General features: G+C 39.9%; 1 protein-coding gene across 7 annotated transcripts; it reads right to left on the bottom strand.

Annotated features, from left to right (window-relative positions):
- Window positions 1-31,049: 31,049 nt before the first annotated feature.
- On the bottom strand, window positions 31,050-62,023 carry SLAMF6 (SLAM family member 6). 7 transcript variants are annotated; one of them, XM_040230101.1, is made up of 8 exons: window positions 61,911-62,023; window positions 50,392-50,715; window positions 47,569-47,832; window positions 46,974-47,093; window positions 46,247-46,285; window positions 44,984-45,063; window positions 42,938-43,012; window positions 31,050-32,052 (listed from the first exon to the last, which is right to left on the bottom strand). In XM_040230101.1, exons 1-8 carry the CDS (start codon window positions 62,014-62,016, stop codon window positions 31,981-31,983), a joined length of 1,080 nt encoding a protein of 359 aa, XP_040086035.1. In that variant the 5' UTR covers window positions 62,017-62,023; the 3' UTR covers window positions 31,050-31,980. The 7 variants fall into 7 exon arrangements, with proteins under 7 accessions (XP_040086035.1, XP_040086037.1, XP_040086038.1 ...); XM_040230103.1 differs by having other exon boundaries at window positions 44,984-45,021; XM_040230104.1 differs by having other exon boundaries at window positions 47,028-47,093; window positions 61,911-62,016.
- Window positions 62,024-72,089: the final 10,066 nt, after the last annotated feature.

The following is a 72,089-nucleotide window of genomic DNA, read 5'->3' as shown; positions in this document are numbered from 1 at the left end:
GACATGACTGAAGTGACTTAGCACACACGCACATGGAAGTGAAAGTGCTGTGTCCTAACAGAGAATTCCTTTCCATGTGTCTCCTTAATATACTCATGCTTTTTTCTACCTTCTTGGACATATAGACTATGTTTATAACAGCTGTTTGAATTTCCTTTTCTATTGTTTTAATGATCTGTGTCATTTTTGGGTTCTGTTATTTTTTTGTCCTCATAATGGGTCATATTATTGCATGCCTGATTTTGTTTTTTATTGGATGTCACATACTGTGAATTTTAGGTTATTGGAAGTTTTTGTATTTTTTAAAAAATAATTCTAAGTTGTATGTGCTATTAATTTACTTGGAAACAGTTTAATATTTTGAGTTTTCCTTTTGAGCTTTGTTAGGTGAGATCAGGGCCAGTTCACTTTATTCCTTAGTATATACCCGAATTTCCATCTAAAATCTTTAAGTTTTAGCCTTAAGAAATTCTTTTGAAATTTCTTATAGTGTAGGTCTTCAGGCTGTGAATTTTACCCTTTTATGTTTCTTAAAATTCTATTTTCTAGGCCTTCTTTTCTGAAAGATATTTTTTTCTGGATAGAATTCTAGATTTAGTGTTTTTTCTTTCAATACTTTTAAAGATGTTGTTTGTTTGCTTGCAATTTCTTTTTAATAGACATCTGCAATAATTCTTATCTTTCTTCCTCTGTATGTAAAGCTCCTTTTCCCATAGCTGCTTTTAAGATTTTTTTTCTTATCACTGGTTTTCAACAATTTGGTTATGCTATCACTTTTTTTGTGGTTTTTATGTGTATCTTGCTTGGGGATGATGGAACTTCTTGACTCTGTAAGTTTATAGTGATAGTTTTATCAGATTTGGAATATTTTTGTCCATTATTCCTTAATGGTGCCATACTTCACTGAAGTACTGTCTTTGTCTCTTTCTTGAAGTATTTCTTCTCTCTGTTTTTAAATTTGGATGGTTTTTATTACTATGTCATCAAGTTCACTGTTCATTTATTTTGTAATTGTTAAGCCCAACAAGGGAATTGTCATATCAGATCTTGTATTTTTCAATGCTACAACTTCCATTTGATTGTTTCCTGTGTCTTTCATTTTTTCCCACATGAACACAATAAGAATATAAGTGGAAGATAGAGGAAAGAACCAAACGCAGCATCAGTTTAAAACCAAAAAAATGAGGTAGTCATGAAAGTGTGCCACTGAGATCTTTTGTTGCAGGAAGGTTAATTGATTGATAGTTCTAGTAGCATGCTCTGAATCCAACATTATGCTTATACTGGAGTCATGGTTTTCATGGGCTGCTCTTTTTCAATGATTGAATGTGATATGAATACTAATGCAGGCCTTTCCTTGTAAGATTCAGACTCCTCTGATAGGTGACCTTAACTTGAGGATTCATCAGCCTAGCTGAGACTGTCTTAGAACTGCATGGCAGTCAGAAACGCTACCCATACAATTCTTTTTCCTTTCCTCTCTCTTTTCCTAAGGGTCAGGTCTACAACATGGTCTCAAGAGTTTCCCTCTTTCTCCAGTTCTTTCTCTTTTTCTCATAGAAATCTCCCCCAATAAATCTTTGACATCTTGTTCCTTGGAGGATCTGAACTAGTATATTTATTATTATTTTATTTTTGTTTTCAACAGCATAGAATTTTATTTAAATAAAAGATTTCATATATAAAATTTTTTTGAGATCTAGTGATCTGTTTTACATCACTTATAGTTTAGATACTGGAGCTTAGAGGTTCCTTCTGAAAACTGAGTTTGCAAACCTAAACCAATCTATGCTATGGCAATAGGTCATAAAGATTTTTGCTCTTATCTGGTGATCTGAGGTCCTGGACAAAGACTCAGGAGCCCTGACACACTACTAACTCTTTTTTGAACCTAACAAGCTACTCAACTTCTCTAAGCTTATTAAAGGGTTTGGGCTAGCTCACCTATATTGATCTTTTAACTCTAGAATGTAATTTTATAGCTGAGAAACCTTAAATAATTTACCTGTCCAATTATCCAAAATGTTGTTAAAGAATATCTGGAAAGAAAAGATATACCCATCTGAATGCAGAGTTCCAAAGAATAGCAAGGAGAGATAACAAGGCCTTCCTCATGATCAGTGCAAAGAAATAGAGGAAAACAGTAGAATGGGAAAGACTAGAGATCTCTTCAAGAAAATTAGAGACATGAAATGGGAATATTTCATGCAAAGATGGGCACAATAAAGGACAGAAATGGTATGGACCTAAGAGAAGTAGAAAATATTAAGAAGAGGTGGCAAGAATACACAGAAGAATTATACAAAAAAGATCTTCATGACCTAAATAACCATGATGGTGTGATCACTCACCTAGAGTCAGACATCCTGAAATGCAAAGTCAAGTGGGCCTTAGGAAGCATCACTACAAACAAAGATAGAGGAGGTGATGGAATTCCAGTTGAGCTATTTCAAATCCTAAAAGATGATACTGTGAAAGTGCTGCACTCAATATACAGCAAATTTGAAAAACTCAGCAGTGGCCACAGGACTGGAAAAGGTCAGTTTTCATTCCAATCCCAAAGAAAGGCAATGCCAAAGAATGTTCGAACTACCACACAATTGCACTCATCTCACACACTAGCAAAGTAATTCTCAAAATTCTCCAAGCCAGCCTTCAACAATACGTAAACCATGAGCTTCCAGATGTTCAAGCTGAATTTAGAAAAGGCAGAGGAACCAGAGATCAAATTACCAGCATCTGCTGGATCATCGAAAAAGCAAGAGAATACCAGGAAAAACATCTACTTCTGCTTTATTGACTATGCCAAAGACTTTGACTGTGTGGATCACAACAAATTGTGGAAAATTCTTCAAGAGATGGGAATACCAGACCACATTATCTGCCTCCTGAAAAATCTGTATGCAGGTCAAGAAGCAGCAGTTAGAACTGGACATGGAACAACAGACTGGTTCCAAATCAGGAAAGTAGTCTGTCAAGGCTGTATATTGTCACCCTGCTTATTTAACTTATAAGTGGAGTACATCATGTGAAATGCTGGGCTGGATGAAGTACAAGCTAGAATCAAGATTGCCGGGAGAAATATTAATAACCTCAGATACGCAGATGACAGAAAGCAAAGAAGAACTAAAGAGTCTCTTGATGAAAGTGAAACAGGAGAGTGAAAAAGTTGTCTTAAAACTCAGCATTCAAAAAACTAAGACCATGGCCTCTGGTCCCATCACTTCATGGCAAATAGATGGGGAAACAGTGAGAAATTTTATTTTCTTGGGCTCCGAAATCACTGCAGATGGTGACTGCAGCCATGAAATTAAAAGACGTTTGCTTCTTGGAAGAAAAGCTATGACCAACCTAGACAGCATATTCAAAAGCAGAGACATTACTTTGCCAACAAGGTCCATCTATCAAAGCTATGGTTTTTCCAGTAGTCGTGTATGGATGTGATAGTTGGACTATAAAGAATGCTGAGCACTGAAGAATTGATGCTTTGCGCTGTGGTGTTGGAGAAGACACTTGAGAGTCCCTTGGAGTGCAAGGAGATCAAACTAGTCAATCCTGAAGGAAGGAATATTGAAGGAAGGAATCCGGAATATTCATTGGAAGGACTGATGCTGAAACTGAAACTCTAATACTTTGGCCACCTGATTTGAAGAAGTGACTCATTGGAAAAGACCCTGATGCTGGGAAAGATTGAACGCAGAAAGAGAAGGGGATGACAGAGGATGAGATGGTTGGGTGGCATCACTGACTCAATGGACATGAGTTTGAGCAAGCTCTGAGAGTTGGTGATGGACAGGGAAGCCTGTCGTGCTACAGTCCATGGGGTTGCAAAGAGTCAGACATGACTGAGTGACTAGACTGAACTGATCTGGATTGAACGTTTTCCCAACAGTCAACAAATGGCACAAGACTTTTCTTGTATTGAACTGTCTTTAGAAAAATACCTTGATAAAGCACTCATGGTGAAGGATGTAACCTGAGGAAATGGATTTGGGACTAATATAATGAAAAAAAAGTGGCTGAACTATTCTGAATAAAAAAGGGAAGGCATTTAATTTTGATTCTAGGAGGGAACAGAAAAGAGAAGCAAGGAAAAAGTGTGAAGCTAGCAAAAGAGTAAGAAGCTATAGATGTACTTGGGGTGAATGTTCCTGGGGGTAGAATGGGGAAGGGGCTTTTTATTCTTTTCTTTCTTTTTTATATATACTTAAAACTATGAAAGTATGATACAACATTTACAGGAGACTTGGAAAATACAGAACAAAGTTACACATAGTTCCACCATATATTACAATCATTTTTAAGTAGATAATATTTTTAGTTGGAGTTTCTACCTCAAACTCTCAAAAACTAATAAAATTAGTATACAGAAAAGTAGAAGCATATAGTAGACCTGAAAAGCACTATAAACCAATTCAACATAATTAAGATTTACATAATTTTCACACAACAGTAGGATACAAATTCTATTCAAGTTCCCATGGACTATAAATGAGGAGACACTGGATCATATACAGGGATATAAAACAAGGGGAAAAAATTTCAAGGTCTAAAGGCACTGAAATCATAGAGTCTGTTCTCTTATCAACTTGGAATTATGTTAGAAATCAACATCAAAAGATATTTGAAAATAACCCACATATTTTCAAATGCAATGTGACTCAAGAGAGATCTTTGACTTAGCCATTGAAAGCCTCAATAAAGTTAGAAGACTGAAAAAACAGAGGGTGATTGCAGAAAAGAAAGCATTTAAATGAGAAGTTAATATCAAAATGAGAAATTAATATCAAAGATATTTTAAAAACTCCATGTATTTAGAAATTAAATGTCCACTTTTAAATGATGGGTATCTAAGGAGCCATAACAGGGAAAATTAGAAAATATTTATGACAGAGTAAAAATGAAAAGAGGATTTACCAAAATTTGTTCCATGCAGCTGAAGCTGCTGGGAAAGGGCTTTTAAGGCTAGAGAGGTGTTTTTTTTGGAGGTTTTAAAAAAATTTTGTATGAATTAGGCTTCCTATGTTTGAAAGTAACACAAACTCAAATCAAAGAGGTTTCAATTTAAAAAATCTTAGTGACTCATAAAGCTTGGAAAGATTCAAGGAGAGTCTGTAGCATCTAAGGAAGAGTTATGGAAACAAGAGCTGCAGGAATTGGAACCAGAAACTTGAATTAACATTGCCAGATCTCTCTCTCTCTCTTTGCCTTCTTCTCTCCTTCCTTCTCCTATCTTGCTAATCTCTGCTTAACTCTTTCTTTCTCCAATTGGGTCTTACTCTTCTCTACTGCAGACAGGACTTTGCCATGTGATAAGAGATATGACTACTATCAGACCCATCTCAGTGACCATAGAGTTTTTTTTGGGTACTAGTATGCATATCCGAAGAAGGCAGTGTCACCCCACTCCAGTACTCTTGCCTGGAAAATCCCATGGATGGAGGAGCCTGGGAGGCTGCAGTCCATGGGATCGCTAAGAGTCGGACACGACTGAGCGACTTCACTTTCACTTTTCACTTTCATGCATTGGAGAAGGAAATGGCAACCCACTTCAGTGTTCTTGCCTGGAGAATCCCAGGGACAGGGGAGCCTGGTGGGCTGCCGTCTATGGGGTCACACAGAGTCAGATACGACTGAAGTGACTTAGCAGTAGCAGCAGCAGTATGCATATAATGGGACTTCCCAGGTGGCGCTAGTGGTAAGGAACTAGTCTGTCAATGCAGGAGACTGTAAGAGACCAGGGTTTGATGGAAGAGGGCATGGCAGCCCACTCTAGTATTCTTGCTTAGAGAATCTCATGGACAGAGGAGCCTGGCTGGCTACAGTCCATAGGGTTGTAAAGAGTTGGACATAACTGAAAAGATTTAGCACACACATATATATAACAATCCTAGGGATCTTCTCTAATTAGCCTCACTTGGATTACATGTCCATCCCTGTATCAATCAACAGTGCCAGTGACATAGGGCACAAAGATTGTCCTACACAAATCATGTGACTATATTTTGACCTAGAGAGGAAGGGTCTATTACCAGAAGAATGGAGATGGAAATGTTTACTGGGAAGATAAAAATGATAGTGAAATCTTTGTGTTGCTTAAACCAACCCCCTATTTCAAAAACCTTCAGTACAATCTTCTTTCCAGCAACAGGTTTGTGTAAATGCAGTTTTTTAGTTAGAAATTTTGGAAGGGATCTTAGGCCTTCCAAAGGTCTGGTTTAAGGTAGTAAAGAATAGGGAAATACACGTAGGTATCAAATGATCCATAAACTGAACTAATTTAGCAGAAGCAGGATTTTTAAACTGAACTAATTTAGCAGAAGCACGAATTTGGAGCCGTAAGTGACTATGAGAATAATGCTATGAAAGAGGGCATTGGATTGCAAATGATGTAGTGTGGAGATTTGAGCCCATCTTATGTACCTCTGTTACCTGGAAAGGGGCAGATTAATATTGTTGGCTTATTACAACGAGGTGTTGTAGGTTCTTCCAAGATCCCCCTGATGGGACTCTTTAACTGTAATTCCTGTCATGTGGGTGATGTTTCTTATCTGACTGGCTGGTTTTTAACTCCACCTCCCAGGAATGAGCCTCCTATAGTCAACATAGGGTACATCTATGGCGTCATGAACTTTCAGACTGGTTCCGTGTGAACTCCATTTTAGAAAGCCTGTGTCTGGTATGAGGAAATATTCTTATTTCTGTTCTGCCGTTTGTGGATGGTCAGCCTTCTTTTTTCTCTGCTCTGTGGCCCCAGGCCTGTCTATCTCCAAACTCCAGAGGACACAGATCATGCTGAATGATCTGCTGCTTATGATTCTATTGAAGCCCTTCCAGTCAGCTTAAGGTGATGGAAAATTCCGCACTGTGAACACAGCATTCACACAACTCTTCTAAAGAGATTCTGTGCTTCCTCTTCTCTTCAACTTTAACTCTTTAACTCTTACAGGGAATGTGCTGAGGGTCACAAAGCCTGCTTTTGATGATCTCCTTTGTAAACTCCTCAAAAAAAGGGCAAGCTTTGTAATATGAGGAAAGCTTGGCATCTACGGTTTTATTTTTGGTTTTGTAGACTTAGCCCAAATTCACAAACACATAATACTGTTTTAAGCTCCTTTTAACAAGCATTGGGCTTTCCTGGTGGCTCAGACAGTAAAGAATCTGCCTACCATGTGGGAGACCTGAGTTTGATTCCTGGGTGGGTAAGATCCCCTGAAGAAGGGAATGGCAACCTGCTCCAGTATTCTTGCCTGGAGAATTCCATGGACAGAGGAGCCTGGTGGGCTACAGTCCATGGGATCGCAAACAGTCAGACAGGACTGAGGGACTAACAGACACACACGTACAAGCATTACCTCACTTAAGCATTTCAGTATATTGGTCCCATTTTACACATGAGAAAACAGGCTTAGAAAGGGTAAGTGACTATTTGAGATCATACAGAGAGTAAGTGGCAGGGATAGACTCTGAACCCAGATCTTTCTGACTCCCAGATCTTGATTGTCTTCAACTTTAAAAGTGCTAATTGATTACCAGGGAGGCCTAGAGTCTTGTGGTTAATGCTCTGAATCAGATGTGAGGAGCCTTGATCAAATGCTGGTGCCTCTGATTCATTATGGTATTGGTCCATTCACCTTTGTGTCTCACTTTTCCTTTCTGTGAGCTGTGGAACATAAAAGTAATACTTCTATTTTATTTTTTTCTATTCCTTCCTGGTTGGTGTTGGTGAGGAGATTTAGGGGTTGGTGAGTAGGAAAAAGAATTGGTAGGATTAAAATTTATTGAACATCCACTACTATGTTCCAGGCTGGCTCTGTGAGAGGTTCTTTACCATTTAATGTAACTGGTATTGACTAAAATCATTTAGCAACAAGTATAGCACAGTCAATGACCAATTAGGATGATACTGGCCATTAACAGTTAGTAGACTGCACCCTTGAGACCTGCCTGAGTGTTGGACTCAAAGAAACAGGCTTACAGAGCAGCTCACACAGGTCAAACAACCAGTGAGGAGGGGCCTGGACAACTTTCTGGACTGACTCATGACAAAGTCCATACTCTTTCCAGCTGTTTGATGAATACTTCAGGAGAGAGTATCCACACGGAGTTGAGCTATTATTATCTTCAGATGTAGGTACTCTGATGTTACTTAGGAAAGGTAAACAAGGCTAAAAGCTTTTATTTTTATGGTTCTCCTTTCAAAGGAACACTGTTTTGCTTCTTTCTCTTATCTATCTTTTTCTCATGCCTCTGGTGAAATACGGAGAAGGCAATGACACCCCACTCCAGTACTCTTGCCTGGAAAATCCCGTGGACGGAGGAGCCTGGAAGGCTGCGGTCCATGGGGTCACTGAGGGTCAGACACGACTGAGCGACTTCACTTTCACTTTTCACTTTCATGCATTGGAGAAGGAAATGGCAACTCACTCCAGTGTTCTTGCCTGGAGAATCCCAGGGACAGGGGAGCCTGGTGGGCTGCCGTCTGTGGGGTCGCACAGAGTCGGATATGACTGAAGTGACTTAGCAGCAGCAGCCAGTGAAATAACAGTAGTTCAGTTACAAACCTCAAAACCTTATATTCAGAATCTTACTTCCTCCTGTTGTGGCAGCACTCCTTAATCAAGATACATGTACACGACTAAGAACAGCCCAAGAGAAAAAAGAAAGAAGGACAGAGGGGGAACAGATCAAAAAGAAAGAAAAGGTGACAAAGACAGAGAGGGAAGAAAGGAAAGAGGGACGAAAAGCAAACAAACAAAGATGCATTCAGACCAGGGCTAGTTCCGGAGCTTGTTTCTATAGATTAATGAATGGAAAGTTTGCAAATTTGTAAGTCATTTCTGACGCCCTAACAGCTTTTAACATCAAAGTGCTTCAGAGTCCTCAGGGTATTCACTTAACACCAGGGCTCTGGTAATGCCCACCGGGGAGAGGAGGTAAGAAAGGTACAGACTCAACTGTTACTTGTGGAAAAACCAAGGCCAAACAGGAAGAATTAAAACAGGAAATGACTCATAAACCATAGAAGGGGGCATTTCCTTTACTTTGATCATTCCTGTCACAGAAAGAAGCATTTCCATTGCTTCGTTTTTAGGAGCTTTCCCTCAACAACTCAGCCTCTCCTAACTCCCTCCTATGAGGCAAGTTCAGTTTTTCCAAAGAAGTCATGACAAACTTTCCTGGCCTCTTCTTTCACTCTGACTTCTCTTGAACTGAATACTTGTGTTGAATATTTACTATTGAAGATATAGGCATAGTCGACGATTTGTAAGTACATTGCTTATAAAAAACCACAGCAGCAGCTGCAAATTTTATGGGCCTGGTAAAATCCTTCAGAGAAGTGATAGGTTTAGAAAAGCTCCTTAGCAGGCCTTCTCTTGGTTCAGATGCTGTTCAGATCCCATTTTGAAAAGGGAACTACTGTGACAGTTGAAATTGGTCTGCATAATAGAGTAACAGATGTCTTTCAGTTTTCCCCTTGAGGTGTGCTACCATATGTTGAAAAACCACTTCTCTAATAAAAACAACAACAAGCAAACAAAACCCCACAAAACACTGATTGGTAGCACCTGTCTATTCTGTGGTAGCATTTGCATAAAAATGTGTACCATTATGTAATATTTCCACTTTACCTGTACAATACATGTAAATAGTCTCAAGAGCATAGAATAGTAAAGTGTAGTAAAATAATTGGGAAGTGAGTACTAATTATCTTTAAAAAATGTATTTATTTAAATGTAACCTTATATAAATTCGCTTTTAATAATGGCTGTGTTTAACAACAGGCTTGTGAAATTTCTGAAATTTTAACAATGGACTTAAGGGAACCTGTATGCAATGATGGGCATACCACTAGCTTTGGGGGCCCTGAAAGTTGGAGAGGAGGAGAAAGAGAGTGAGAATGGGCTCTCAGGAAGTGTACATGCCAAAATGACAGCAAAATGATGCCCAGTGAGAAACTCTCTGTGCATAGACACCAATGGACTTTGAGGACAGTGATTTAAATAAAGTAATTTAAATTTGTTCTCTATTCCAGCCTTTTTCCTCAAATCTTAGGCCTGTTAAATAATGATTAAAGAAGACAAATTAGGTGATACAAACAATCTTTACTTAACAGTTTATGAAGTGGACAATCTCCATTTGGACAACTGCAAAATGAGGTGGAGGGCAGGAGCTTTTCTATGTTTTTCTGTTTCTCTTTTTCTTGAAGTATAGTTGATTTACAATGTTGTGTTAGTTTCAGGTGTACAGCAATGTCATTCATATACATACACATACATGTACATATACGTATATGTTAGGGGAAGCACACTGATTGAAACCACCCACCCTGGCCAGGCACCATAGTAACCATTTGCATGAGTTGTTTTATGACAGGAGATTCTGATAAGGAATATGGAACTAATAAGCCACCACGAACCAGAAGAGTTCGGGAAAGTTTGAAAGGAGACACCACGTGTCCATCCACTTCCCAGAATCCCTCTCGCTAGCATCCATCTTGGCTGAGTGATGTGTGCACCACCAGGAAAGACTCTGAATTAGAATGATTGGCCAAAGACCGCCCGGAAACTAATCCCATCACCATAAAACCTGAGACTGTGAGCCACACAGCAGAGCAGTTCTCCTGGGTTCCCTTACCCTACTGCTCACCACCTGGGTGCCCTTTCCCAATAAAATCTCTTGCTTTGTCAGCACATATGTCTCCTCGGACAATTCATTTCCAAGTGTTAGACAAGAGCCCAGTTTTGGGCCCTGGAAGGGGTCTGCCTTCCTGCAAAAAATGGGACTCTGAAGGGGACTCTTCTTTGTTGAGGCTGACATCCTGACCACTTGGGGTACTCAGGGGTCAGCTTGCCTGCCAATGGACCAGACCCAGCAGCCACAACTGGGACCCTTTTGTCCCTGGTCTCCTCCTGACATGGACAACTGGCCAGAGTGCCCCGACCAGGTAAGGAACAAGAGACTTTATTGACCTCTCTCCCCTTCCCTCTCTCTTTCCTCTCTTTAACCCTTTCTATCCTTCCCCGTTTTTCTAGTCCCCTGGTTCTGGACACAGGAATCTGGTTGAAGGGCCTCAGCCTGAGCTGAGGATTGGAGACTGATCACTTCCTCTTGGCAGAGAACTCAAATTCTGGTTCTGGTCTGGTCTGATTTCTGGTAGGGCCGAGTTCCAGTCCTCCCTTCTCTGGAGGTCCAGGGAAAAGTCCCATAACGCCTGGGTATCTGCAGGTGGCAGGAGACATCTGAAAGGCCACCCCTTACACCCCCCTCTCCCGCCTCCTCCCCCTTCTTTCAACCTGGCTTCCTTTCCTCCCTTTGAAATCTTTGAAGTTGTTAGTACTTGGATGTGAAGTTCTGTGTCTCTATAGGAGGTTTTCTGAGAGACTGTATTCTTGTATTTAAGGGAGTGTCTGATGAAGACTGCCAGATTTATATGTGTGTGTTTTAACTCTGCATTCTGTGTTGTGATTTTTGATGGCCATTTTGCTTTGTCTGGCCACCATTTGATTTAGACCTGCCGCCATTTTGTTAGAACTTGATTTTCTTTCCCTGTGCCTTGAGACCAGGGCTCTCAGGAACACTTATCTAGACCATCTCTAACTCCTGAGACTGAGGGAAAAGGGGAAAAAGACTTTAAAATTTTTATTTCAACTGTTTTTTTTATAAACTAGTAAATTTTATATTGTAATATCTAATTCATGACTAAACTTAGAAAATGAAGCTAGATCTTGCACTGTGTCTGTCTAAATATGTCTTGGTATGTCTTTGTCTCTGGGTAATATTTTTGAGGTTAATTTGTAAATGATCTCTATTTATTTGGCTTAAAAAAGGTAAGCACCTACAAATCAAATAATTCTAAATTAGACAATAAATTCCAGGTTCATGTGAACTGGGAAATATTCAGTATTAAATGCCTGATATTAATGTTTGTTTGTTGACCTATCTAATATAGACATGTCTTAGAATAATTAAGTAGAATATTTTCATTGTATCTAGGTTTAATATAAGGTAAATATTATATCTGTTACAAGTTTATCAACAAGGAAATTACCTCGAGTGAAGAAACTTCTAAAAAAATGTGAATGAGATATGAGCTTTTATATAAACTCTATTAAAAATAATTATTCTTTAGAAATACCTGTCTAAAATCGTCTCTCCAGATTGGCGTCACTTAAACTTCTAAGGGTTGTGCCAAGTGTCCTAAGTGTTGGAAGTCTATTGAATAGTTAGGTCATTTCTAAATAAAATAAGATTTTGAAACATTTATTACTAAACACTAATTTCCTTTTACAGAGAAACTAAAGAGATTTGGGACTATAAATAAATAATGTTTGGTGCCATCCTAAAATGTTCTAGAAAGCAAAGGTTTTAGAAATTATCACTGGCATTTATGCTCACCAGTCTATAAAATACTAATATAAAACTTAGTTCTTGGTTGCTAAAGGAAAGTAGGAAGTGTGTTTTCAGGAAAAAAAGAAAAAGGTATAAAAAATACTAAAAAGAGTTATGCATGATCAGGATTTTTGAAAATTGGATTACAATTAGTTAGATAAATAGATTTTGTTAGAAATGACACAGCCATAAAGAAACTGCTTAGAGTCAACTAGGTCCAAGATGGTGGAGCTGACTCTCACTAGACCTTGAGCCTTGGTATTTAGGCCTATTGTGACATATCAACAAACTAAATGATACACCATCAACACTGACTAAATCTGACCAAATTTTCTAAACCCTTTTAATTGATCTTTTTGATGAAACTTCCTAAATAGAATTCTTTTGAAGTTCTTTTGACCTCTAGTTAACTTTGGGGATGCTTCAGAGGGCCCCTGAAACATCCCAAAGAAAGATATTAAACTGTGTCTATTTGGTTGGTTAAATTACATGAAAAAGATTATCAAATGAGTAATAAATCTGCTCATGTTATAATGTATGGTAAAATTACTAATACAGATATCCTAGAAATTATATGGAGTCCTTAACATTCTGATATGTCCTGGTATTCTAACAGAAAACCCGATGACTTCACAAAAGTTAACAAAAGGACTGGATGAACCAGCGAATGTGCTTATAACTTTTATGGTTTTTATCTAAAAAATTATGGGTTTGAATCCTAGGTTTTCAGTGAGTAGGGAAAACCTTCCTCTCAAACTAATTGTGACAATACTTTGGTAAAACTAAATGTTATAAACAAAACAATAATATTTTCTCTCTATCTGACTCCTCCAAAAATTGGAAATTCTTAGGTTTCCAGTAAGGTTATCAAGTGAGTTAGGAAGGTTATCTCACAGGTACAAAAATCTCAAGAAATTTTTGAGACCTTAAAAAGGGAAGAATTCACCTAGATTTGTTAGGCAAAATCTGTGATAAGCCTTTAGTGTGAGTTTCCCCAGCCCTGTTTTATTTTAAAAGTTCAGTCTGAGACGCTATAAATGTTTCAAGAAAATAAAAAGTCTATAATTAATCAATTGTGGTTATATAACTCATCAGACCAAAATTAGTGAGAACAGACCTATTTTGCAAACAAACTAGCCTTAATTTGGTTATATTTGATAAAAATGTGGGTAACTTTAGGGAGAAAAAGATATTTCAAAAAAATGTTAAATCCCAGTTTGTTAATGGAGGTCTGCATCTAGTAAGACTCATCTCTTAGATAGTTCTTTTGCTGTTAAGTGATATTAATGTAAAATTTAATTGAATTCTTAAAGAGCACCCTAAGTTTGTTTCTGAAGCTTATCTCAGTAATCTATCTTTGGATGAAGATCAGATGCCTCATGACCTGCAACCAGGACTGAAAAAAGACATAATTTAAGGGATTGTCTCCAACCTGGATGGAAGGTCTTTTTTATCAGGTACTCTTAACTAGCTTATGCACAATGAAACTGAAGGGAAATTAACTCTTAGATTAATTCCCACTTCCAAAGGTCCCTACACTAGATTGGTCTATAGAGAAGACAGCTGACCTGATCTCACCTTAAAATGATGCTCAAGCAGGAGAAACTACACTACACCAGGATGAGAAGACAATGACATCAGAGGTAGACAGCTTGCCTAAGATGCTGGACCTGATTCATCTGATCATTTATGTTTTCTTGACTTCTTAGACCTTTACATATAAATCAAATGCTTTTCTATCATAGGCCTGATTCTATGCTAGTTTTAGAAATCAATTCAATTGTTGGGCTTGTGGCCAATTACCTGCATCTATTTCTGGGTTACCTTGGTAAATTTCTCTACTACAAGACTCTAACTGGTTGGTCCTGAGAAAATTTACTTAAAAGAAAATCATAGTCATATTCAGGTCACTGTGATATTACTAGGTGGGATCCCAACACCAGGCCAATTAATAATGCCTGCTCTGACTCTGGCCATAAATTTGAGTTTTTTTCTATTACTCAAGCTCAATCAGAGCAACAAGAAAAGTTTCAGCAAAGGAGGAAAAAATCTCCCACAATTATGGGATGAATTTACATAGATAACACCAGGCTATGGTAATTTAGGCTTAGTTAGAAACAATTAAATCATACTAAGGCCAATCAATCTAGTAACACTAAAAAACTAGGCTATGTGCCTTATAGATGGTGCCAATATATAATTTCCCTGGAAGATAAAGATTCTACAGAGCAGACTAAGTCAGATGACCTGAGATATACTGGGCTACATCTGATGGAAGCTCTTAAGTCTTACTCGTGACTTTACTAATACTGCAGGCTATGTTATTTGTATTTCACCTGTTTTACAAAATTACTGTTTCTTACACTGTAAAATGTGTGTCTGAGGCCTCTAATAAAATAATATATAGTCCCATATGAGATCAATGATGGTAACAATTTAACTCTAGATATGGTAAGAAGCAACAAGAGGAAATATTTTCCTGGACCAAGAGGCTAGTAAGACAGGTGGTCCACAGAATTTTAGACACTGTTTTATGTCCTAGTCTAGTAATAGCACATTGAGTGGCTTGTCAACAAAATCTTTGCCAAACCTGAAAATGAACATTCTCAGCACCATGGGATAAAATGGTCATAAAATGCCCCCTTCAAAATCATGGTCAAGTTTATGAGCAAAAAGGGGCTCTGCCAACTAAAGACTGACACTTGCCATCTACATCTACAAAGATTAAATCATGGCCGCTGCAACTGCTGACTTTCAACACCCCTGAAAGGAGTTCAGGGTGAAAACCAGGAATGGGGCACTCTGTGTTCTGGGAAAAACTGGCAGAACAGGCCGTCAGATAGTTAGATCTTTTCAGGAGAAGATTTTATGAGTCCCAATTCTTGCATCTTCTCATACCTAGAGAAATACTGACTTCATTAACGGTGAAATCTGCTTTGGCTATTAAGGAAAAGTTTATAATTAAAAGTCAAAATAGAGTAGCTGTGGTTCAGATATCCTGGGAAATAACTAGGTGATGCTATGGGTGTACTTTCAGATTAGACCTTGTATTGCTAAACACTTGAGTTTTCTGAGTCATGTCAGGCTTGGATATCACCATTCTCAAAACAATGTCTGCTGGAAGCTAGTAACTGCAACCTTGCTTTTTATAAAACCAGGCAACTGGTTACCTGGCTACAAGTTTCCCTCAAGTGCCAGGTCCAGACTGGGTTTCAGGCCTATTCTTCTTAAAAAAAAAGAGAGAGATTTATTTTGTCTACTAAATTCCAGTTACCACTCCTCCAACTACTTCTAATTGGGTCTGTTACACCAAAATGGCAGACCAAGAGATTGAGATTTTAATCATACAAAACTCAGATCTAGAACTTGGAACTTAAAAATACTTTCAATTCAGTGTCTACACTCCAAGCTGAGGCAGTCCTATGCTCCATTTTAACAGGAAGTTATTATGACCAACCTAGGTAGTATATTGAAAAGCAGAGACATTACTTTGCCAGCAAAGGCCCATCTAGTCAAGGCTATGGTTTTTCCAGTGGTCATGTATGGATGTGAGAGTTGGATTGTGCAGAAAGCTGTGAGCCGAAGAATCAATGCTTTTGAACTGTGGTGTTGGAGAGGACTCTTGAGAGTCCCTTGGACTGCAAGGAGATCCAACCAGTCCATTCTAAAGGAGATCAGCCCTGGGTGTTCTTTGGAAGGAAAGATGCTGAAGCTGAAACTCCAGTACTTTGTCCACCTCATGTGAAGTGTTGACTCATTGGAAAAGACTGTGATGCTGGGAGGGATTGGGGGCAGGAGGAGAAGGGGACGACAGAGGATGAGATGGCTGGATGGCATCACTGACTCGATGGACGTGAGTCTGAGTGAACTCTGGCAGTTGGTGATGGACAGGGAGGCCTGGTGTGCTGTGATTCATGGGGTCGCTAAGAGTCAGACATGACTGAGAGACTGAACTCAACTATCACAGTCATAGTTGCCTAGTTCCTTAAATTAAAACTGAGTAGAACTCTGTGGGGCTCTGGAGTAGAGATCTGTTCTGTGTTCTCCATTTCTTGTCTGTAGGATATAGGCTTCATTCAGCCTCCTTGACCTTCCCTGAGTTCCAAAGCGTGGATTCAAACAATTGCTAATCAAGGAAGGGAGGGGATACAGAAACAGGAAAAACAAAGGTTGTTACAGCCTCCAGACGGAGTCCTGGTTCCTGATCAAAGAAATATGCATAACAATGTCTTTGAGATCCCACCCAGGTGGAGGATGGTAACTTCAGACTGAACACAAGATTCCTAGAGCACAGCTCTGTTGCCTCACCCCCAACCAATCAAAAAGGGTCAAAGACCCTACAACCCTCACCCCAAATGTTGCCTTCTGTTTCTGGGGACCAGAGATGACCATCCTGTTAGGTCTCCTGTTTGGCCCCTGTCTATTTCATCTCTGAGAGAGGCCAACAGTTTCAAATTAATTGCTGTTATTATAGGATAAATGCTGGTTTCAGGCAAAAAAATACCTTAGATCTGGTAGAGAGAGACTTCTGCTCTGCTAGGCAGGCCTACACACATGCACAACAGGAAGAAGTTACAAAAAAAAAAAAAAAAAAAAGAGACCTCCACCCCAATTCCCAAGAACTATCTTGAGTATGAGGTCTCTCAGGGGGGAGTTGTTAGGGGAAGCACACTGATTAAAACCGCCCACCCTAGCCAGGCACCATAGTAACCATTTGCATGAGTTGTTTTATGACAGTTGTTCCTTGATCCTGATAAGGAATACGGAACTAATAAGCCACCACCAACCGGAAGAGTTCGGGAAAGGTCGAAAGGAGACACCGCATGTCCATCCACTTCCCAGAATCCCTTTTGCTAGCATCCATCTTGGCTGAGCGATGCGTGCACCACCAGGAAAAACTCTGAATTAGAATGATTGGCCAAAGACCACTGGGAAACTAATCCCATCACCATAAAACCTGAGACTGCAAGCCACGTGGCAAAGCAATTCTGCTGGGTTCTCTTACCCTACTGCTCTCCACTCAGGTGCCCTTTCCCAGAACCAATACAATATTGTAAAGTAATTAGCCTCCAATTAAAATAAATACATTTAAATTAAAAAAAAGAAAAAAAATCTCTTGCTTTGTCAGCACATGTGTCTCCTTGGACAATTCATTTCCAAGTGTTGGACAAGAGCCTAGTTTTGGGCCCTGGAAGGGGTTTACCTTCCTGCAACATATACATTGCTGTAAGTATATGTATATATATATGTATATGTATATGTATATATGTGTGTGTGTGTGTGTGTATACATGTGTATAACAGCATATAAAAACATAACAGCATATAAAAACGTGACAGCATATAAACTGATGCTATATATATATATATATACATATATATATATGTATATATATATGCACACACACACTTTTTCAGATTCTTTTTGGCAAGAGCTTTTATAAGATAAAGAATAAGGCAAAAGCAAGGAAGTATAGAGCCCAGAGTTGGCTTGCACATTTTACACTCAAGCAAGCAGAGAGTAGGTGAGCAAAATGTGCCACCCCAAAATATCTCTTTGGCATGAGAGTTATTTTGAACTGAGAACAAGCAAGTCCCAAAAGACGCAGGAAGAAATTTTGACCTTCTCCCTAATTGCCTAAAAGAATTCAGATAGAGGGCTTTTCCTGGAATAGAGCTATCACCAGAGATATCTGCAAAGACTATGGGCCAGGAGTGGTGGGGAAACTCAACAGGGCCTAACGATCAGGATCCACTCTGTGTCCCATAGTTTCTACCTGGCCCGGCAAACGTTTGTTTACCAAACATTTGCTTTCCCATCTCCGTGTGAATTGCCCTCTTCCCCCTTGAAATCCTAAACCACTACCCCAATATCCTCTTTGATTTTAGCTAAATATGGTATATAAGGTTAGAGTTTGGACTATTTTGCAAGTTACTCAGTTTTCCTGTGTCTCTACCAGGAATGCATGCTATTAAACTTTTATTTTCTTCTGATCATCTCTCCCATGCTGACTTAATTCTTGGGTTAGCCAGAAGAACCTAGAAGGAAAATTGCTATTGGCTGTCTTGGGTCTTCCTCCCTGCATGGGCTTTTTTCCAGTGAGTGGGGACTACTCTCTAGTCATGGCATATGGGCTTCTCATTGAGGTGGCTTCTCTTGTTTCAGAGTATGGGCTCAAGGATGTGTGGGCTTCAGCAGTTGTGATTCCTGGGGTTTAGAGCACAGGGTCAATAGTTGTGGTGCATGGGCTTAGTTGCTCCAAGGTATGTGGGATCTTCCCAGACCAGCGATTGAACCAATGTCTCCTGCATTGGCAGGAAGATTCTTTACCACTGAGACACCAGGAAAGCCATTCCAGAAACTTCAGACATTCAGATTACCTGACCAGGAGGAATAGTATATAAAGAAGAGCTAGGCTCCTAAAATGGCTGCCACCATGCCTTTGTTTATGGCTTTGTAGGAGAGGCCCTTGGATCATCTTTTAGAGTCTACCAAATCTTAATTCACATGAAGTCAATGGCAATCGTATTTCTCAGACCACAGCAAAAGTGAAACATCAGGTTAGAAGCTACTGGGTTATAAGAGACAGTTTCTATGGTAAAGGAAGCAACTATTATTCTCTTGATATAGTAGGAGACTTTAGGAGAACATGACTGTTGTTTAGTTGCTCAGTTGTGTCCGACTCTTTGCGACCCTATGAATCACAGCACACCAGGCCTTCCTGTCCATCACCAACTCCCGGAGTTCACTCAGACTCACGTCTATCGAGTCAGTGATGCCATCCAGCCATCTCATCCTTGGTCGTCCCCTTCTCCTCCTGCCCCCAATCCCTCCCAGCATCAGAGTCTTTTCCAGTGAGTCAACTCTTTGCATGAGGTGGCCAAAGTCCTGGAGTTTCAGCTTTAGCATCATTCCTTCCAAAGAACACCCAGGGCTGATCTCCTTTAGAATGGACTTGTTGGATCTCCTTGCAGTTTAGAGCACAGGGTCTCAAGAGTCTTCTCCAGCACCACAGTTCAAAAGCATCAATTCTTCGGTACTCACCTTTGTTATGATCCAACTCTCACATTCTACTGGAAAACCATAGCCTTGACCATATGGACCTTTGTTGGCAATGTGATGTCTTGCAAAATTCAGGAAAACCTGGTAGAGTACAGTAGTTAATAGTTATATTGACATACATGATTAATCAAGAAATGGCAAAATAATAGTTGTTATCTTCTGTTTAAGAAAGAGGGTGCTAATTAACTATTCTAGACAGATTTCCATAAATGTTTATAACACAAGAAAATTGCTTAAACAGGTAAACTTCAGTTCCTGAACAAGTTGCATTAATACAAATCACATTGTTCCTTAAAGATCCTGGTGCATGCAGATTTATTATCTAACTTTTACATTTTAGTTTTTTTTTTTTTTTTTTTTAGATTTTATTATTTATTTATTTATTCTTTTGCCACACTGCGTGGCATGTGGGATCTTATCTTCCCAACCAGGGATCAAATCTGTGCACTCTGCAGTGGAAGCAAGTCTTAAGCACTGGATTGCCAGAGAAGTCCCTCTGTCTGAGGTGTGTGTTTTTTTTTTTTTTTTGTATAACCATTTACCTAATTTGTCAGAGTCATTGGTTTGAAAATTAACAAGAAGTCTAAATTATGCCTCTGGCCACACTTTTCCATCTGATGTTCTGCTTTCAATCTCATTCTCAATTTATTTACAACTAGACTCATAAATTTTCCTATGAAATTATAGAAAAAATATATATTTCTGCTCAGAGGATAAAGCGTCTGCCTGCAATGCAGGAGACCCAGGTTCAATTCCTGGGTTGAGAAGATCCCCGGAGAAGGAAATGGCAACCCACTTCAGTATTCTTGCCTGGAGAATCCCATGGACACAGGAGTCTGAGTGGGCTACAGTCCACGAGGTTGCAAAGAGTCAGACATGACTGAGTGACTTCACTTCACTTCTCTTTCCCCAGTTCATGGCATAGAGCTCTCAAAACCCTGGTAGTTTCTTAATTCTTAAGGGCACTAGGAATATCTTTTGCTTTAATATTTGGTTTTTGATTTCAGCTTCTGACACAGAGCAACTAAATATCTTGGAACTCAGGAAATTCACGTGGCAGAAATGTTTTTTGTGCTTATGACTCTTGGTGGGATCCTTGATAGTTCAGGTTGGGGACTTGTCACCAGAAAGACCAAAGTATGATTAGAAGTGTGGAACTTTCAGCCCCATCTCCCATCCTCCAGAAAGAAGAGAGGGCTGGAGACTGAATTAAAGATCTATCACCTCTGTGTGATGACAACTCCATAAAAATCCCCCAAATATTGGTGTTTAGAGAGCTTCTGGGTTGTTGAACACATGGAAGTACTGGAAAGAGAGTGTGCCTAGTGAGGGTGTGAACACTCTGAGCCCTTTCCCCCATTCTTTGCCTTACACAACTCCTCCTTCTGGATGTTCATCTGTATCCCTTCAGTACAGTTCAGTCGCTCAGTCGTGTCTGACTCTTTGTGACCCCATGAATCACAGCACGACAGGCCTCCCTGTCCATCACCATCTCCCTGAGTTCACTCAGACTCATGTCCATCGAGTCAGTGATGCCATCCAGCCATCTCATCCTCTGTCGTCCCCTTCTCCTCCTGCCCCCAATCCCTCCCAGCATCACAGTCTTTTCCAATGAGTCAACTCTTCACATGAGGTGGCCAAAGTCCTGGAGTTTCAGCTTTAGCATCATTCCTTCCAAAGAACACCCAGGGCTGATCTCCTTTAGAATGGACTGGTTGGATCTCCTTGCAGTCCAAGGGACTCTCAAGAGTCCTCTCCAACACCACAGTTCAAAAGCATCAATTCTTTGGCGCTCGGCTTTCTTTACAGTCCCACTCTCACATCCGTACATGACCACTGGAAAAACCATAACCTTGACTAGATGGATCTTAGTCGGCAAAGTAATGTCTCTGCCTTTCAATATGCTATCTAGGTTGGTCATAACTTTTCTTTCAAGGAGTAAGTGTCTTTTAATTTCATGGTTGCAGTCACCATCTGCAGTGATTTTGGAGCCCCCCCAAATAAAGTCTGACACTGTTTCCATTGTTTCCCCGTCTATTTCCCATGAAGTGATGGGACCGGATGCCATGATCTTCATTTTCTGAATGTTGAGCTTCAAGCCAACTTTTTCACTCTCCTCTTTCACTTTCATCAAGAGGCTTTTGAGTTCCTCTTCACTTTCTGCCATAAGGCTGGTGTCATCTGCATATTTGAGGTTATTGATATTTCTCCCGGCAATCTTGATTCCAGCTTGTGCTTCTTCCAGTCCAGCGTTTCTCATGATGTACTCTGCATAGAAGTTCAATAAGCAGGGTGACAATATACAGCCTTGATCTACTCCTTTTCCTATTTGGAACCAGTGTGTTGTTCCATGTCCAGTTCTAACTGCTGCTTCCTGACCTGCATACAGATTTCTCAAGAGGCAGGTCAGGTGGTCTGGTATTCCCATCTCCTTCAGAATTTTCCAGTTTATTGTGATCCACACAGTCAAAGGCTTTGGCATAGTCAATAAAGCAGGAATAGATGTTTTTCTGAAACTCTCTTGCTTTTTCCATGATTCAGCAGATGTTGGCGATTTGATCTCTGGTTCCTCTGCCTTTTCTAAAACCAGCTTGAACATCAGGAAATTCACAGTTCACATATTGCTGAAGCCTGGCTTAGAGAATTTTGAGCATTACTTTACTAGCGTGTGAGATGAGTGCAACTGTGTGGTAGTTTGAGCATTCTTTGGCATTGCCTTTCTTTGAGATTGGAATGAAAACTGACCTTTTCCAGTCCTGTGGCCACTGCTGAGTTTTCCAAATTTGCTGGCATATTGAGTGCAGCACTTCGACAGCATATCTTTCAGGATTTGAAACAGCTCCACTGGAATTCCATCACATGTCCTTTTATAATGAATGAATAAATATGAGTAAGTGTTTCCTGGGTTCTCTGAAACATTTTAGTAAATTATGGAACCCAAGGAAGGAGTTGTTGGAACCCTGTTTTACAGCCAATTTGGGCAGAAGTTCAGATAACAACTGAGAACTTGTGGTTGGCATCTGAAGTGAGAGCTGGGGTACAGTTTCATCCAACTGAGCCCTTAATCTGTTGACTGTTGTTTTTCAGTTGCTCAGTTGTGTCTGACTATTTGCCACCCCATGGACTGCAGCATGCCAAGCTTCCTGTCCTTCACCATCTCCTGGAGCTGGTTCAAACTCATGTCCATTGAGTCAGTGATGCCATCCAACCATCTCATCCTCTGTGGTCCCCTTCTCCTTCTGCTTTCAATCTTTCCCAGCATCAGGTCTTTTCTAATGAGTCAGTTCTTCGCATCAGGTGGCCAAAGTATTGCAACTTCAGCTTCAGCGTCAGTCCTTCCAATGAATATTCAGGACTGATTTCCTTTAGTATTGACTGGTTTGATCTCCTTGCAGTCCAAGGGCTCTCAAGAGTCTTCTCCAGCACCACAGTTCAAAAACAGTAATTCTTTGGTGCTCAGCTTTCTTTATAGTCCAACTATCACATCCATATCTGACTACTGGAAAAACCATAGCTTTGACTATATGGACCTTTGTTGACAAAGTAATGTCTCTGCTTTCTAATATGCTGTCTAGCTCTGTCATAGCTTTTCTTCCAAGGATCAAACGTCCTTTAATTTCATGGCTGCAGTTACCATCTGCAGTGATTTTGGAGACCATGAAAATAAAGTCGGTCTCTGTTTCTATTGCTTTCCCATCTATTTGCCATGAATTGATGGGACCTGTCAGATCTAACAGTAGCTCCAGGTATTAGTAGATAGCGTCAGAATTGAATTGAATTGTAGGACACCCAGCTGATAATGGAGAATTGCCTGCTGTGTAGAATACCACATATCTGATGTCAAACAAATTGTGAATATGATAGTATACTTTCTGTTTCTATGATTTTGATGACTCTAGATACTTCTTGTAACTGGGATCATGAAGTATTTGTTCTTTTGTGTCTGGCTTATTTCTCTCAGCACAAATGCATCCATGTTGAAGTATATAAGAGGGTTTCCTTCTTTTTTAAGGCTGAATATCTATTGAGCTTTCAATTTCAGTGATTATATGTTTCATTTCTAGAAATTAATTTTATTTTTGTTTTACTTTATGTCTTTAATAATTTTAAGCATTAATCATTAGTTCTTGTCAACCTACTATTTTCTGTGCTTGAGGGCTCTAATTTTAATTTTTCTCTTTTTATATGCAGACTTTAAATTATAATGAATTGTTTCCTTGTGTGCTTTACATGTTTTAATGGGTGCTCACAGATTTTTGTTAGATAACTAATTCAGGTACCACAAATGGTTTCCCTAAGTTTACTGTTTTACTAGTTTAAGACCTTAAATCTATCACTAATAATCTTAACCTCGTATTTTAATCTTCTTGACTCAGATCTTCATTTTTATCACCCTCTTCTATATCCACAAACTAGATCTTGCCAAATGTCATCTAGAATTGTTCTACCTGTCTGGAATATTAAACTTCTATATCCTACCTTTTGACAGCTTTTAATTTTGCTAGCTTTTGTGTCATTTCTCTGCACAAATTACAAGCCTCATCAGTATCTCTAGTCCAATGACCCACTCTTGTATTTGTCTTCTCTCTAGCATCACTTCGATTTTCTGTATGTTGAATACACATATCTTTTGGAAATTCCTTTTCTTTCCTTCTACATGGTATTGATAGGGCTGCTGATCACATGTTTCATGTGCTCTAGCCATCCTTATCATAGATATGTGCCCCTGACCCAGGCTGTCTGGGCAATCCTTGTTAGGGATTGATATGTACACAACGAGAGCAATGATCAGGGTCAGCTGCCAGGGAGCCAGTGTGAGGAACTCCGCCCGTGGCAAAGGTCATGAGGAAGGAGGCTTCGGCATATGCAAAGGCGGGATCGAGCCTCAGGAAAACCCCTGTTCCCGAGCATCTACCCCCAAAACCAGAGTCTGCCTACTTCACTGTTTTATGCTCTCACCTACAAGTCTGACTTTACAGGGGGTTGTACCCCACCACCTTCTTGGAGGAGTTAACTTATAGCTCCAGTTAATAAAAATTCCTGGGGGTGACAAGGATGTCTCAGGTCAAACCTCTCTGCTGGCAGACTAGCTTGTGTGACAGGATTATCCACACTCTTGCTACTACTACATGATTGTTTACAACCTCTCAACCATAAACAGCACAGAGAGTTTGGAGTATTTTGAAAGTCTTAGTTAGCAATGGTTTTTTCTAAAGATAAAAATCATGTTGGTGAAGGGTTTTCCATTTATTGGGCCAATGTTTGCTGCTAAATCCCCTGCCTTTATACATGTTAATGAATATATAACTAGCATATAGGAGAAATAAGTATTAACCTTTAAGATTAATCATGTTAACCTTAGGCTAAGTAAATTCCTTTCTTAATAGTAACCCACTACACCCTCACCCTATAGGAATGCAACTTTATCTGGTACCTTCAGAGGGTGGTGCCTGGTTTAAGAAAAATCACCCCTGGAAAATGTTTCTGGTTGACTGACCATTATCAGAAAAGAAAGGATCATAAAATGTCAGCAGGCCTCATGGCCAGAAGATGATGTAAAACCCCTAAGACTTTTTGTATACATTTATATGAAGCACCTGATTTTGATAAAGGTCAGGACTGCTGACCCCCGTGTGACTTTAAAATTTCCATTTGTCTCTATGTGTAAAAAAAGAATTTAAGCAAACCTGAAAATAAAGAAAATGGATCAGTTTCTGGAAAGACTGATTCCCCCCTGTCATTTCTTTCTTGTTCTCCGTTTTTCTGGCTGAATTCCCATCTGGAGTGTGAGTACTCACCAAGCCTGCTAATTTTGCCTGGGCTTCTAAGATCTGATCGGGGAGGCCTCAGTGTCTCCTCTCCTTGGGAGAATGGAAAGATGCCTGTGGCCTATGTGGGTGGTGCAAACTCCTTGTGTTGGAGTTTTATTGGTATTCCATGTAAACCAAGTTATTCAGCATTTTTTCTCCACTAGTATTTTCCTACTACACTATATCTTTCTAATCTCCCTCCATATCTTTAATTAAGCAATTAATTCCTAGGACGCTGACTCCGTCCCCCCTTTGAATTACCCTGGATCCACCTGGGCTGGACCCTGGCAGTCAGTCTGTAAGGTCATGAGCTATAAAGAATAAATAAAAGTTGAGCTTCTGGAGGTTGTCCTGCCATGCGTACTTGGAGAGATTTGGAAGAGAATGAAGTCAAACAGAAGCAAACAGAGCTGAGTGATGAGAACAAAATCCTTCCTTCTCATTTACCAGCGTTCACTCTCATTTAACATCTAAATCTTCTCTTTCTCTACTGAACTAAGCTTCTCAAAATAGTAATTTCCAATTTCAGTCTCTACTTCCATATCTTCCAGCCATTTTCTCAATTCATTGTTTACCAGCTTCAACAAACCACGTCAGTGAGGCTGTCTTTGCTAAGGTTCCTTATAACTTTCTACTTATCAAACTCATATATTATGTAAGTTTACTGCAGAATTTACATATATCCTATTTCTTAAAAGAATTCCCATTCCTTGAATTTTTGCAACACTAGGGTTTTCTGGTTTTTCTAAACTCTCTTTTGATTCCTTTTTCTTAGGTAGGAGTCTCTTCCTTAACCACATTATCTAGGGCTCTGTGTAGGTAATCATCTTTTTTTTCATGTCTTTCCCTTTCATACATATATACACACTTCTTGGGTGACCTTACCAATATTATAACTTCAGCTGTCACCCAGATGCAAATTGTTCCCAAGTCTATATCTCCAGCTTCAACCATTCTCTTTTGTTCAGACCAAAGAAAATGACAATTGAGCAAAGACTGGAAGGAGATGAGGGAGTGAACCATGTAAGTATCTGGAAGACTATAATTCTAGAGTGTGGAAATAGGGTATAAAGGCCCTGAGATGGGAGTGTACTTGGCATGTTCAAAGAATGACTGAGAGTGAGGGGGAAATTAATAGAAAATGAAGTCAGAGAAGTAATGGATGGGAGAAGGTCATGTCATGTAAGATCTTATTATAGATCATTTTAATGACCCAAATTTCTGCTCAGAGTGAGATGAAAAGTCAGTGGAGAGATTTTAGCAGAGGAGAGATGTGTCCTGTCTGATGTTTTCAAAAGGATCATTCTGTGTTGAGAATAGACTGGAAGAGAAAGATATGAAGCTGGGTTATTAGAGGCTACTGCAGTAACTTAGATGACACATGTTGGTGATCTGGACCAGGGTAGTAGCAGTGAAGGAGCTGATTATGGATCTATTTTAAAGGGAGAACCAATAGCATATGATGACAGATTGGATGTGGAGTCTGAGATCCAGGAGTATTCAAAGATTATTGTCCCAAGTAACTAGAAGGATAGGGTCACAAATTACTGAGGTGGTGAAGTTTGTAGGAAAAGAAGGTTGTGGGAACCAGTTATATATAAGATACCTATGAGACATTCAAGTGTAGAAGTCTTGAGGCATCTGGATAAAGGATGGAATTTAGTGCTTAAATGGATTAGAGATATTAATTTGGCAGTTATCTTCCATAAATAACATTTAAACTTATGACAGTAGATGAGATCATCACTGGAATGAGAATAGATAGAAAAGGTAAATATTCTAAAAACTGAGCTTTGGAGTAATCTACTGTTAAAAGGCAAGGAAGATAAGAAAACTAGCAAAAGAAACTAAGGAGTAGCTAGTAAATGGAAATAAAATCAAGAGAGTTTGATATCCTGGAAGGTGATTGAAGAAATGTTTCAAGAAGAAAGGAGGGACTGACCATCAAACGTGGCTAATAGGTCAATTAAATTGAGAACAGAATATTTCAGTGGGTTAATAAAAAGAGAGATTTCACTGAAAAAAAAAAAAAAGCAGTAGCTCGAGAGGGAAGTAGAATCAAGAGAGTTTTCTTTTGTTTATGTTTGTAATCTGTTAGGTAGTAAGGGAATTTGTCAGAGCAGAAAGAGAATTGGGAGAACTGCTGGAGCAATGTCCTTGAGTAGGTGAGAGGAGATGGGTTCTGGTGCATAAGGAAAAGAACTATCCTTTTCCTGACACAATTAAATTTGTCTATAGTAACAGGAGAGAAGACAGAGTAGGGTACAGACATAGGTAAGTAGATACTTACAGTGGTAACAAATGGAAATACTCTTCTGCTTTCTATTTTTCTCAATAAGGGAAATGAGAGTGAGAGGATGAGTGAAGAAGAATTGAAAAACTGGTGCCCCTTATTTCTTCCCTGCCCTTATCTTCTAGTTGTTTAGGAGAATGAGAGAATGCACTAGGGAAATAAAATAAAATTGCCTGGCAGCATGGGCTTCCCTGGTAGCTCAGCTGGTAAAGAATCTGCTTGCAATGCAGGAAACCCTGGTTCAGCTCCTGGGTCGGGAAGATCCCCTGGAGAAGGGATAGGCTACTCACTCTAGTATTCTTTGCCTGTAGAATCTCCAGGGACAGAGGAGCCTGATGGGCTACATTCCATGGAGTCGCAAAGAGTCAGACATGACTGAGTTGAACACACATGTTGAAGTCAGGGATCATAAATGTAAGAGAGACTAGTCATAGCATAGTTGTATGCCTTTCTCCGTCTACCTTTAGATGTGCAAATTCAAGCACGAAAAAGCCCAATAATGGGATTTAATCAGTATTGATTTGTTGTTGTTGTTAGGCAAGTACAATCGCAAATGGAACAAGGTAGTTGAGGGTGTAAGGGAGGGAGTGGGGATGATAACCAAACACAGAATTTAAACTAGGTAAGGGGAAAAGTGATAACATAAGAGACATGATGGATCATGAATAGTGGTTGGATTAATGGACCATAGATCAGAGGATGGAGCTTAAAGGATTATTGGTATTGGGGAAAAAATAGGGAGTGAAATGGAAAAAAGAAAGGTGGTGATTAGAGAGAGTGGAGTGCTTGGAATTGAATTATAGAAGAACTGTAACTTTTGGTACTAGTGCATAGCTATAGGAGGTAACCAGTCAGTGAAATCTAGGGAGACAAGTCTATGATGGTACAAGAATCAGGAGAGAAACCAAGCCAAGGAGTGGTAAGGAGGAGCTAGAAAGAGGAATATACTAGGATGTTCAAGAGGAGAGGAGGAGAGGAGGTCAAGAATCTGAAAAACTAGGTTAATGCATGGATAGAATAATGACAGCAGCAGTTTTGAAGGATATAAGCTAGCTAGAAGCTAAACTTTTCAGGAAATGGGGGGCAGTGACCTGAGGATAGCAGATGACTGTAACAAAGCTGTGGTGTTATAGTCTTAAAACACAAGGTTAGAAGCTAAAATTGCTCATCTTGTGGTCATGCATGACATCCTACTTAGATAAAAATTTTGTCAAGTTTTCTGCAGAATTTATCATACTTCCACTTTCTTGAACTTCTCTTTTCTTTAAACCGTATGACCTTGAGATCACTTGGTTTTCCGACCTGTCAATTCTATTTTTAGTCATCTCTTAGATTCTCCTTCTCAGTGGTATTATTCCTGACTCCCTGCATGTTCTTTTCTCTCCTCACTATATGCACACTCCCTGAGTGATCTCACCAATCTCATGGCTTTAGCTGTAATACAAGTGCATGTGGCTCTTAAATCTGTAGCTCCAGCCACAACTATGCTGTCTTGCTCTAGACCTGTATTTCTGATTGCCCACTGAATAGCATTAGGATGGGCTTTCCACGTGATGCAGTGGTAAAGAATCTACCTGCTAATGCCGGAAACAAAGAGACACAAGTTCGATCGCTGGGTCAGGAAGATAACTTGGAGTAATAAATGGCAACCCACTCTAGTATTCTTGCCTGAAATATTCCATGGGTAGAAGAGCCTGGTGGGATATAGTTCATGGGATCACAAAGAATTGGACATGACTGAGAGACTGAGCATGCACACATGCTTCAGACACCTTAAATTCATTCAAGACTGAATTAATTATCTTCTTCTTTAAACTTTTCTTCATCTTTGAATTTCAGTCACTAAGATGACCCATCATAATTCAATTCCTCTTTCTCATATCCCAAATATAGTCAAGTTATGAATTTCTGTGATTTTTGTTTCTCAACTGAATTCTATTTCTTAATTGTCAACACTGATTAAATCCAACTCTTATTTCTTCAAGCTCATATCTGTATATCAAAAATTTGGTGAAGAAAAACACAAAAGGCATTGCCCTAGTCTCATGGAAATATAGAAAATATAGTTTATCAAATGTTCTATTTTCTATAGCACAAGAAGGCACTGGAAGGAAGATGGAAAGGATGTTGAATGTCTACTCATTACCCTGACATATCAGTTATAGGGTATGGGGCTTCCCAAACAGGAAGAGAATTTTTCTATTTTTTTGTGTGTGTTTATATACATCAGATAAGGAGTTTTCATTGCATTTTGATACTTGTAAATTAAAAAACAAAATGAAAAAGTCACTACTTCAGAGAAGCCTTGCTTGATCACCCTATATAGGTAAGCTTTCCCCTATTATTCTTTAACTGTTTCTTCATTGATTTATCAAATAAATATAGTACCTATTTTGCATCAGGCACTATTCAATGGTAGGAATACAGTGAAGAAAAGGGACAAAATCCATATCTTCATTGATCTTGAGAATGGTAGGGGGAGTCAAACAAGAAACCTGTATGGAAAAGAAAAGTAAATCTGTATGGAAATACATAGTGTATTTTTGAATAGTGATAGTGCTATGAGAAAATAAAGGATAACAGAACAGAATAAATGGTGGGGAGGCTGGGAGCAATTTTAGGTAGGAAAATCAAGGAAAGCCTGATCTTTGAGAAGATGAGGTTTTAGTGTAGATATAAATGATGTGAAGAAGGTAGCTAGACAAGGACCTCGGGAAAGAGATCTCCACAAAGAGAGAGCAGCAATTGTAAAGACCCTGAGGTGTAGGCGGTTCAAAGATGCTGTCAATATCTCTGAAGGCCTCCTTCAATCACTTATCACAGGCTGTAATGACATGTTTATATTTGTTTACCTATTTGGATCTATATATATTATTAACTTTTATTTGTTTATAGTCTTTTATTCCCATGATTCCTGAACAAGGCTATGCTTATCTTGTTAAAGATCCATACTTAGTACCTGGCACAGAGTGAGTAGTTCAATGTTTATTGAATAAATAAATAGTAACAGCTATTTTGCCAACAAAGGTCCATCTAGTCAGGCTATGGTTTTTCCAGTGGTCATGTATGGATGTGAGAGTTGGACTGTGAAGAAAGCTGAGCTCTGAAGAATTGATGCTTTTGAACTGTGGTGTTGGAGAAGACTCTTGAGAGTCCCCTGGACTGCAAGGAGATCCAACCAGTCCATTCTAAAGGAGATTAGCCCTGGGTGTTCTTTGGAAAGAATGATGGTAAAGCTGAAACTCCAATACTTTGGCCACCTCATGCAAAGAGTTGACTCATTGCAAAAGACTGTGATGCTGGGAGGGATTAGGGGCAGGAGGAGAAGGGGACGACTGAGGATGAGATGGCTGGATGGTATCACCGACTGGATGAATGTGAGTTTGAGTGAACTCTGGGAGATGGTGATGGACAAGGAGGCCTGGTGTACTGCTATTCATGGGGTTGCAAAGAGTCGGACACAACTGAGTGACTGAAATGAACTGAACTGAACTGATAGAAACGAATAAAGGGAGAAAGAAAAGTAGAACTTAAGGTGATTCTGGGACATTTAGGAGATATCCAATCAACATAGTCTAGGGAGACAATTCTGTTTATGGAACAAGAATCATAAAAGAAGCCAAGTTAAAAAGAGGTAAGCAAGAGCCAGAAGGATGGAAAAGAAAACTAGGATGGTGCAACTTAACGAGAGCTGAAAGTGGGGAACATAAGAGTGGGCAGGAGTCTGTAAGGTCAAATGCTGCAGCGAGCACAGAAATACAGAATAAAGACCTCTGTGTCTAGACATTAGCACCTTTTATAAATTGCAGCTTCAGAAGAGTGGTGAGGCTAGATGTGAGGAAGTGAAAGCTTTGGACATATGCCATTATTCTGGAGCTCTAATAGTAAAAGATCAGTGATTTTGTTCCTCTTCTTTTTTCACACAGGAATTATCTATAGCCCATCTCCGGGAAGAGGAGTCAGAGGTCATACTCGCTTCCTCTCTAGTTGAAAAGTCATTTCTCAATCCATTGTCATCACCTTGAAATTCAGGATGAAATGTCTGTCTAGTGACTCTGGAACAGGGTTCCCTTCTCTCTGTCCCACATCCATCTGTAGCAGTCTTCTCATACACCGGACCCTGACAGAGAGGTTGGGTGGTTCTTTACTAAAAATTTCAGGTAAACATTCTAAAGCCACACAGGGTCCAAGCATTGTTTTGAGGGTGAATTGGGAAGTGGGTAAGGAAGATCAAGCATTGTTATTTTGGGTGTGGCTAATTTGCCCCTTTTACCAACATGATGTGGGGCAAAGCTTCATGGTTTAGTCCAGGAATTGAAAACTTAAAACATTTACCAGGTAGATATAATGAATGAAAGAAATAGGCAGGCCAGGCCAGGGATGAAGTGTAGAGAGCGAGTCCCATTTAGATTAGGATTAATGCTACTCACCAGTGCTACTCAGCACCAGATAATTGCTTCCCTGTAGAAATGTGGTTCCACTGTGGTCAGATATCTGGAAAACATTAAAAAAAAAAAAATCAGGATCTTTAAGTGAATAGTTCCAATTTCTCATGTTACTATTTTGTTTTTGCATTTCCTTATAAATTTTATTTTCATGTTACTAATTTTTAAAAAAGCACTGTGAGGGCCAAACACCCGTAGATGGAATCCTGGTCTCCAGCTTCCAGTTTGTGATTGTTTTTTAAATTTGTTGCTGTGCAGTTTGCAGGATCTTAGCTCCCCAACCAGGGATTGAACCTGGGCCCTTGGCAATGATAGCAAAAGTCCTAACCACTGAAGTGCCAGGGAACTCTTAGTTTGTGATTTCTGGTTTAGAATGTAAGAAAGTATGCCAAAGAATATTTTAGTCCTTTCTTCATTCATACTGGCCACTCCCCACCTCTACAATACTTTATGGCATCCTGGACCACTTTTTCTAAAGCACTCACTGACTGATTCTGAGTTATTTTCTCCTCCATCTTTATCTGTTGGCCCCGAGGGAAGTAGAAGGATGGGCAATATCCAAAAGACAGGAATGAGGAAAAGACTGTGTAGCTTTTCCAACTCTTTTAGTTTCTCAAATTCACAAGAAGGCTATTGGGTTTCTCTTACAGTACCTGAGATACCATGTGAGGTTCTGGAGAATTTTCTACCTTCTTGGAATTTCAAGTCCAGTGGAGATATATGGCTAGATATATGGATATATCAACCATAAAATTACATAAAATCTTATAAAATTATAAGCTTTATAAATAATTGGGGAAGTACAGGATCTATGAGATTATTTAACAGACAGCTGACTTAACTGGGTATGAGGATGAATGTGTTGAAGACTTCTCCAGAGCAATTATGTAGAAGCTAGGTCTGGAAGACTAAATAAGAATTAGCTAACCTGCTGTATGTGCTGTGTGTGTTTGTGTGTATGTGTGTAGAAAGTATTGCAGAGGGAACTCATTATGTTAAGCCATAGAAGCAAGAGAGTTTGGATAATTCTAGGAGCTGAATGAAGACCAGTGTGATTGGGATGCTGTGAAAGAAGGGGTGACAAGGTAGTAGGGGTCTTGAAGGCCATGCCAAAGGTTTGGAATTGCCACTGGTGTGACTGGGGTCTGCTTAAAAGGGAAAAGGACTTTTCTTCCTTTTTATTACCTTTCCAGGACAGCCAATCACAGCTGTCTTACTTCAATCAAAGCAGCTTAATGGTGATGCATTTTCCTCCATTTTATTAAGGAACAAGCTTACTTTCTGGACAAAGATAAAAATTTTGGTAGAAATTTTGTAGGCATTGCATGTGTTCTTCCCTGATTACAAAATTTATCTTTTGGGAATGGAGCATGCAGGTCTTCATGGGTTTGCCTGCAGAATAGTAGATTAGTTCCAGTTGGTTAATTCCTTTTGTCTCCCTCAAGAAAGAAAAAGGTAATTAATTACATGGTGAGTGTTGGGTGGTCTTCAGGCCTAGAGAGACCTCTGACTGAGAATGTCCCATAGCAGTGGAGCCATTTACTCTTATGAGAAACAGTAGCAGAAAGAAAGGCTTGGAGAGGGAAATCCAGAGATTTTAAATCTAGAGATTTTTTTTACCCCTCCTTTTTGACATCTTAAGTTTGATATGTGAATTAGGGGTAGCGTTGAGATTCTAAATAGACAGTCTGTGAGGTAAAGCCAGAGGTTAGGGTTAAGGTTTAAATTTGGGAACCATTAGCTTATAAATTGTATTAAGGCAATGAGAATGACTAACATCATATAAGAAGAACATGTAGGTGGAGAAGTAAAAAGGGCTTATGTCTGAGCCTTAGCTCCAGTCCTTACTGGTCCTGCATAGGTGAAGGAGGTTCAGAAGGAGATTGAGAAGCAGCTAATAAGGAAGGAGGAAAGCTAGGGGAATCTGGTGTCATAGATTCCAAAGGAAAAGAGTGTGTCATTGGTAATACATATGGAGGAAGTTTAAAAGGTTCAAGGAAATATAAGAATCAAGAAGTCTATCTTTTATTTCCTGGTTTATACTGAAATGTAAGCTTAGTTTTTCTTATTAGCTCTTTTCTTATTTATCTCTTAGGTATTTATAGACACATTCTTAGTTCTTGTTTTAGTAGTGATTCCCTAGTGCTATCCAGACATACGGTGAATTCTGGTAGATTTCCTGCTCTTGATTTAGCAGTCCCTTCCATGCCATGATTTCTAATTGTTTTTGCTGTTTTTGGGCATCCTAGATGTTGAAGACGTTTCTCTACCTGCCCTGACTTCCACATTATTCTCATTTTTTCCCCTTTGAAAGACCTTGGAAATCTTATTTTTTTCTTGATCTCCTTGAGCAAAAGGCACTCTCTACTGAAAGAAATCTCCTCAAATCTTTAGGCCATCTTGCATGGGCATAGAAATAACCCTTCTTTTTTCTTTGAGTCCTCCATGACTCTATTACTGTAAGCCCTTCCTTCTTCCTGAACAAATTTCTCAGTCCTGTTCTGCTGATAATATAATTAATAGCCAGTGTGTGTTTTAGTCGTTCAGTCGTGTTGGACTCTTTGTGACCCCATGGACTAGAGCCTGCCAGGCTCCTCTTTCCATGGAATTCTCCAGGCAAGAATACTGGAGTTGGTTGTCATTCCCTTCTCCAGGGGATCATCCTGACCCAGGGATTGAACCTGGGTCTTCTGCATTGCAGACAGATTCTCTACCATCTGAGTCACCAGGAAAGCCCTAATTAATAGCCAGTATTTGAGATTAGTTTAACTTTAGTGAATTTTGTTTTGCTCATTTATTGTTCCCATCATTATTTCCGTTCTTCCTTACTCAACTCTCCCACTCCTTCCCATTAAATCTTGAGGTCTTGAGAGCTGGTCTCCATTACATAGTCTCCAGCACATGGGCCCTCTCCAAAAGTCCTGGGCTGTTTAAAGAAATTTTTAAATTTTAGAAGAGTTTAGTTGGCTTAAAATTCACCAAACAGAGTTTCCCTGGTTGCTCAGTGGTAAGGAACATATCTGCCAACGCAGGGAACAGGGGTTTGATCCCTGTTCCAGGAAGATCCCATTCATTGGAGAACTCAGCCTGTGAGCTGCAACTACTGAGCCCATGCCCCACAACTACTGAAGCCTGTGCACCTAGAGCCCATGGTCTGCAACAAGAGAAACCACTGCAATGAGAAGCCCTCACACAACAACTAAACAGTAGCCCCCACACACCACAACTGGAGATGTAATTAGTTGCTATGTGCATTTTAAAGTATTTGAATTTTAACTATCTATAGGTAAAAAATTAATCAAAAGCAAAAAGAATGTAGTAGAGCTACATGTTTTGACATTTAAAAATTGTTTAAGAAATATTCTTAAGCCAAAAAAAAAAAGCAAGTTCTAAAAAGATTCCATTCTGGTAAAAATGTTGTTCTTTTAATATGGAATCATAGAACTTCCTTAGTGGTCCAATGGCCAACATGCCATGCTCCCAATACAGGGGGCCTGGGTTTGATTCCTGGTTGGGGAACTGTATCCCACATGCCACAATGAAGAGTTTGCATCTCACAACTAAGAATTCACATGCTGCAACTATAAAAAAGATCTGGCATGCCACAGCTAAAAGATCCTACATGCTGCCAACTAAAGATTCTGTGTGCTGTAACTAAAAGAACCCACTTGTTGTGATGAAGGTTGAAGATCCTCTGTGCCACCACTATGACTCAGCACAGCCAAATAAAAAAATTAAAAATATGGAATCATTAATAGTGGTTATCTTAGAGATTAGGCAATTTTTTGCTTGTGGAATGTTTGAATTATTTACAATATATTTGTTATTTTATGATCAGAGAAAGATACACTTTAAAAAGATATATTAGAAAGACTTCAATTAGATAGTGGAATAAGAGATTCTAGTCCTTGTCCTACCACAGAAACACCAATTTAACAACCATTCATGGGCAAAGATACCTTTATGAGTGCTCCAGAGTCCAGCTGAGAGGTTCTAGCACCCCAGTGGAACATAAAACCTGAGAATGAGAAAGGTGGCAGAAAGCTTATTTAAAGAAATAATAGCTGAAAACTTCCCAAATCTGGGAAAAAATGGATATCCAGATTCATGAAGGTTAAAGCAATAAAAATAGGTTGAGTCCAAAAATATCTACACTGAGACACATTGTAATTAAATGGTCAAAAGTCAAAAATAGATTTTGGAAGCCTCAAGAGAAAAATGACTTGTCAAATACAAGTAAATTCCCACATAAAACTGTCAAAGGTTTCTCAGCAGGAGCCTTGCAGTCCAGGAGGGAGTGGAATGATATATTCAAAGTGCTGAAAGAAGACAACTGCCAACAGGAATATTTTATACCTGGAAAAACTTTTAGAAATGAAATAGAAAGACTTTCTCAGACAAATAAAAACTGAAGGAGACCTGCCTTACAGGAAATGCTAAGGGAAATTCTTCATATTGAAATGAAAGTGTGCTAAACAGCAACACCAAAGCAAATGAAAGTATAGATCTCAATGATAAAGGTAAGCACAGACAATCTCTAATGGCTCAACTTACACTTTTTTTGATTTTACAATCGTGTGAAAGTGTTATGCATTCAGTAGAATCCATACTTTGAATTTTGATCTTTTCCCAGCTATGAGTGTGTGATATGATACTCTCTTGTGATGCTCTCTTGGAAGGGCAGTGAGCCACAGCTCCCAGTCAGCCACATGATCACGAAGGCAAATAACTGATACATTTATAACCATTCTGTACCCATATATCCATTCAGTTATTTCAGTACAGTATTTAATAACTTAAATGAGAATTCATCAGTACTTTATTATAAAATAGGCTTTGTGTTAGATGATTTTGCCCATCTGTAGGTTAACGTGAATATCCTGAGCAGTTTAAGGTAAGACTGAGTGACTTCACTTTCACTTCTCACTTTCATGCATTGGAGAAGGAAATGGCAACCCACTCTAGTATTCTTGCCTGGAGAATCCCAGGGACAGGGGAGCCTGGTGGGCTGCCGTCTATGGGCTCGCACAGAGTTGGACACGACTGAAGCGACTTAGCAGCAGTAGCGGCAGCAGATGTATTAAATGCCTTTTGGCTTATGACATTTTCAGCTTCCACTGGGCTTTTGGGGACATAATCCCATTGTAACTCAAGGAAGATCTGTATATAGACAACTACAGAATAATGTAATATTGTAATAGTGCCACATAAGTCATTTTTAACTCTAGTATAAAAGTTAAAAGATAAAGGTATTAACCATAAATATAAAAATCTATTAATGGATACACAATTTTTAAAACATGCATTATGACATTAATAGCAAACTGTGTAATGAGAAAATTTTGAATGCAACTCTTTTATGAAGAGTTTTGCATGCAACTAAAGTTAAACTATTATTAGCTTAAAATAGACTGTTATAAGATGCTATATATAGGCCTCAGGGTAACCACAAAAAAACACCTAAAGAAGATACACAAAAGAAAAAGAGAAAGAAGTCAAATCATATAAGCACAAAGAATTATCAAATCATAAAGAGAGGAAAAGAAGAAAAAAAACAGCAAAATAAAAAAAAATTTAACAAATGACAGTAGTAAGTCCTTAGTGAAAGTGGAAGTGAAAGTGAAGCCACTCAGTCGTGTCCAACTCTTTGCGACCCCATGGACTGGGGCCTACCAGGCTCCTCCTTCCATGGGATTTTCCAGGCAAGAGTACTGGAGTGGGTTGCCATTTCCTTCTCCCGGGGATCTTCCCAACCCAGGGATCGAACCTGGTTCTCCCTCATTCCAGGCAGACGCTTTAACCTCCAAGCCACCAGGGAAGCCCAATAATTACTTATCAATTTAAATGTAAGTGGACTAAACTTTTCAATCAAAAATCTTACAGGTGCTTGAATGGATACAAAAAAAAGATCAAACTATATTCATTCTACAAGAGACTCACTGGATAGCCATAAGCTGAATGTAAAAGGTTAGTAAAAGATTACATGCAAATGGTAACAGGTATATGAAAAGATGCTCAACATCATTAATCATCAGGAAAATGCAAATCAAAACCACAATGAGACATCACCTTATACCTATTAGGGTGACAATTATTTTTAAAAAATCAAACAACAAGGACCTATTGTATAGCACAGGAACTGGTATAGTTCAATATTCAATGTCTTGTAATAACCTAAATGAAAAAGAATCTGAAAAAGAATATCTATATATCTGAATCAGTTTGCTGTATACCTGAAACTAACACAACATTGTAAATCAACTATACTTTGATGAAAAAAATCAAAAGATAAGTGTTGGTGAGGAGGATGTGGAGAAAAGGGAACACTTGTACACTGCTGGTGGGAATATAAATTGGTACAGACACTGTGGAAAATCGTATAGAGTTTCCTCAAAATTGAAAAATAGAACTACAACATGATCCAGCCATTTTACTTCTGAGTATATATATACAAAGGACATAAAATTCATGGATGAGCCTAATGGACACTATGCTAAGTGAAATAATCTAGATGTGGGAAAACAAAGAGTATACAATCCTATTGATATGAGTAATATAAAACAATTAAATATAAAACTTATAGAAGAAGAGAGCAGAATGGTGGTTACCAAGGTATAGGAAGAGGGGGAGTAGAGCAGGTGGAATAGGGAAGGTGTTGGTTAAAAGATACAAAGGCTCAGTTATGCAAGAGCAAAGAGTCCCAGAGATCTACTGCATAGCATTGTGCCTATAGTTAAGAATATTGCATTTACACTTAAAAATGTAAGAGGACAGATCTTATGTGCTCTTATCACACACACAAAATTAAAAATTAAAAAGAGAGTAGAGGAAATTTTTGGATGTGATGATATATTACCATTTACAGTATTGATTGTGATTATGGTTTCATCAGTGTATACTTGTCTTCAAACTCATCAACCTATTTGCATTAAGTATGCACAGCTTTTTGTATGCTGGTTGTTCCTCAATAAAACACTTTTTAAAAAATTGGAGGATTCAACCCTGGGACAAAGGAGGATTATTTCTCAGATGAGGTAAATGAATGGAATTAGAAAATTTGAGCAGAGATAGGATAGGAAATAATGTGGAAACGGTATACACAGACAGTGTATCATTTTTCCTTTCTTATTGTGCTGAAGGCCTGTAAGAAGATTATATTAGTTCAGGTGAATGTAATTTAATAATAATAATAATAATAACAAACAGTAAGAATACAACAATAATGATGGCTGGCTCTTAATTGATTGAGCTCTTTTATTTGCTAACCATAATACTAGGAGTTTCAGGTGAATTGTTTTACTGAATTCTCACAAAACTCCATTACCTCATAAACAACTCCATTTTATTTATTTATTAAGAATATTTATTGAACACTTGCTATATGTTAGGGGTATGGTGATAAATAAAATTATCATGGTCCCTCTTCTTGAAGAACTTATGGTATAGTAGGAAAAACAGACATTAAACAAATGAAAATAAATATTTAATGACACATAATAAATGACATAGAAGGTGTGATAGAATAATAGGGGGATGTATTTCAGATAGAAGGGCGTGGGAAGGTCTCTCTTGGAATGTGACATAGGTAAGCTGACACCTAAAAATAAGGAGAAACCAGGCAGGCAGAGGAAGGGCCTTGAGGCAGAAGTAAATAGGTCTATTAACATAGATCATTCTTTCCTCTAATAAGGGAGATAAAAGAAGATCTCTAAGGCTAAATAGAGATAGTGGAGGAAGAATGATGCTAGTTGAGGGTGGGATGGGCCAGACTGTCTAAAGCCATGTATATTCAACTTTTATCCTGAGTACATTAGGAAGTCTTGAAGTATTTTAAGCAGACAAGTGAAGGATCTGATTTATGTTAAAAATAATACTTTGGCTATGTCATGGAGAATGGATTTGAGGGAGCCAAGAGCAAATATTGGGGACAATTGCTCTGAGTTTATTGTAGCATTCAGGTTGAGAGGATGATGGTTGTACATCGGATGGTAGTTGCAGATTTGGAAAAAAGTGGAAAAGTCCACTCATTGGAGGTAGAGTGCAAAGGGCCTGGTTATAGAGAAGCTGAGTTCAGTTCAGTTCAGTCGCTCAGTCGTCTTTGAATCTTTGTGACACCATGGACTGAAGCCAGTGATAACTTAAGTCCTTCATTTGTATAACAGGGTTGATCCACTGCTAGCCTCCTTTTTCAGTGTAGGAGACCAAAGCTGGAAGAAGTTAGGTAACATGTTCCAGGAGGTACATCTAGTAAATGATGTATTATGATAAGAGCATTGAGTCAACTCCAGAGAAAATACACGTAATAAACACACTGTATTCCTTCCCAGTGAGTCACAGTCCTGCTGCTTTCTAAAAGGAGAGAACTGGTTGTCTTCTGAATTATAACCTCTCTGCCAACCATGAGTCCATTTGCTTAGTTACCTAAGAGAAAGTCAATAACCAGACTCTTTTTAACGCTTTCCCCCGGTAACCATAAGATCAGTCTTTAAGTTGGTGAATCTGTGTCTGCTTTGTAAATAAGTTCATTTGTATCATTTGTTAAAAAGATCTGCATATCACTCAGTATAATGATCTCCATGTTGCTGCAAATGGCATTATTTCCTTCTTTTAGATGGCTGAGTAATATTCCATTGTATAAGTGCACCATATCTTCATTGTCTATTCTTCTGTTGGTGGACACTTAGGTTGCTTCCCCGTCTTGGCTATTGTAAATCACGCTGCAGTGAACGTTGGGTGCGTATATTCTTTTGAACCACATTTTTCTTCAGATATGTGCCCAATAGTGAAATTGCTGAATCTCATGGTAGCTCTGTTTTTAGTTTGTTTTTTTTTTTAAAGGAAACTCCTTACTGTTCTCCATTGTGGCTGTATGAATTTACATTCCCACCAATAGTGTAGGCGGGTTCCCTTTTCTCCACAATCCTCTCCAATATTTATTGTTTGCATATTTCTTTGGCTATTCAGGCTCTTTTGTGTCTTCATACAAATTTTAAGATATTTTGTTCTAGTTCTGTGAAAAATGCCATTGGCAATTTGACAGAGATTTCATTGAATCTGTAGATTGCCTTGGGTAATATAGTCATTTTGACAATGTTGATTCATCCAATCCAAGGACATGGTATATGTTTCCATCTGCTTGTGTGGTCTTTGATTTCTTTCATCAGTGTATTATAGTTTTTGAAGTACAGGTTTTTGTTTCCTTAGGTAGATTTATTCCTAAGTATTTTATTCTTTTTGATGCTGTGGTAGATGGGATTATTTCTTGAATTTATCTTTCTGATCTTTTGTTGTTGGTGTATAGAAATGTAACAGATTTCTCTGCATTAATTTTGTATCTTGCAACTTTACCAAATTCATTGATGAGCTTTAGTAGTTTTTGGTCTCATCTTTAGAATATTCTATGTGTAGTATCATGTCATCTGCAAACAGTGATGATTTTACTTCTTTTCCAATTTGGATTTCTTTTCTTTTCTTCTCTGATTGCCATGGCTAGTACTTCTAAAACTATTTTGAATAAAAGTGGTGAGAGTGGACATCCTTGGCTTGTTCCTGATCTTAGAAGAAATGCTTTCAGCTTAACTGTTGAGTATGATGTTAGTTTCAGATTTGTCACATGCTAAGTCACTTCAGTCGTGTCTGACTCTGTGCCACCCCATGGACAGCAGCCCACCAGGCTCCTCTGTCCACAGGATTCTCTAGGCAAGAATACTGGAGTGGGTTGCCATTTCCTTCTCCAAGGTTTGTCATATATAGCCTTTATTATGTTAAGGTAGTTTCCCTCTATGACCACTTTATGGAGAGGTTTTTTTTTTTTTTCAGTTTTATTTATTTATTTTTAAAAAATTTATTTATTTTAATTGGAGGCTAATTCTGTTACAATATTGTAGTGGTTTTTGCCATATATTAACATGAATCAGCCACAGGTGTACATGTGTTCCCCATACTGAACCCCCCTCACACCACCCTCCCCAAGAGTTTTTAAAAAATCATAAATGGGTGTTGAATTTTGCCAAAAGCTTATTCTACATCTACTGAGATGACCATATAATTTTTATCCTTCAATTTGTTGATGTAGTGTATCACACTGACTGATGTGCAGATATTAAAAGTCCTTGCATCCCTGGGATAAATCCCACTTGATCATGATGTATGATCTTTTCAATGTCTTATTGGATTCAGATTGCTAGTATCTTTTTGAGAATTTTTGCAGGCATATTATCTGATGTATATTTTGGCCTGGAGCAGATTAGGAAATGTTATTTGGGTCACATTCTGGAAATGATGTTATTCCTTAAATGTTTGATCTGGGTAAGCAGATTCAAGTCTGATAATCCTAGATATTCAAATTATGTTGTCAGGCAGAAACCAAGCTTTGTTCTTTCTCATGGGATCAGGAGCAGATATGTAATTCTGAAATTCCTTTGAAGTCTTTCAGAAACTTACACGACGTTGTGATGGGCAGTTGTCTTGGAATAAATGGGCTTCTTCTAATAGGAAAAAGAGAAAAATAAAGAAGGTCAACAGAAACCAGAGTGTCAGGCTGTTCCTCGTGGTTATAGAGGTGTCTGGAAATCACTATGGGCAGATAGGGATATTCACAGCCTAAGGTAAGATTAAATTAAAAGAAAAATAGGTAGCTTACATCACTTTGCTGTACAGCAGATATTGGCATAACATTGTAAATCAACGATACTTCAAATAAAAATAAACAGATCTATATTTTTAAAAAGTAGGTTAAAAACTCAGTTAAGTGTGGTGATCCTAATATTAATACAGATAACTTCCTGGATGTGTTTTAGGTGTGCCCTGAGACTTTCTGTATCCTGTATTTCTGGCATCTGTAAAATGGTCCCTTTACTATTACTATATTTGTGAAATCTTAGGTGTGAGAAGAGAGATAAGAATGTAAGAACAGCTGGCAATAATGGGCTTACCTCTTGGGGATGATTAACTTCAGAGTAGATTGTGGTGGATTCATAGTTTTTCACAGGATTTGAGATTTTTGTTTCCTGTAGAACACAATCATATTGATTTGGCTTACATAAAGAGATATGTACTCATGCACACATATATTCACATAAAGAGATATAAACTCATGCAAACAGATATATTCTTGGGAAAGGCAGTGTGATGAAAGAGGGATGATGTTAAAATTCTTCAGGGGGAAGGCTATGGAGTGTTTAGCAAGAGGAACTGGAAGTCAAGCACCACTAGCTCTCAAATTTGTGAAGGATTAGTCATCTTTCCTGAGCCCCAAACTGAAGCACAACACTCCAGTAAACCAGTGGGCTCACGAACCAGAGAAAGACAGAAGGGTGACCTTGTTGGCAGGTGATGTGAAGGAAAGAAAGCATTCTTGTCCTGCATCCAGCTCTACTCTCTTTCCTCCATTTTTAAGAACTAACCTACAAGGACTTCCCTTGTAGTCCACCAGTTAAGAATCTGCCTGCCAAGGCAGGGGACATGAGTTTGATTTCTGATCTGGGAGGATCGATGCCACATGCCATGGGACAACTAAGCTCATGGGCAACAATGACTGAAGTCTGTGCAGCCTAGAGCCCATGCTCTGTAACAAGAGGAGCCACTGCAAAATGAGAATCCCACAAGCTGCAGCTAGTGAGTGAGCCCTGCTCACTGCAACTGGAGAAAGACTGAGCAGCAACAAATACCTAGTGCAGTCAAAAAAAAAAAAAAAAAAAAAAGAAAGAAAGAAAGAAAAAGAAAAACTAACCTACACTACCAAATGGTTATTGTATTACATCTTTGGTCTCAGATCTTTACGACCTCTAACTGGAGGTATTGCCTGCTCTATTTTGCCCCTGTGATTCTAATAGCCTCGTCATCATGTCATTGGGGTCTCCTTGAGCATGGAGAACTGTTAGAATAGGAATACCTTGTCTTAAGAATGGCTCTGCTTGGAATAAAAAGCCTGATGATAACAGATGTCCCCTGTGCTCATAGTTTTTGGCATTTTAAATGAATTAGGGTATATCTAGGGTGTTATGAAAACCTCTGAAACTCTCCAAAGTACCATGTTTTGCTAAAGAAAAAGTTAGCAAATTTGTTGGAGATTAGATTCTTGGTTTGTTGTGAGTGATTCATCTTGTCATCAAGAGAAAACTGGAAAGGCGATTGAAATAACTAAGGTGAGAGCATCTCTTCCTGTTTGCTATCTTTAAAGAGCCTACCTTGCAAACATCTGTAAAGGGCTTTTTGAGGAGAGATTTGCTGTGAAATCCAAGATTTCTAGCTAGACCACTGCTTCCATTATTGAAGAATGCTGGCTCTCTTGACTTATTTTTCATTAGATGTGGAACTGGTCTCCCAGTATGTGTAGTGTTATTTAGAAATGCACCATTTGTAGGTGCTTTATTTTGGGGCTGATGAGGAATTACTGATGCGTGGTGGGGAGTTCCTGATGCCTGACCAAGGCCATCCTGTTATGTTGCTAGAGGGGAGGGGACGATCGAGGGCTGCTCATGCCTTTAGTGTCTTTCACAGTTGAGGGATTGCCAATTCTTGTCACTCTTTCTCTCTTAAGAGGCTCTTCTGAGCCCTGATATTTCCCCTACAAAAGGATGAGAAGCCCCCTGATACAGAATTGTGTCCTTTGGGAACTCTCAAACTTGACTGAACTTTATCCATCCAGCAGATATTTACTGGGCTTCATGCTAAGACACAGGGGAACAGAGAGGAAGACATAATTTTCACTTCCAGGCAGCTTGTAAGTAAGCTGAAGGGATATGACTTACTGATGCATTACATAGTTAGATTAAGCAGTGTAAAGCAGGGTATGCATAAACATTCCACTGGCATGAGAGCAAAAGGGTGTAGAAAGGTCCCACACATAACTCTTGTCACTGCTTTCACTTCATCTCAGTGGTGTACACCATTTGGATTTAGTCAGATAATTGTGACAAGTTCATGAATAATGACTGTAAATAATGACCATGATGGAGTATAAAGCTGAAAGTACTCACCTTGTTTGAATGGGTGACCTGAGCATACACAGTGTTCCCTGAAGAGAAGGAAGCGTACTCTAAGTTACTCACAGTCTCTGCTGTTAACACAGGGAGACACAGTCAATGGCTGAAGGACTCTGGTCTGCTCTCCCAGGACCTTGTCAACCCCTCGTCACTCTCTGGCCCCAAAGAGGTAGTTATTTGAATCATTGCCCTTCCTTAGGGTACATCCATTTTTCCTGTCTTGGGAGTTCAGGGTTGAACCAGAACCTTTCCAGCCATTTGATCTATTTCTGACCTCATCTCCTGGGAGAACATGGTCTTGAGCTACCCTAAAGCCTCAGAGTCTCTCTAGATTCACAGGAAGGGAAGCTTCTGGGACAAAACAGCACTGGCTCCACGGGAGCTAGAGAATCTCACTGGTGAGCACAACGGAGCCAGATTGTCTCACATATATAATACTGTTCAACTTTTCAGAGCTCCTTAGAGTGGGTTTGATTATATTAGAGATGAGAAACTTGAGGCTCAGAAAGTTTTACTGCCTTGGTGCAAATTTACACAGGAAATGATCAAACAAGAATTTGAATGCATGCTTCTGACTCATAGCTCAGTTGGTAAAGATTCCACCTGCAATGCAGGAGACCCCGGCTTGATTCCTGGTTTGGGAAGATTCTTGGGCTTCCCTTGTGGCTTAGCTGGTAAAGAATCCAGCAATACGGGAGACCTGGGTTTGATCCCTGAGTTGGGAAGATCCTCTGGAGAAGGGAATGGCTACCCACTCCAGTATTCTGGCCTGGAGAATTCCAGGGACTGTACAGTCCATGGGGTCACAAAGAGTCAGACATGACTGAGCAACTTTCACTTCCAACTTAATACCCAAACCCTGGCTGAATAGAGTGATGGGGTCAGGCTGTCATCTTTGGGCATTTGATGCTCTAGTCCTGCCTTTACACTGCGCCTGCCGCTGATAATGGACAGGCTGTGAGCCCTTTCACTGGCACTTAGTCTCTCCATTGACAGGATGGGGGAATGGCCCTAATCCCATCCCAAGAAAATGCCCGAGTGACCAGTTTGCTTTCTTGTAAGGGACCCTGTAGGTCCCACAGGGGATAGACTTGCACAATTCCAGGTCTTCTTCCCTTGCACCATCTGGTCCATCTGAATAATAACATTCTGACCTCCTCTTCTCTGATTATCTAGCCCTCTGATCACCCCCCTTCATTTTCCATTTGGTTCTTGCCATCTGTTTAGTGACTGGGAACTAAGAGTCTGGAAGCTCACCAGGACACTGGGTTTGCTGAGTAGAGAATTGAAAGAAACCTGAAAAATAAAATCAGGGAAACTGAAATATGTGACTGTAGTGAGAGAAGCCTTCCATCCTCTACCCCTGTAGGTGTCTCTCTGGAGTAACAGCCCCCAGCCCTTTGGCACCAGGGATGGTTGGTGGAGGGGGTGGTTTCGGGATGGTTCAAACACATTACATTTATTGTGTACTTTATTTCTATTTTGTGGCAATCTCAAGATGTTCTGCCTCGACTTTAGGGTTAGAGTTCTCATTCTTATGAGAATCTAACGCCACCCCTGGTCTACAGGAGGTGGGGCTCAGGTGATGTAGCGATGGTGAGTGGCTGTAGATACAGATGAAGCTTCGTTCTCTTGCTCACTGCTGACTTTCTGCTATGTGCACTGGTTCCTAAGAGGCCCCAGACTGCTACCATCTGGGGCCTGGGTGTCAGGGACCCCCGCTCTGGAGGATGTGGTGGGAAAGGGACCCAGAAGGGAGGGCAGGCAGGTCCCGAGGCTGGGTCCTGCATTTTCCAGCAGGACAGTCTCCTTAGGAGATTAGCACATGTGTTTTCACAGCCCAAGTGTCGTCCCAGTGGACTGACTGAACCGGGTTTGCATCCTCCCCACCTTTACCTGTCTTCTGCAAGACAGAGTCTTGTAACAGCCCCAGACTCTAAGTGTCTGAAGCCTGAAAGAAGTAACAATAAGAAGAAAGGAAAACCTGCTACTTTCTTCCTCTGAACAAATATTAATATCAATGCATTGAAGAATATACATGTCAAAACAACCACAATGATAATCCATCTGATATCCAGGTATTCATTTTTCCCATTAATAACACCTGAAAAAAAAAAAAAAAAAAAAGACGTTGCACTTGAGACGCATTGAGTGAGGCCCAGAGTGGTAGTTTAGATCCTCCACGGCATCTTTTCTAGGCCATCTTTGGGGGTTGGGTGGGTTCATCTCTACCCAGAGGTTCTGGGGGTCTGGGCAGGATTTCTGCAAGTGGGAGTCTCATTTAGGCAGACAGGGCAGGGTGGAGCCTGGTAGAGACAGAAAGAACAAGCGATCTTGCCTTCCTAAGGACTTTGCTCCTGGGGTCTGGGAGGCTTAGAGAAATGGTTGGTGGAGGGGGAGGGAAAAGGAGAGCTCTCTAGAGGAGTAAGAGACACAGAGCTCCAGGGGGTGGCTGTCCTCTCCCAGCATCACTCAGCTGTCTCCCATTGGGCCACTGTTTTAGGAATCATAAAGGGCACGAGGGACACCCCACACCCCACAACACTCAAGGCCCTCAGAGAGACCTGAGACAGACTTACCTTCACAGACCCTCTTGTCAGAGACAGAGGAGGATAAAGAGCTGACAGGATTCTCAGCTATGCAGGTGTAGGTCTCTTCACTGAGGCCCTTGGGGTCCCAGGATATAGAGAGATTTGCTTCACTATGATATGGATTTCCTGAGACCTGCCACTTGAATGAGACGTTATCATTTGGATTCTCCACAGAGCAGGTCAGCTGGATCTCACAGGTATTATTTTCAGACCGTTTGGTGTGATGGGCAACTTGTAAGTTGCTCAGTCGTCCTGTGTGCAGAGAAGAGGCCTGGATGAAGGACAAATGGCTTGGCTCAGCCCTCTGAAAAATCTCTACCACCTCCATGTTTCCGTGTATCCCACCCGACACTGTTGTATACTCTGTAAATAACTCTGTGTGTGCTGCCTAATTGATGGGACTGAGGCCTCTGGTGATCAAATGATGAGGGACGTCAGTATGAGACAGAGTAGGCAGTGGAAGAGAGGGAAAGGAAAGACTGGAGTTTCTGCCAGCTAGTCAGGTGATTTTGAGCTGATCCCTTTAATTTTTGGAGCTCCAGTTTATTCCTGGGGTCATTCTAGCCCTTGTTCACTGCCCCTTGTGTAAAGATAATTTGGAGACTATGCAGCCCAGCCTTAGACAGTTCAGAAACCAGAAGAGCAGCTGCATGAGCCCTGTTTCTTCCATTATCAGAATTTTCTTAGCTGGGATGGAAGATAAAAGCTTAACTTACTCGGAGAACCAAATTTCCCACAACTTTGTTGGGATATTGTTTCTCATTGGATCTGGTGCTACTTCAAATGATAACAGAGATCTTGATGCAGAGTGTCAGCAAGTCAGAAAGCGGTGTGTTGAGAATTAAAGAATTAGGGAAGGAAGGAGTGAAGAAACAGAGCAAGCAAGCAGTTCATGGGAAGGAAGAAGTGCAATAGATCTGGGCATTTGAGAATGTGCATGATGCAGATACTTCTGAGAGCTGAGACCAGAAAATATTGCCTAAAACTGTGTCAGCAGCTGTGAATCCGTGTGAACATAGAAGCAATACAGGAAAACCTTCTGACCTAGAGTTGGCCCAAGAGTTGAAATAAAGATGACCCAGTAAAAAATGGAATGACTCCAACTATCTCATTAGAAGAGATTAGGCAGAACATTAAGTTCAGCTCACTGAGTAGGGGTTGTGGAACATACCTTATTTGAAAGGAATTTTCATGTCATAGCAAGAGTGGATTTGGAGTTAGGAAGACCTAGGTTAGAATCACGGCTTTGTCGTTTACTGGCTACATGGCCACGGACAAATTTTAGTCTCTGCTTGCCCCAATTTCTTCATCTGTAAAACTGGGCAATGATATCTACTTCTTGGATAATTATGAGGCTTAAATGAGATAGCACGTAGCACAGCAATGGCAAATGTTTGGCTTGAATATTTACCTCCTTCAACCAATGTCCATTGCTGACCTCAAAAACCTATATTGATATCTGACTCCACTTGATGAATATATAATTACCTGCTTGACATTTCCACCTGAATATAATGTATATCCCCAAGTCAACATGTCCAAAAATATCCTCCAATTGTTCTCCACCCCTGAAAAGTAGAAGCCAAAGTCCTTGTGAAGGCTCCCAGAGCCTTAGATGACGTGGTTCCCTATTTCCTTGCTGGCCTTGTTTCCTGTTACTCTCTCTTACTCTGCTTGTTGATGTTTGAGCCTGCCAGACACAGGGAGGGCCTGTGCTGGATAGCTCTTCCCTCAGATATCTGGGTGGCTCACTCTTTTACTTCCAACTGGCCTTGGCTCTAATGTCATCTTCTCAATGAGGCCTATTATGACCCCTCCATTTAAAACAGACTTCTGCTTTCTGGCATTTCTGGTGGTCCTTATGTTGTTCTAATCTCTTTTTCCATGAGTTTCTCTCACGGCTTACTTACTGTGTTCTTTGTTCATATATAATGTGTATTTTTATTATTGCCGCCATATCCTCTACCCAGAATGTCAGCACCATGATGAGGTCAGAGATCTTTGTTTTGTTCACTGATGTATCTCAAGGGACTAAAACAGAGTCTCAACATCATTCATGGTTAACAAATACTGTTGACTCAGTGAATAAACTTAACATGACTCACATTTTTCTTAACACTGAATCTTAGGCTGCTGCTGCTGCTGCTGCTAAGTCGCCCCGGTCATGTCTGACTCCGTGTGACCCCATAGATGGCAGCCCACCATGCTCTGCCATCCCTGGGATTCTCCAGGCAAGAACACTGGAGTGGGTTGCCATTTCCTTCTCCGAATCTTAGGCAGTTACTCCCAATTAATTGATATTGGCCCATAAGATCAAATCTTTGCTATCCCTAGCCTAGTACACACAGATTAATTGGTCAATGTTTTAAAAAGCCAATAGTTTTTATCTTAAAATTCCTTTGCACAATCATAAAACAAACATGTTTGTGTACCTTACATCTGTTTTTGTGTATGTGCTTTTGAAGGAGAGGCACTCCAAAATGCCCTGGGAATGTATTGGCATTCAGTCTCAAGAGTGTGGTTGTTGCAGAAGTTGTACTTGTTCTTCTAAATAGTCGCAGAAGAAACTTGTCTCAACAAGCATAATGGAGCCTGGTACAGGGTCAAGGCGTCATAAGATTTAAGTTCTAATCTCAGCTCTGTCACTAACTGCTGTGCAATGTCATTGAATCGTTTTGTTTCTGGACCTCAGTCTAGCCCCAAATGGCATACTTTTTACCGCAAGTCTATAGTGCATATTTGCAGTCACATAGAATTGAAACATACACTATTTTTAAGTCCATACAAAATTAAGCCCAAGTTTTGACTCACTGAAGATCTGCAGGTTATAATCGGTGTTCAGAAAAGAGGTTGCTGTGGTTATCTGGGCACGGTAATGTCCCACGTCTGCCATTGTCAGATTGTTGAGCTGCAAGGAGTAGGACTTGGTGACATTCAGTTGATTTTTCCGTTTTGGATCAGTCACCTGTATTTTTGCTTCTTTTGGCCATATGAAGATGACAGAGTTTCCCTTGTGAAGCCAGGTGATGAACGTGATATTCTCTTTTGCAGGAAAGTTTGAGGAAAGAGTTACAGATTCCCCCAGGACCCCGTTCACAACCAGTGGAGGTGTGCTGGTTTCTGAAACTGAGTTCCCTGTGAACACAGAAAGGAAACTGTTGTGACTCTCCCTTCCCTCCCCCTACTTCCCACACCCTTTCTCCTTACGCAGCCAGTCTGTTAGAGCTCACTGATACCGAAGTCCAAAGATAAGATGAAGAGGAAAAGGTTTGGGAGGAGTGCTGAAGTAGACAATCACAGAGGCTCCACCAACAAAATGCCTGGCACCCTTGGTTGATGAGTAGTTGGTCCTAGCCAGTCTACCTGTGACCAGCTAGATGCCACACTAGCTGGTCACACCTGGGTCATAGGCATACTATCTGACCCCAGCCTCTGAGTTTTCTGGGCATGAGATGGAGAGGGGCAACTGCAGCCAATCCCTGGCAGAGATTTCAAAAACTGCAACTCTTTACTGATGGAATAGAATTAAAGCCTGACATTTAGTAAATACCTGCTGTGTTCAACGTAGTAGGCTTGTGAGATTTAAGGGACTAATAGGAATTTACAGTTCTTATACTTTATTTCATCTGATACTGACAACAATTTTGACAAGTAGGATGAATATTATCATATCCATTTACAGATAAGGATCTGAGGCACGGAATAGTTAACTAATTTTCCTAGGGTTGCCCAGCTAAAGAATAACAGAGTTGGGATTCAGATCCAACTCCTTTGACTCTAACTATTTTGTGCTCCTTGCATGATACCAGAAGATATCTTTTCTGCTCCCAAAAGATAATTGTCTAGGAGTTGAGAAGATAAAAACTGGTAAGTATAAAATTAATACATATAACTTCAAAGTAACATGTAATGGTTACACTCTCATGAGCCTATCTCAGAGCCGTTAATGTTTGAGCAAAAAAGGTGAAATGGTTACAATAATTTTTAAAGAAGATTCTTCCTTAACATCCTTTGCCAAATTCCTAGCATTTATCATACTATTTTGTAGCCTTTTGTTCTCTTGTTATCTAACTTAATCATCTTATTTAATAGTTATCTTAATTATCTTTATATCTGAGCACAAAGCCTGACACAAAGTAGGATCTGGAAACATTTGAGTGAATCAATGAATAAGTAACCACTACCACTAGGATTCAGCAATATGTGAACTGAGAACCTCCATATGTTCAAGCTGGATTTAGAAAAGGCAGAGGAATCAGAGATCAAATTGCCAACATCCACTGGATCACAGAGAAAGCAAGAGAATGCCAGAAAAAACATCTACTTCTGCTTCATTGACTACGCTAAAGCCTTTGACTGTGTGGATCACAACCAACTGTGGAAAATTCTTAAAGAGATGGGAATATCAGACCACCTTATCTGTCTCCTGAGAAAGCTATATGCAAGATAAGAAGCAACAGTTAAAACTGGGCATAGAACAACAGACTGGTTCAAAATTGTGGAAGAAATATGTCAAGCCTGTATATTGTCACCCTGATTACTTAACTTATATGCAGAGTACATCATGTGAAATGCCAGGGTGGAGGAATTACAACCTGGAATCAAGATTGCCCAGAAAAATATCAGCAACCTCAGATATGCAGATGATACCAGTCTAATGGCAGAAAGTGAAGAGACACTAAAGAACCTCTTGATGAGAGTGAAAGAGGAGAGTGAAAAAGCTGGTTTGAAGATCAACGTTAAAAAAAAGAGCTAAGATCATGGCATCTGCTCCCATCACTTCACAGCAAATAGATGGGTAAAAAGTGGAAGCAGTGACATATTTTATTTTCTTGGCCTCCAAAATCACTACAGAGAGTGACTGCAGCCATGAAGTTGAAAGATGCTTGCTCCTTGGAAGAAAAGCTATGACAACCTAGACAGCATATTAAAAAGCAGAAACATCACTTTGCCTACAAAGGCCCTTATAGTTGGAGCTATGGTTTTTCCAGTAGTCATGTACGGATGTGAGAATTGGACCATAAAGCAGGTTGAGTGTTGAAAAATTAATACTTTTGAATTAGAGTGCTGGAGAAGACTCCTGAGAGTCCCTTGGACAGGCAAGGAGATCAAACCAGTCAATCCTAAAGGGAGTCAACCCTTAATGTTCATTGGAAGGACTGATGCTGAAGCTGAAGCTCCAATACTTTGGCCACCTGATGCGGAGAGACAACTCATTGGAAAAATCTCTGATGCTGGAAAGATTGATAGCAGGTGGAGATGGGGACAACAGAGGATGAGATAGTTGGATGGCATCATCAATACAATGAATATGAGTTTAAGAAAGCTCTGGGAGATGGTGAAGAACAGGGAAGCCTGGCATGCTGCAGTCCATGAGGCCACAGAGTTGGATGTGATTTAGAGACGGAACAATCACAACTATTATCACAACCTCAGCTTTCTTAAGACCCCTTAGTTCTCAGGAGAGAATCTGAGTAGGGGAGGAAATGCCTCTTAGGATTTTTGTGCTCAACTCCTGGGTGAACTCACACTTCCTCTCTCTCAAATTGTCATATGCATGCCTGTCACACGAACACTACTCTTCACCCCTTACTACATTTTTCCATCAGCATTGCAACATGCTGTTGTTTGTCATTTGGCCCTTCTTCCCTCTTAGAATAACACACATGAATATCACAACCAAAATCTTGAGTGAAAAAAAGAAAATTCAGATACAAATAGAATACAATGGCATGCTTCCATTTATTTAAAGTTTAAAAACAAGCAAAATAAATCTATTCTTTTAAAAGTTGGGATGGGGTTACCTTTGCAGAGGAGGGAGGGAGAGCCAGTAGGAGGGAGCATAGCAGGGGCTTTCTGGGCTGCTGGTTATGTGCCATTTCTTAACCTATGTCTGGATACACAGATTTGTTCATTTTATGATGATTCATTGAACTGACACTTAGGATTTGCAGTTTTCTCTATTTCAGTAAAAGAGGTTAAACAACAAAAAGCAAAACAAAATAATTGCAATGGCCTATGTGGGACAAGGCCTTCCCTGGTGGCTCAGATGGTAGAGTCTGCCTGCAGTGTGGGAGACCCGGGTTCAATCCCTGGGTTGGGAAGATCCCCTGGAGAAGAAAATGTCAACACACTCCAGGACTCTTGCCTGGAAAATCCCATGAATGGAGGAGCCTGGCGGGCTACAGTCCATGGGGTCCCAAAGAGTCAGACAAGACTGAGTGACATCACTTTCTATGAGGAACAAAATGATCTGATTGTTTTTCTCTCTGGCCTAATTTCCTATAACTCTCCACCTTCTTTCCTTCCCAGCTCACATTATGCTGGCCTGGTTCTTCCTTGAAAGGCCAGGGCTGTACACTTGTAATTGCCTCTGTCTGGAATGCCCTTCCCTCAGGTGTCCACATGGCTCACTCTTTCGTCTCCATAAGGTCTTTAACTCAAACTTGCCCTCTCAAGGAGGTCTTCTATGACCACACTTTCCTCACCACCAGTTCTCACTGCTGTACACTCACTGCCTATGAATTTGCTTTTCTCTGTAATATTGTCTACCACACTTTGTAATTCGCATATTTGTTTTATGTTCTTTTCCCCTTCCACTAGAATATAAGCTCCATGAAAGCAAGAATTTTTGTCTGTCTTGTTCACTGTGGTGGACATTCTTGAACAGTGCTTGGCACATAGTAGGCCCTGGTGGTTCAGTAGAAAAGAATCTGCCTGCAGTGCAAGAGACACAAGTGATGTGGGTTCAGTCCCTGGGTTGGGAAGATTCCCTAGAGGAAGGCATGGCAATCCATTCCAGCATTCTTGCCTGAAAAATCCCACAAACAGATGAACCTGGTAGTCTGCAGTCCGTGGGGTTGCAGAGTCGAACATGACTGAGCATGAGCATGAATACTGTTAAGTGAATGAGTACATCTCTACTCCTTATCTTGGAGTTTCTGTGCCAAGGATGTTTAGGTCCAGTTCCTCTTTGTAAGGAATCTCGGCATATCCTGTGGCCAAAGGACTCTTCAGGAACTGTTCTTCTTTGTCTAGTACAGACTTTTAAGCTTCCTTTGTTTTTACAGATTGAAATCCTTCATTTATTTAGCAATCATTTTACTATTTGCTCAGCTGTATGCCAATTCAGTGAGTAAAAGCCTTAGAAATCATGGCATTCAGAGCATATTTATTAGATTCCTTTTATATACCAGTATCTGGGCTGATGACTGTGAATACAAATATGAATAAGACACTGTTTGTCTTCTGGGCTCACCTTGTGGTAGAGAAGCCTGACGGGTAAACACGTAGCTATGGTGTGGCGAGTTAGGCATAGACCTAGGAAAGAGTTTGCTTCCATACTGCCCTCGCATCACTGATTTCACCCTGCACACTCAGTATCAAGTGTTTCTTTCTCTTAGCCATAATTATGAGGTTGCTTTCCTCTATTTTCCATACTCTTGAATGTAGGGATTATGCTTGTTATTTCTGTAACCCTAGCTTTTAGCACAATTTTGAGTCCAATAAGGTGATAAGAGGTATATGCTCTCAGTTCAGTTCAGTCACTCAGTCGTGTCCAACTCTTTGCGACCCCATGAATCACAGCATGCAGGGCCTCCCTGCCCATCGCCAACTCCCAGAGTTCACCCAGACTCATGTGCATCGAGTTGGTGATGCCATCCAGCCATCTCATCCTCTGTCGTCCCCTTCTCCTCCTGCCCCCAATCCCTCTCAGCATCAGGGTCTTTTCCAATGAGTCAACTCCTTGCATGAGGTGGCCAAACTATTGGAGTTTCAGCCTCAGCATCAGTCCTTCCAATGAACACCCAGGACTGGTCTCCTTTAGAATGGACTGGTTGGATCTCCCTGCAGTCCAAGGGACTCTCAAGAGTCTTCTCCAACATCACAGTTCAAAAGCATCAATTCTTCAGTGCTCAGCTTTCTTCATAGTCCAAGTCTCACATCCATATGTGACCACTGGAAAAACCATAGCCTTGACTAGATGGACCTTTGTTGGCAAAGTAATATCTCTGCTTTTTAATATGCTATCTAGGTTGGTCATAACTTTCCTTCCAAGGAGTAAGTGTCTTTTAATTTCATGGCTGCAATCACCATCTGCAGTGATTCTGAGCCCCCCAAAATAAAATCTGACACTGTTTCCACTGTTTCTCCATCTATTTCCCATGAAGTGATGGGACCATATGCCATGATCTTTGTTTTCTGAATGTTGAGCTTTAAGCCAAGTTTTTCACTCTCCTCTTTCACTTTCATCAAGAGGCTTTTGAGTTCCTCTTCACTTTCTGCCATAAGGGTGGTGTCATCTGCATATCTGAGGTTATTGATATTTCTCCTGGCAGTCTTGATTCCAGCTTGTGCTTCTTCCAGCCCAGCGTTTCTCATGATGTACTTACTCTGCATGGGAGCGCAAATAGTGAAAATGATGGGGCAGGAAGGGTTGGAGGTTGTCAGGAAACACATCACAGAGAAGATACCGTTGTAGTATGGCTTTGAATAAAAACAAGAGATCCTTCATTGCTTGATTATTTCAAGAATGCCCTGCTCTTTCTTTGCTCTGTTGTTCCCTTTGACTGAAACACCTTGCCCACATTTTCCCATCAGGTGAGCTCCTATTTACCTTTTAAGGGTAAGTTCAAATTGATTATATTTGTGGGGTTTTGCATCAGTCCAGGACAGTAGAAAGGAGTTTGTAGTGGGAGAAGAGGAAAAGTTCTAGAAGGAGGAGAAGGGGTTGGTAGGAGTTGTTCCCTGCAGGTCTAAGAATAAGATTTAAACCCCTGTGCTCAAGGAAGGTGAAGGTCAGAAACTGCTTTTGAAAAAGCTCACAATTACTTTTGAAAAAGGAGGCCTGGCGTGCTGCGATTCATGGGGTCGCAAAGAGTCAGACACGACTGAGTGACTGAATTGAACTGAACTGAAGAAAAACAGAGTATTTTTGAGAAATGAGAAGGAATAAAGAAAACAGGTAAGACTGAGTTGATTCTGGAAAAATGGCAGAGAAACTTTGGGTAATCTAACCTAGGGGACTGGCTCAGGCCTATCTAAAGGAAAGAGAAATATAGTGGGCTGTTTCAGCTCAGCATGAAACAAGTTCAGAAGGAGGGTAGAAAATATATGAATAGCCAATAAGCACATGAAAAGATGCTCAATATCATTAACTGTGAGGGAAATGCAAATTAAAAACCTCTATGAAATGTCTTTATATCTACTAAGATGGTGACTAATAATAATAACAACAATAAAAATAATTGAAAAATACGTGTTGGTAAGGATGTGGGGAAATTAGGACACATTGCTGGAATGCAAACTGGTACAGCCACCGTGGAAAAACTGTTTAGTGGTCCCTCAAAAAATTAAGTACAGCATTATCATATGATCCAGCAGTTTCATTTCCAGAAGAACTGAAAACAAAAACTGGTACAAAAGTCTTCAGAATAGCACTATTTGAAAAAGCCAAAAGCTGGAAACAATACAAGTGTCCATCAGGAGGTGTGTGGATGAATAAGTTATGGTACACACATGCAGTGGAATATCACTCAGCAGCTAAAAGGATTGAAGTATCAATACATGATAAAATAGGAATAAACCTTGAATACATTTTACTAAGAGAAAGAAGTTAGACATAAAAATTCACAGAATACATGATTTCATTTATATTAAATGTCCAGAATAGGTGAACTCATTGAGACAGAAAGCAGATTAATGTTTGAAGGGGGGATAGTTGGGGAGGGAAATGAGAAGGGATTGCTTAATGAGTACAAGGTTTTCTTTTGGGGTGATGAAATGTTCTGGAGCAATGGTTGCCCAATGCTGTGAATTTACTAAATGTCACTGAATTTGTACACTTTAATATTATTATTTTATGTTTTGTAAATTGCACCTTAATGAAAAAACAAAAAAACAAAAACAAAAAAACGGAAGAAAGACAACAGTCTGCTTGTGCATGGAGACACAACTGAGGCTAGATCTGGAGTGAGATGGAAATCTGGGAGGCTTGGAAGGCTGGCAGTCCAGTGGGCACTGACTGCAGGTTCTGAGAATGGAAAGACCCAGTTGTTCTTGATGATAATGACAAAATGTAAAACAACTCTCTGCCCGTGGTGAGCAACAATAAACATTGATAGGTGTGGATCGTTGGTAAGAAGTAGATAATGCTGCTCAGGGGAAGGGGAGTCATTGGATTATAGTCTCAGCAGAAAAACCTGCAAAGTTTTTGGCTCAAAACCTCAGAATCATTTGGTTGCCCGTGTGTATTGGTTGTAACATATATTTCCTACTACTGTTCTCTCTCGCACATCAGAATACCTGTATCTGCTTCTTGCAAATGCACTCAAAGAACTAGCTCTTATTTCTCCATCCTTCCAACCCCATTATGACTAAAGTCTCATATGTGGCCCATGGAACAGCGCTGGAGTTGCTTGAGAACTTGTCATAAATGCAGAGACTTAGTCTCCTTTCCAGAATCAGCATTATAATAAGATCTCCTAGTACTTTGTATGCATATTAACATTTGATAATGTTTCATGTTCACTTTTCACTTTCATGCACTGGAGAAGGAGATGGCAACCCACTCCAGTGTTCTTGCCTGGAGAATCCCAGGGACGGGGGAGCCTGGTGGGCTGCTGTCTATGGGGTCGCACAGAGTCAGATATGACTGAAGTGACTTAGCAGCTAACATTTGATAAGTTCTCACCTAGAAAGAATTAAATGTAGAAGCAAGTGAGATTCATTTTTTCCAGGGCATGATGATGTTTGATCTCAATTATACCTATTGGAATTATTTCTTAACATGGTTTATCTTTACAGCTAAATTTCCTAAAAGGAGCAAGTTATGGTGTCTGGTCCCTTGAAAGAATATAGGCTGGCATGAGTCATCTTCCTTCATGCTTGCTTCAAGACTGATTTTATTTGTACCATACTCTAGTCACAGTGGTTTTCTTTCCCTTCCTTAATTATTCTGAAGTCTTCCTTGCACCAGGGCCTTTGCACATGTAATGTCCACTGCTTTGAATGTTTCTTCATTAGACTCTTCCCTTGTTTGACTTCTCTTTAAATATCAGTTGAGATGCTACCTTTCCAGAAAATCCTTTCCACACCACCTCCATCTAAAGCAGGTCCTCTTGTTTTTCTATCCTATGGTCCTGAAACCAAGCAGGACCCAGGGGCTCATGGACACAGAAGCCTTTCTGTCCTGCATATCTTGTTTGTAGGGAATAGACTCCAGCATTCATGACCTTTGAATCTTCCCTGGTGTCTTAGATGGTAAAGCATCTGACTACAATGCAGGAGACCTGGGTTCAATCCCTCAGTTGGGAAGATCTCCTGGAGAAGGAAATGGCAACCCACTCCAGTATTCTTGCCTAGAAAATCCCATGGACGGAGGAACCTGGTTAGGCTACAGTCCATGGGGTAGCAAAGAGACGGACTGAGTGACTTCACTTTCACTTTCACTTTCATGACCTTTCCTGAGTTCCTAAGGGCAGATTATAACATTGCTAATCTGGAAAGGGAAGGGATGCAGATACAAGGGAGGACCAGTAAAAACAATGGTGCAGCCTCGGGGCAGGGTCCTGGTTCTGCCTTAATGGATGCACAACAATATTTTTGAGCTCTTTATACTAATAGAACTAACACTTCCAACAAATGGAAAATGCCAACATTCTTCATTCCAGATTAAAGGAACTAAGAAGCTCTTCAAGAGGGCAATGGCAACCCACTCCAGTACTCTTGCCTGGAAAATCCCAAGGACGGAGGAGCCTGGTAGGCTGGAGTCCATGGGGTTGCTAAGAGTCAGACATGACTGAGCGACTTCACTTTCACTTTTCCTTTCATGCATTGGAGAAGGAAATGGCAACCCACTCCAGTGTTCTTGCCAGGAGAATCCCAGGGACAGGGGAGCCTGGTGGGCTGCTATCTATGGGGTCACACAGAGTCGGACATGACTGAAGCAACTTAGCAGCAGCAGAGAAGCTCTCTAGAAGACCACCTCAGGCCAGATTAAAGGAACCACAGAAACTCATCAGATTATCTGAGACCAGATTAAAATAGTACAGGCCCTGCACACACCCTAATCTTATTAGCAATCCTACCCTTGCTATAAAACTCCTCACCAAATCCTCCCAGGTTGGAACACATGCATTTTGAGAGCAGAAGCCTGCTGTGTCTCCCTTTTCCTGGCAAACCAGTAAAACTATCCTTTTCTACTTCACCCAAAACTCTGTCTCTGAGACTTGATTCGGCACCAATGCACAGAGGCCGAGTTTTCAGCATCAGTACCCTGCTTATTATCTTTTTAGTATCACAGTTTATAATTACAAATACATTTATGTGAATATATAGCTGTTGGTAAACTATGCAGCATAGTAAAATGGTTATGAATAGACTCTGGAGCCAGTCTTCCTAAATTATAACCTTGCAAATTACTGCTTTCTTCCTGGACCTCAGAACACCTGCACACACATTCAAGTATGTTTCATTTCCTATACCATTCACTTCCCCCACGGCAGTGTGACAGTAAACAAGTTACTCAAGCGTTGTACGCCTTCATTCCTCTTCCTTAAAGTGGAGATAGGAATAGTGTATATTTCATAGGGCCCTTATGAGAAATATTAATGGGAATGTGGAGAAAAATGGGAATTTTAACCTGAGGACATTCAGAATATTGAATTCTAGAGATGAGTTCAATTTTGCAATGAGGCAAAGACAGGGGTCTCTTGTCTTTGCCTCTGTGGCTCCTGGGCCAGGGAGTAGCTCTTGAATGTAAAATTTTTTTCTTTCTGCTCTTGTACATATCCCCCAAGTTTCTGTCCTCCTTACAATTTTCTCCTTAGCTTTATTTATTATTTCTATGCTGTGAGTTCCAAGCCTCCAGCCTCAGCTCTACCTCTAGTCCTAAATTTCCAGCTGTCTTCAGGAAATCTCATGAATATCACACTAACATCTTAAAATTAGTATGTACAAAACTGAAATCATCTTCTCATCACGGCTGCTTCCCCCACCCCCTCCCAACTTTGTAAACTTTTTGGCTATTCTGTCTGAAATTTCACTGTCCCCAATATTTAATCTCTCCTTTCCTTGCTTGATTCATTTCCTCCTTATCATTTATCACTATCCAATATACTTATTTGTTTCACTTATTTATTTTGTTTTTAGCTTGCTTCCTCTGCTAAAATGTTAACTCCGTGAGGGCAGAAATTTTTTTCTGCTTCATTCATGGTGTACACTCAGAAACTAGAATAGTGCCAGGCATCCAGTATGTGCTCAATGATTGTTTATTGGATGACAATGAACTCTCTCCCCACTTCATTCCCATTACCAGGTAATCCAGCTAATTCTACGTCTGTGGTGATTCTTGCTTCTGTCCTCTCTCTTGTGCTGCTACCATTTTGATTCAACGGTCACTGTTCCTCAAAACTATCACAAGAGCTTGCCACCTACTGGCTAATGAAATCTGTGAGAGTTATTTCAGAAGGGGATAATAATAGTACAGACTCCTAGAAGTGTCAAAAAGCTTATGTATACGAAGTAAGTATAGCATTTGACCCAGTGCCTGGAACAGTACAAGCCCACAATGGATATTAACTATTTTTACCTGCTGCCCTGGGCTAGTTCTGGGATAGCTTTCTTGTCTTGTCTCCTGCCCCTTCCTGTACTTTGGCCCCAGTGGACCACTCGTGTTTCCCCAAAACCTGACATGAACCTTCAAGTTTTCCACATACTGGAGAGCAGGGAATGAGAAGCATGTAGGATCTGAGAATTCCTGTCTGGCAGAGTAAGTATTGCTGGACTACGTAGTCCCTGATTTGCATCAAAGGAAAGGAAAGCTGGAGAGTAGTTTTTTCACAGTACGCAAAAACTGTGAACACTATTTTGAGTGTTTTAGTTGGGTTCAGAAATTTCAGCTAAGCAGAACCATAGATTTTCAATATTTTCGATGAGGCTAAGAAAGAACATGTAGCCTACTTGTGATCACACAGTAAGATAGTAGCTACTCTGGTGAGAAGGCTTCTTTTCTTAACCTTAGCTATCTTTATATCACAACATGCTGGCTATAAACCCCAGTCGTGTCTTAGAAAATTCTGCTCATTTCCCATGCCCCAGCATATAATTCATTTAAATGCAGACACAGTTGAAGCTGTTAACTCTAAATGATCTCAGGCGGTAAGCTTTTAAGTTGAGAGGCAATGGCAGTTTATCAGGCACCTCTGTGAGCCCCACCGGATCCCTTAGTAGAGATACAGACAGACACCTAAATGTAGGTGATTTAGATCACGCAAACTGCACAAAACCAGGAGTCAAACATGACTACGTGGGTATACTTCAGCATTTACCTGGGCCAAGGCGGGAGACAAGCAGGAGAGACAGGAACAGCCAGATCATGCTCTTAGTAGTGGAGAATGGTTTTGGAGACATCAAGATAGTCAGCGTTCTTGCCATTCTCTCATAAACTGAAAGTGCTTCTTATCAACACTGCCTGTTTCCTCTCAGAGGCGTGGCAAGAACTTCTTCCCCCTCACTAAAAGTCCCAATTTTATTTTGTAAATTTGTTTACTTTTTTTCTGAGCTAAGTGCAAAAATCATGTGTGATGTGAACTGGAATCTTCACTACTGTCAATTTAAAAAATAGTTACAACTTAAAAGTTGAGAGTTATGTTTTATTTGGCAGAAATTTTTAGGACTTCAGACCTGGGAGACAGCATCTCAAGTAACCCTGAGAGAAGTGTTCCAAGAAGGTGGTGGGGAGGAGTTAGGCTATATAGAAATTTGCAACAAGGGGCAGGTAGTCCGAACATCAAAAGATTATTGTTACTTAAAGAAATATCTCAAGTTAATGAATTTAGCACTTTTCTATGTATGGAAGATGCAAGAGTCTGGGCTTACTGAAATCATTCTGTTCATATGCATCTCAGCTACCTGGGGCCAGCATCCTGCATTTTTTTACATCCTTGGTTCCTTGAAGTGAATGGAGGCAGCGTGATAGCTGTTGGACCACAGGTATTCTTCTCTTTCATGTTTGCACTGGAGGACTGGAATCACTGATGACTGTGACATTCTTGTTTATTGATATGGCAGGAAATACTCCATTTCTTACTATCTATATCCTTTCTTCTTTTCTTTTCTTTTTTTTTTATTGTGGTAAAACAAATGTCAACTACAAATTGGCACTTGCCATGGGCACTTGCTGTCTTCCTTTACAGTGGTTAAATCATGTGTTCCTGCAGCTGCTGATCTTGAACAGCTCCTGAAAGGAGTTCAGGGTAGAGAATAAAATGAGACACTCTGTGCTCTGGGAAAAACTGGCAGGACAAGTCTTCAAATAGTTAGGTTGCAAGAAAGGGGACACCTTCCAGGGCTTGAAAGTGGGTTCTTGTCTAACACTCAGAAACGAATGTTGTCTGAGGAGACACTTGTGCTGACAAAGAAGGAGTCTATTGGGAAGGGGTGCCCAGGCAGAGAGCAGGAGGGGAAGGGGACCTGAGAGGACTGCTCTGCCATGTGGCTCGCAGTCTTGGGTTTTATGGTGATGGGGTGAGTTTCTGGGTTGTTTCTAGCCAATCGCTCTGATTCAGGGTCCATCCTGGTGGCACACACATTGCTCAGCCAAGAAGGAAGTCAGTGAGAAGGATTCTGGGAGGTGGTAGGACACATGGCATCTCCTTTGACCTTTACCAAACTCTTTTGGTTGGTGGTGGCTTACTAGTTCAGTATTCCTTACCAAGACCTCCTGTTGTAAAATAACTCAAGCAAATGGTTCTTATGGTGCCTGGCCAGGGTGGGTGGTTTCAATCAGTGTGTTTAGTCTAACAGATATTTTCAGGAGTCAATTTTATGAGCCCAGTTCTTGTATCTCCTTATATCTAGAAAAACACTAAAATCCTTCCTGGTGACAACTGTTCCTTGATGTCAATCCAGGATTTTGGACTGACTCATTGGATTGACAAATAAGATGAGCAGAAAGTTTCACCAGACTAGCAGAAAACTTCTGGGAAAATATGTGCTTGATTGCATGTATTTCTCCTTCACCAAAATCACATACATACCTACCTTCTCCCCCTGCCTCTTTGGAACAGTTTCTCAGAGCTATCTGAGGTGCTGTCTCCTGGGCTGCAGTCCTCATTTTTGCACGAAATAAAACTTAACTTGCAAATCTCATGTTGTGCATTTTTTTAAGTTGATACAACCTAAATTGTATATTGTGGTTATGTAATCCAAAACTTACTGTTTTAACTGTCAGTTCAGTAACATTATACGTTATACATTTCCAAAATGTTTAATTACCTTCAATACTGTGATTCAACTGTATCATTCAGATGACCAAATATACGTGAGATAGATATATCTGTCTCATGTATATTCGATCTTTGTCCACAGTTCCTGGCTCACAGCTCTCAAAATCTTCAGAATTTCCTGAGCTGTTAGAATAATGCAAACATCTTTTGTTATACTATTTGGTCCCTCGTCTTCAATTTCTGAAATCACTTTTGTTGTTCAGTCGCTAAGTCACATCCGAGTTTTTGTGACCCCACGGACTAGAGCATGCCAGGCTTCCCTGTCCTTCAGTATTTTCTGGAGTTTGCCCAACTCATGTCCATTGAGTCAGTGATGCCATTCAACCCCTTTTCCTCCTGCCCTCAAGTTTTTCCAGCATCAAAGTCTTTTCCAATGAACTGACTCTTCGCATCAGCTGGCCAAAGCCTGAGGAAGTATTCATTCGAACCTCTGATATGTAGCTGGTAGGTCCAAAGCCCAGGTGACAGCCTGCACTTGTAGTTGATGTCTGAGGTGGTGGTGTGGGTGGGAGCGATCTTGTAGGACTGACCCTGTAACCAAGCAGGACCCTATGGTGCCTTCCTCAGACTCAACCTCCCATCCCATGTCTTCTGTCTGCCTCTTTTTTTTTTTTTTTTTGGTAGAAAAGTTTTGTTCTCCAAGGCCTCCCCTGAGTCACAAATGATGAATTGATCGAATCACAAGAATTGATTGAATTGATGTAAACTGAAGTAACAACAACAGCAAAATCTTGGGCCAGGAAAACTGGTAATGAGTCAAACTGTAAACTAGCCACAAAGCAGTCACAGAATGTTGAGCTCTTCCCTGAAGGACATAGATACAGTGTCTGATGCACATTCCTGAGTTGTCTTACAGATACTAAAACCCTCACCAAACTGAAGAAGCTAACCAGATAATGACAATGAGCCCCCAGACTGGCTGGAGTCTGAGGACTTATGATGTTAACACCTGTGACACCACCCTATTATTCACCATTAACCAGTCAGAATTATGCATGAGGTGATCATACAACCTGTGACTCCCTTCCATCACTCTGCCCTTTAAAAAGGGTCCCTGAGAGCCAGGAGGGATATCAGGTTTTCTGAGCATCAGATGCCTGCACTCCTTGTTTGGCATCTACAAAAAACGTACTTTCTTTCAGCTTAGCCCAGTATCAGTAGACTAGTTTACTTTGCACAGGTGAGTGGACTGCAGTTTGGTTCAGTAACAAACCCTTCACTTATGGAACCTGATATTATTTCTAGGCAGAGTGTCCAAATTGGGCTGTATTATAGGCTACCACTAATGGAATTATCCATTCAGTTCAGTTCAGTCACTCAGCCTTGTCTGACTTTTTGAGACTCCATGGACTGCAGCACGCCAAGCCTCACTGTCCATCACCAACCAACTCCTGGAGTTTACTCAAACTCATCTCCACTCAGTTGGTGATGCTATCCAACCATCTCATCCTCTGTCATCCTCTTCTCCTCCCTCCTTCAATTTTTCCCAGCATCAGGGTTTTTTCCAGTGACTCAGTTCTTCTCATCAGGTGGCCAAAATATTGGAGCTTCAGCTTCAACATCAGTCTTTCCAATGAACAATCAGGACTGATTTCCTTTAGGATGGAGTGCTTGGATTTCCTTGCAGTCCAGGGGACTCACAAGAGTCTTCTCCAACACCACAGTTCAAAAACATCAATTCTTCAGTGCTCAGCTTTCTTTAAAGTCCAACTCACATCCATACATGACTACTGGAAAAACCATAGTCTTGACTAGATGGACCTTTTTTGGCAAAGTAATGTCTCTGCTTTTTAATATGCTGTCTAGGTTGGTCATAACATTTCTTCCAAGGAGCAAGGGTGTTTCAATTTCATGGCTGCAGTCATCATCTGCAGTGATTTTGGAGCCCCCCCAAAATAAAGTATGACACTGTTTCCCCATCTATTTCTCAAGAAGAGATGAGACTGGATGCCATGATCTTAGTTTTCTGAATGTTGAGCTTTAAGCCAACTTTTTCACTCTCCTCTTTCATTTTCATCAAGAGGCTCTAGGTTCCTCTTCACTTTCTGCCATAAGAGTGGTGTCATCTGCATATCTGAGGTTACGATATTTCTCCTGGCAATCTTGATTCCAGCTTGTGCTTCATCCAGCCCAGCATTTCTCATGATGTACTCTGCATATAAGTTAAATAAGCATGGTAACAATATACAGCCTTGATGTACTCCTTTTCCTGTTTGGAACCAGTCTGTTGTTCCTTGTCCATTTCTAAGTATTGCTTCCTGATCTGCATACAGATTTCTCAAGAAGCAGGTCAGGTGGTCTGGTATTCACATCTCTTTCAGAATTTTCCAGTTTGTTGTGATCCACACAGTCAAAGGCTTTGGCATAGTCAATGAAGCAGAAATAGATGTTTTTCTGTAACTCTCTTGCTTTCTCAATGATTCAGCAGGTGTTGGCAATTTGATCTCTGGTTCCTCTGCCTTTTCTAAAACCAGCTTGAACTTCTGGAAGTTCTCATTCATGTATTGCTGAAGCTTGGCTTGGAGAATTTTGAGCATTACTTTACTAGCATGTGAGATGAGTGCAATTGTGTGATAGTTTGAGCATTCTTTGGCATTGCCTTTCTTTGGGGTTGGGATGAAAACTGACCTTTTCCAGTCCTGTGATCACTGCTGAGTTTTCCAAATTTGCTGGCATATTGAGTGCAGCACTTTCACCACCTCATCTTTTAGGATTTGAAATAGCTCAACTGAAATTCCATCACGTCCACTAGCTTTGTTCATAGTGATGCTTCTTAAGGCCCACTTCACTTCACATTCCAGGGTGTCTGGCTCTAGGTGAGTATGAGTGATCACACCATTGTGATTATCTGGGTCTTGAAGATCTTTTTTGTACAGTTCTTCTGTGTATTCTTGCCACCTCTTCTTAATATCTTCTGCTTCTGTTAGGTCCATACCATTTTTGTCCTTTATTGTGCCCACCTTTGCATGAAATGTTCCCTTGGTATCTAATTTTCTTGAAGAGATCTCTAGTCTTTCCCATTTTATTGTTTCCCTCTATTTCTTTACACTGATCACTGAGAAAGGCTTTCTTTCAGACCCTTCTTGCTATGCTTTGCAACTCTGTATTCAAATGAGTATATCTTTCCTTTTCTCCTTTGCTTTTTGCTTCTCTTCTTTTCACAGCTATTTGTAAGGCCTCCCCAGACAGCCATTTTGCCTTTTTTTGCTTTTCTTTTTCTTGGGGATGGTCTTGATCCCTGTTGCCTGTACAATGTCATGAACCTCTGTCCCTAGTGCAAGCACTCTATAAGATCTAGTCTCTTAAATCTATTTTTCATTTCCACTGTATAATTGTAAGGGATTTGATTTAGGTCATACCTGAATGGTCTAGTGGTTTTCCCTACTTTCTTCAATTTAAGTCTGAATTTGGCAATAAGGAGTTCGCAATCTGAGCCACAGTCAGTCCTGGTCTTGTTTTTGTTGATTGTATAGAGTTTATACATCTTTGGCTGCAAAAAATATAATCAATCTGATTTCGGTGTTGACCATCTGGTGATGTCCATGTGTAGAGTCTTCTCTTGTGTTGTTGGAAGAGGGTGTTTGCTATGACCAGTGTGGTCTCCTGGTAAAACTCTATTAGCCTTTGCCCTGCTTCATTCTGTACTCCAAGGCCAAATTTACCTGTTACTCCAGGTGTTTCTTGACTTCCTACTTTTGCATTCCAGTCCCCTATAATTAAAAGGACTTCTGGTCTTCAGCTTCTTCAGCATTATTGGTTGTGGCATAGACTTGGATTACTGTGATATTGAATGGTTTGCCTTGGAAATAAACAGAGATCATTCTATCGTTTTTGAGACTGCATCCAAGAACTGCATTTCAGACCCTTTTGTTGACTATGATGGCTACTCCATTTCTTCTAAGGGGATTCTTGCCAACAATAGTAGATATAATGGTAATCTGAGTTAAATTCACCCATTCCAGTCCATTTTAGTTCACTGATTCCTAAAATGTCAATTTTTTGCCATCTCCTGTTTGACCACTTCCAATTTGCCTTGATTCATGGACCTAACATTCCAGGTTTCTATGCAATATTGCTGTTTACAGCATTGGACTTTGCTTCCATCACCAGTCACATCCACAACTGGGTATTGTTTTTGCTTTGGCTCTGTCTCTTTATTCTTTCTGGAGTTATTTCTCCACTGATCTCCAGTAACATATTGGGCACTACCGACCTGGAGTGTTCATCTTTCAGTGCCAAATCTTTTTGCCTTTTCATACTGTTCATGGGGTTCTCAAGGCAAGAATATTGAAGTGGATTGCCATTCCCTTCTCCAGTGGACCTCATTTCGTCAGACCTCTCCACCATGACCTGTCCTTCTTGAGTGCCCTACATGGCCTGGCTCATAGTTTCATTGAGTTAGACAAGGTTCTTGTCCATGTGATTAGATTGGTTACTTTTCTGTGATCTTAGTTTCAGTCTGTCTGCCCTCTGATGCCCTCTCCCAGGGCCTACCGTCTTACTGGGGTTTCTCTGACCTTGGACGTGGGTTATCTCCTCATGGCTGCTGCTCCTGACCTTGAACGTGGGGTATCTCCTCTTAGCTGCTCGCCACTCACCATTAGTATGGGATAATTCCTTATTGGTGTGAACCCTCCCCCCACCCCCTACCCCATCAACATTGGAACTGGATACAGAACATTTCGGAATCATTAAGCAATGACTCCCTGCTTACCTTGTCCTTCAACTTCTACCAACCTCTAATCTACATTCCATTTCTATGAATTTTCTTTCTCTAGATAGCTCATATAAGAGGAATCATGCAATGCTTACTCTTTTGTGCTTGGCTAGTTTTACACAGCATGTCTTTAAGATTCATCCATGTTGGAGCATGTATCAGAATTTTGTTCTATTTTTTTATGGCTGGATAATATTCCATCATTTGTATATATGACTGAGTCCAAGCTCACTCTACTTGTCAAACAACAGGTCAATTAATCAAGAGACAAGATGTTGAAACAAGGAATACAACTTTATTTGGAAAGCCAGCTGACTGAGAGAGGGGCAGACTAAAGTCTCAAAATAGCCATTTTATCAGGGTCTGGATGCCAGATTTTTTTATAGATCAGAGAGTGGGAGAAGTGAGGAGGTAAAGTTAAAAAGACCATTAATCTTACAGATATTTCCTGGAATGGCTAGCCTTGGGAAGGGGGTGTGTTAATTTCTTCCTTCCTGTAGCCATCCACAGGTGGACAGGGTCCTGAACAAAGACATTTTGGTTTAACATTCAGGCAGAAGAGCAGGTTTCTCTGAGAGAGGTCATTCTGTATGGACAGTATCCTTTTAGTGAACAAAAGCAATGGGAAACAAAGCAAAGCAAAGAAAAAAACAAACAGATCCTACATGGAGTCCATTCTTCCCTGTAACATATATACTACATTTTATTCATTTATTCATCTGCTTATGGACATTTTTCATATCCCCTGCTTTTGAAAGATCCACTGTGCTTCTGTGAAAGACCTATATTAGTACCTGTTTTTACTAACTGAAAGAAATTCAAGGATGATTTTTGCATTTGTGAATAAAGGCAAAAAGCAAAAATAGTATTGAACATTTGTTTTGCAAGAACTTTTACAGAGGCAATATACACCTTGAGCATTGAGAGTGACACCATCAAGCTTCTTCCCCTGGAACTACTTGGCGTATCAGCATCAAGCTGCTGTAACTTTGAACTGTGTCTGCGAGCTTCTGTGGTTTATCTTGATTTATTTTGTGTATCTGTTAATAGGGTATTTCCTAAAGCAATTGTTTCTTTGCTTTATGGTCTCTCTGCTTACAAAGGGTTCCATAGGGACACTCTAGTTTTGGATAGCAGGGGGAAATCTGTATTGTGAATAATGCTACAGTGAACATTGGAGCATACGTATCTGTTTGAGTGTTTCCTTTCATACAATAATTTTATGTTTGGCTTTTTTCCTAAACTGTTTTCCATGATGTTTTCTACACCATTCTACATTCATACCAGCAATTTTCAAGAGTTTCAATTTCTCCACATCCTTGTCAAAGTTTGTTCTTTCTTTCTTCTTTTTTTTTGATAATAGCTATCCTAATGGATGTTAAGTAATATCTCATTGTGGTTTTGATTTGCATTTCTTTAATGATTAGTGATGTTGAACATCTTTCCATGCGCTTATTAGCCATTAGTAATTTTTCTTTGGAGAAATGTCTATTCAAGTATTTTGTCTATTCAAGCCTTAAATTTTTTGTTGTTATTGAGTTATAAGAGTACATTATATATTTTAGATCTTAATCACTTACCAGATGTATGATCTGTAAATATTTTCTTCCATTTTGGAGTTGTGTTACTTAATAGTATCTTTTTTTTGCTTATTTATTTTTAATTGAAAGAAAATTGCTTCATAATATTGTGTTGGCCTCAGCCACACATCAACATGAGTCAGTCATAGGTATACATGTGTCCCCTCTCTCTTTAACTTCCCTCCCACCTTCCACCCCTTCCCACCCTCGTGGGTTGTTACAGAGCCCTGTTTTTAGTTCCTTGAGTCATATAGCAAATTCCCATTAGTTATATATTTTACAAATGGTGTATATGCTTCCATGCTGTAGTATCATTTGATATGAAAATTTTTAGTTCAGGTGAAAATTGATTTACCTGTTTTTTTTTTTTTTCTTTCTTTTGTTGCCTATGCTTTTGGTGTCGTATTCAAGAAATCATTGCCAAATCCAACATTATGAAGGTTTTCCCCTCTGTTTTCTTCTAAGTGTTTTATATTCTTAGCTTTGATATTTATCTCTTTGATACATTTGAGTTGACTATTGTATATTGTTTAAGGCAAGATTTACCTTCATTCTTTTGCATATGGATATCTAGTTTTCCCAGCACCATTTGCTGAAAAGACTGTTCTTCCCCTATTGCATGTTCTTGGTATCCTTGTTAAAAATCATTTATCCATATATTTGAGGGTTTATATCTGGTCTCTCTGTTTTATTCTACAAGTCTCTATGTCTATCTTATGCCCCTGCCATACTATTTTGATTATTGTAGCTTTGTAGTAAGTTTTGAAATCAGAAATTGTGAGTCCTTCAGCTTTGTTCTTTTTCAAGATTGTTTGGTCATTCAGGATTAAATTTACTCAAATCCATTTTTTTTGAATCTATCTTTCTCCCCTTTAATATGTATTAACAAAACACTGCAATAAAATATTTAACAAAATATATTCAAAGTCTTGAAAGAGAGAAATCTGCAACCTAGAATATTCTACTTAATAAGATTATCATTTAAAATAGGAGAAGAAATAAAGAATTTCTAAGACAAACAAAAACTAAAACAACACTTCTAAAAGAAGAATTGAAAGGTCATCTCTGAATAGAAAAGAATCAAGAAAAACACCAATACAGTATACTAATGCATATATATGGAATTTAGAAAGATGATAACTATAACCCTGTATGCGAGATAGCAAAAGAGACACAGGTGTATAGAACAGTCTTTTAGACTCTGTGGGAGAGGGCGAGGATGGGATGATTTTGGAGAATGGCATTGAAACATGTATAATATCATATGTGAGACGAATCACCAGTCCAGGTTCAATGCATAATGCTTGGGGCTGGTGCACTGGGATGACCTGGAGGGATGATACAGGGAGGGAGGTTGGAGAGGGGTTCAGGATGGGGAACACGTGTACACCTGTGATGGATTCATGTTGATGTATGTCAAAACCAATACAATATTGTAAAGTAATTAGCCTTCAATTAAAATAAATAAATTTATATTTTTTTTTAAAAAGTGAAAAATAAAAAGAAAAAATCAAGAAGTAGTAGGAAGGAAGAAATTGAAAAGTAAATCACTTAAATTGACCAGTATACAGATCAAAAAGAGGAAAAACTATTTGTGAAAGCAATGATAAACACAAGGAATGGCAAAAGAATAAACATGAAGATGTAAAAGAGAACATCAAAATTATAAAATATGGGGAAGAAGAGTAACAAAATGCATATTCTTTTTCTTTTTTTTAGAATGTGCTTGAGCTTATATGACTATTAGTCTAAAGCAAGCAGATATAGGAAGGGGTTAACATATTTGAGAAACAGGGCAACCACAAATAAAAAATATACAATAAATTCACAAAAACCTAAATGAAGAGAGCACAAGCATGAAATAAAAGGAAATTTTTCAAGCCACAAAAAGAGAAGCAGAAAAAAAAAAAAGGAAAGGAACAA

The sequence above is a fragment of the Oryx dammah genome, unplaced genomic scaffold, assembly GCF_014754425.2.
Source record: "Oryx dammah isolate SB20612 unplaced genomic scaffold, SCBI_Odam_1.1 HiC_scaffold_28, whole genome shotgun sequence".
Classification (NCBI taxonomy): Eukaryota; Metazoa; Chordata; class Mammalia; order Artiodactyla; family Bovidae; genus Oryx; species Oryx dammah.
The sequence above is the reverse complement of the archived record's forward strand: the minus strand, read 5'-3'. Positions and strand labels throughout refer to the sequence as shown.

Excerpts from the sequence above, each read along its gene's own strand:
- SLAMF6 (XM_040230101.1), bottom strand. The coding sequence starts at position 62,016 with ATGGCAAGAACGCTGACTATCTTGATGTCTCCAAAACCATTCTCCACT. Across the intron at positions 50,716-61,910 it reads TGTCTCCCGCCTTGGCCCAG|GGAACTCAGTTTCAGAAACC; the intron begins GTAAATGCTGAA and ends CTGTGTTCACAG. Across the intron at positions 32,053-42,937 it reads AAGTTAATCATCCCCAAGAG|ATATCTGACCACAGTGGAAC; the intron begins GTAAGCCCATTA and ends AATGTTTTCCAG.